The 72,089-nt window shown below is 41.3% G+C and overlaps 1 long non-coding RNA gene and 2 pseudogenes across 1 annotated transcript; all 3 read left to right on the top strand.

Moving 5' to 3' along the window:
* The first annotated feature begins 18,802 nt into the window (after nucleotides 1-18,802).
* On the top strand, nucleotides 18,803-66,161 carry LOC150066360 (uncharacterized). The gene is made up of 3 exons (XR_016532618.1): nucleotides 18,803-18,932; nucleotides 60,527-60,640; nucleotides 66,086-66,161. It is a non-coding gene; the product is annotated as an uncharacterized LOC150066360 (long non-coding RNA).
* On the top strand, nucleotides 29,833-36,254 carry LOC150066362 (breast cancer metastasis-suppressor 1-like protein pseudogene; annotated as a pseudogene).
* Nucleotides 43,123-46,549, top strand: LOC150066361 (golgin subfamily A member 2 pseudogene; annotated as a pseudogene).
* Nucleotides 66,162-72,089: the final 5,928 nt, after the last annotated feature.

The following is a 72,089-nucleotide window of genomic DNA, read 5'->3' as shown; positions in this document are numbered from 1 at the left end:
TGATCACTTGTGAGTCTTGCAAGGTCAGTGAATCATGGATGTGATGACCAGGGGCCCACATGCACAACTATTTAGTTATGGTGATGTGATATCTAGGGGCCTGTACCAAGGAGTTTTTGGGGCCATGGTGAGGGACGTAGAACCTCTGTGAGAGAGAGGGAGGCAGGCTTTTTGTCCTAATTGCCTAAAGGGCTGTTTTTGTTGTTGTTGTTGTTGTTGTTGTTGTTGTTGTTGTTGTGTGTGTGTGTGTGTGTGTGTGTATGTGTGTGTGTAATATTACACAGACTTTCCTGGTTATTCTAGGAGGAATATTTTAGTTATGAGAGTTCACAAAAGCACTATACTGCAAAAATAATGTAGTCTAAGATTTTGTTTCTCAAAGATAGTAAGGTGTCATCCCTTTCCTCACTCTCTCCAAGTGTTTCCCTCCTCTCCCCACCCACAAGTTGTGTAGTTCATTTTCAACACTGCTGAGTATTGTTTTCTTTTAGCAGTACTAGGATTTGAACTCAAAGCCTTCCAGAACATTCAACGTTAGTGTTTCTTTGCTGGAGGGTGGGAGGAAGTACTAGTCCTGGAGCTTAAATTCAGGGACTGTGCACTGTCTGAGTTTTTTTCTTAAGACTAGTGCTTGACCACTGGAGCCACAGTTCCCTTCCAATTTTGAGGTGGTTAATTGGAAATAAGAATTTCATGGATTTGGCCAGAAGTGTGTCCTACTGGTAGAGTGCTTGCCTAGCATGCATGAAGCCCTGGGTTCAATTCTCCAGTACCACATACACAGAAAAAGCTGAAGTACTGCTGTGGCTTAAGTAGTAGAGTGCTAGCCTTGAGAAAGCTCAAGGACAGTGCCGAGACCTTGAGTTCAAGCCCTAGGATTGGAAGAAACAGACAACAAAAAAGGATCTCATGTATTTTCCTGCCTGGTTTGGCTTTGAATCAAGATTCTCAGATCTCAGTCTCCTGAGTAGCTATGATTATAGGTATGAGCCACCAATGTCTGTTTATTAACTGCATTTTTACATGTCTGTTTTTGAAATGTTTAGGGCTTTACAAAAGAAGAGAAAAATGATTTTGTTTTTTATAAAAAGACCTTATGATAAAATGTTGAAATACTGTTTTTATATTACGGAAACTCAGTCTATTAAGTTTAATTGTAGACTGAGATGTGAGATTCCCAGTTCAAAGCCAGCCTGGGCAAGAAAGTCCACCATGAGACTCTTATCTCTAGTGAACCACTCAAAAACCAGAAGTAGGGCTGTGGCTAAAATGGTAGAGTACTAACATCTAGTGCAAAGAGGCTCAGCGACAATGCCTGGGCCCAGAGTTCAAGCCTCACATTTGACAAAAAATAGAATATGGTAGACATTCTCTAGTTATTACAAATGAGAGAATCCATTCGGCCTGTGTTTCTTTGGGTCTGGCTTACATTGCTTAATATAATTTTTATCTCTAGTTAATCACCAGAAAACTGAAAGAGATGCTGTGGTGGAGCTCAGGGACATATACCCAGACCCCACATTAAAGCCTCACTACTAACAAAAGAAAAAAAAATTGATCTTAAAACCTCTATTTTTTTTTCAGTGTTAAGTAGCTTTTATTATCTTGACTTAGAAGATGAAGGGATTTCCCTGAGGTTGGCCTGTGAGCCTGTCTGATTTATTGTGGTCAAGATGGCCCTGTGATGATATGTCCGTAAAGACCACAGCCCCAGCAAATATAAGCCTCTCACAATGCTTACTCCTGAATCTTGCCAGCTACAAGTCAGAATACTAGTCTTTGACCTTGAGCTGATCTCAGTGGGTTTGATGTCATTTGTTCCCTGTCTTTCCTTAGGCTGGTTTTTCAAGGCACAGATTTGGTGACGGCTATGTGACTTAGCCAGTTTGAGCACTTAGTTTCTAGGGGTGCTGAGCCATTTCTAGAGGGCTTATTCTCCCACCTGCATGAGCCTTACCTTATCCTGTTCTTTGGGCTGTGGTGAGGGACTCTCAAGTTCAGGAACAATGAGTACTGCTTTTTGCTGATTCTGGGGGCTGAACTCAGGACCTCATGCTTATGAAGCAGGTGCTTAAAGCCACTAATTTACATGTATATGAATCTTGCTAATCGGTGACATTGTTTTCAGTGGACTTTTTTCTCCCAAAGTTTTACCCTTCCTAGCATTTTTATTTTAAAAATCCCTTATAAGTGAAGTTAACATCAGTCCTGTGTCATTTTAATCAGTTATAAGCAGTTTGTTTACTCATCTAGAAATCATTGACCTAGAATTCTCTTTTTTAATGTTTCATTTGTGAAAGTCACTACTGAAGCCTCTATTTCTTGATGAAATCAAGATGAGATTTGAAAGAGGAAAAATAAAAAAAAACCAAAATGAGGAAATGGTAGGAAGAAAGGATAATAAATGTGAAACCAGACTTGTACTGCAAAATATTGTCTAGAATCAGACTATAGCTCTAGAAATACACCACTGTACATAATGTAAAACTTTGTATAAATGAAGGCAATTATGTTTGTAATTGTGATTCGAGAGTTGGATGAGTGTCTTATAAAAGCACAGGAAAGGTTCTGTTTAATAGAGGTAGAAAGAGGCTATCATTTGTAAATGCAGGCCTTCATCTAACCAAATAACAGAGTACTGTGTTTCAGGAAGAAAGTACAAAGTAACTAAAATCTAGTGTTTTTTCAAGAGATCTAGAGTTTACTGATGGGGAAGAATGTGCCACTAAGTTTGACATTGTTTTAGGAAAAGAAGCCCAAATATATGCTATAAGAATAAGTAATATGAATAGGGGTAGAGCATAGGATAGTTTTACTAATAAAAATATAAAGGAATTAGTAATTGATATAAAGTTTGTTTTGAGGGTAAAATTTTGTAAATTAAAAAAAATTAAATAATTTTTAAAAATTCATTGGGACCAACAGGTCAAAGCTTTAATTGATCTCCTAAAGGAAGGATTAGATAGTGAAAAAGAAAGAAACATTGTATAATTGAAGATAAGATGATATATGTCCGCTGGAAGCCACAGAGCCACTCAAGGGCAAAGGTAGCACAATGAAAGGGTGTTTTATGAGTATTGGTTTGCAGTGTTAGTGATTTGGATTGGTATATAGCTAGTAAAGATTCTAAGATAGCTGGGCGCAGTGGCTCACTCCTGTAATCCTAGCTACTCAGGACACTGAGCTTTGAGGATTGTGGTTCAAAGCCAGCTGGGCCACTAAAAAGTCAGGGAGACCCTTACCTCCAAAATCACTAGAAAACTGGAAGAGACACTGTGGCTCTAGGGGTTGGGCTGTAGCTTTGAGCTGAAGATCTCAGACAGTGCCCAGGCTCAGAGTTCAAGTCCCACCACCACCAAAAAAAAAATTCCAAGGTAGTCAAATTAGTTAGAATTCGGTTAGAATATAAAACATATTTAATACTATTTTCTGTTTTGTAGTTTGACTACATATTCTCCAAATCTAATGAATATAAGACCTGACTCACTTTGTAGGGATTACAGGCTAAGTGTACTAGGGTACACATAGGGCTGAGCTGGTTATAGGCGAGGCTTCTTTATTATACAAAGTCAAATACAAAGCTTGGAAGGGGCACATTTAAATGAGGATCCTGAAGCTGAAGCTTAATTAGTTCTAGAGGAAATTGGCTTTTGTCTTGTCTACTTCCCCCTCTTAGTCTGCTGAGTGTGGTTAATGCTTAAATGTACAGTGAACACCATCCTACACATGTTTTTTACTTTTTGTTGGCTGTGGGGCATGAACACTGGGCCTGGGGGCTGTCTCTGAACTCTTCAGCTTAAGGCTAGTGCTTTACCACTTGAATCATAGCACCACTTCCAGTTTTGTGGTGGTTAACTAGAGATAAGTGTCTCAGAGACTTCAGTTTAGTGCCAGGCTGGCTTTGAACCATAATCTTCAGATCCCAGCCTCCTGAGTAGCTAGAAGTACAGGCATGAGCCACAGGTGCCACTGAGACAGTTAAGGCTTAGGTATGTGGCCAAAGGACACATTTATGCTTTTGTCTTTAATTTTTTGTGTGTGCCAGTTCTGAGGCTTGATCTCAGGGCCTGAGCACTATCCCTTAGCTTTTTCACTTAAGTCTGATGCATTACCACCAGAGCCATAACTCCACTTGTGAATGTTTTGATGCATAAAATTTGTAGATAAGAGTCTCACAGGCTGCCTGGATTGGCTTCAAATTGCAATCCTTAGATTTTAACCTCCTGAGTGGCTAATATTACAGCTACAGGCCACTGGTGCCCAGTGTACTATTATGGTACAATGAAATTGACAGCTATTGAATAATAGTGTCCAGGAATAGAGTGTGAGTAGTAGAGGAGGTTAACTTGATTAAAGTACAATATATGTGGGCCGGGAGTTTGGCCTAGAAGTAGAGTGCTTGCTTAGCATGCACAAAGACCCAGGTTCGATTCTAGTTCCTTACAAATGGGGCGATGTCATTCTTTCTGACAGCAGCATAGTATTCCATTGTGTATAAATACACATCTTGTTGATCCACTCATCAACTGAGGGACATCTGGGTTGGTTCCATATCTTTGCTGCAATGAACATCGTTGTGCTAGTGGATTTAGTATGTCCTTGTTTCTGGATGATTGGGTAAATGCCAAGTAGTGGAATTGCTGGGTCATAGGGGAATTCTATGTTTAGTCTTTTGAGGAACTGCCATACTGCTTTCTATAGTGGTTGGACGAGTTTGCACCCCCACCAACAGTGTAGTAGTGATCCCTCCTGGCCACATCCCCTTCAGCATCTGTTGTTATTAGATTTCTTGATCATGGCCATTCTAACTGGAGTGAGGTGGAATCTTAGAGTTGTTTTAATTTGCATTTCTTTTATGATAAGAGATGTCGAGCATTTCTTCATGTGTCTATAGGCCATTCTTATTTCTTCGTCAGAAAAGTCTCTCTTTTAAGTCTTTGGCCCATTTTTTAATGGGATGGATGTTTCTTTGGAGATTAGTTTTGGAGTGATTTAATTTTTTGAGCTGTTGATATATTTTAGATATAAGGCCTTTGTTCGTTGTATGGTTAGTGAAGACCTTCTCCCACTCTATAGACTTTCTAGTTAATTTACAAGCTATGTCCTTTGCCATACAGAAGCTCTGCAGTTTAATGCAGTTCCACTTATCCAGCCTTTCTCTGATTTGTTGTGTTTCTTGGTCCTTATTAAGAAAATTTTGACCTGTACCAAAGAGACTAGAGTATCTCCAGTTCCTTCTTGTAAAGTTTTCAGTGTATGGTCTTTGATCCATTTGGAGTTAATCCTGGTGCAGGGTGACAAAGAAGGATCCAACTTTAGTTTTCTGCAGGTGCTTAACCAGTTCTGTCAGCAACATTTGTTGAAGAGGCTGTCTTTCTTGCATTCTATTTTTTTGGCTCCCTTATCGAAGATTAGGTGGTCTACCATAGGTCTGTAGGTTAATGTCTGGGTCCTCAGTTCTATTCCATTGGTCTTCAGGCCTGTTCTTATGCCAGTACCAAGCTGTTTTGGTAACTATAGCTCTATAGAGTCTAAAGTTTTGGTATCGAAATTCCTCCTGTGCTGTTCATTCTGCTAAGAAGTGTTTTTTCTATATTGGGTCTTTTATTATTGCATATGAAGTTTTGGATTGCTTCTTCTATTTCTTTAAAGAATGACATTGGGATCTTGATGGGTATTGCGTTGAATTTGTAGATAGCCCTTGGCAAGATTGCCATTTTCATGATGTTGATTCTTCCGAACCAGGAGCATGGGAGGTTTTTCCATTTCCTCAGTTCTGCTTTAATTTCCTTTTTCAGGGTTTAAAGTTTTCATCAAAAAGGTCCTTTACATTCTTAGTTAAGTTGATTCCTAGGTACTTTATTTTCTTTGAGGCTATTGCAAAAGGAGTTGCTTTCCTGATTGTTGCCTTTTTCCTCTCACTGTTGGCGTAAAGGAAGGCAGTTGATTTTTGAGGGTTAATTTAATACCCTTTTACCTAGCCAAAGTTTTGAATCAGCTCAAGGAGCTTGGGAGTGGAGTCTTTAGGGTTCTTTAAATACAGAATCATGTCATCTGCAAAGAGAGAAAGTTTCACTTCCTCTTTCCCTATTTGGATCCCCTTTATGCTTGCTTCTTGCCTTATTGCTCTGGCTAGGAATTCTAATAATATGTTAAAGAGGAGTGGAGAGAGTGAGCATCCTTGTTTCGTTTCTGATTTTAGATGCAATGGCTTTAGATTTTTGCTATTAAGTACAATGCTAGCTGTGGGTTTGTCATACATAGCCGTTATTATACTGAGAAATGTTCCATGGATTCCTAGTTTCTCCAGAACTTTTAGCATAAAGGGGTATTGGATCTTGTCAAATGCATTTTCTGCATCTATCGAGAAAATTATGTGATTTTTGTCCTTGCTCCTGTTGATGTGTTGAATTATATTAATTGATTTGCATATGTTGAACCAGCTTTGCATCCTTGTGATGAATCCTGTTTGATCATAGTGTGTGATTTTTTTGATCAGTTGTTGAAGACGGTTGGCCAGTATCTTGTTGAGAAGTTTTACATCGATGTTCATCAAAGAAATGGGTCTACAGTTCTCTTTCTTTGATGAATCTCTGTCTGGTTTTAGGATGAGTAGAATGAGTTTGTCAAAGTGCCTTCATTTTCAGTTTCATTGAAGAGCTTGAAGAGTATTGGTGTGAGCTCTACTTTGAAGACCTTATAGAATTCAGCTGTGAATCCAACTTAGAAAAAATCATATTAAGTGAAGTAAGCCAGACTCAAAGGAACATAGGTTCAATGGCTTCCCTCATCTGACACAATCAGTAGAAACCTTGGGATCTCCTAGCAGAGATTCACAATAGAACAAAATCTAGATAAATAAGGCCATCTAGTATGACACTAAATGTAAGGACCTCTAGGATAAAGAAACAAAAGCCATATAATGAATGATTGTTGTCCTTAACGTAGTATGTTATCTCTCATCTCTTTTACTGTGCCTTGGTTATCTCATATTGTTATAATATTTCACCTTGTTATCTGATATATTTTATATATGCTTAATTGGGTATTTGAAATAGGAGAGGGTAAGGGGGAGGGAAATGGGGACCATGGCCTGAGAAAGGGTAATGTACCGTCTATCTGGTAAATATAATGTAACCCTTCTATTAATTACAATAAAAATATATGAAAAAAAGCTAGAAGAAGGGATTTTTTTTACCAGAAAGACATAATCATTATGAGGAGATACATATCCTTAACGTAATTTAACATTATTTAATGTATAATTAAAACACTACATAGTACTTTATAAATATTCTGACCTTAAGGTTTTAGTGTTATGCTTTTATTTTAATGTTATCTTTTCAAGGTAAACAAATAGTTGATATAATCTCCCATTTGGCAAAACTTGCTTTGAACATTGCTAGGTACTTCATCTGTAAAGATTATTTTCTCTCTCTCTCTTTGTCTTTTTTTATTTTTGCCAGTCCTGGGCTTGAGCTCAGGGTCTGAGCACTGTCCTTGGTCTTTCTCAAGGCTAGAACTCTACCACTTGAGCCTCAGCACCACTTTCGGCTTTTTTCTATGTATGTAGTACTGAGGAATCGAACCCGGGTCTTCGTGCATGCTAGGCAAGCACTCTACAACTAGGCCAAACACCCGGCCCCTCCCTTTGTCTTTTTTAAAAAAATTTCTTTGCCAGTCCTGTGGCTTGAACTCAGCGCCTGGACACTGTCCTTAGACACTTTTTCTTAAGACTAGTGCTCTGCCATTTGACCCACAACGACACTTCTGCTTTTTCTGTGTATGTGTTACTGAGGAATACAAACCAAGGCTTTGTGCATGCTAGGCCAGCACTCTATCAATTAGCTATGCTCCCAGCCCCTTGTATATTTTCTCAATTACATAGAATTGTCAGCTAAAAAGTTGAGTAGTTTAAAATTTATTACCAAAGGCAACTTAAAGATGATTAAAGGCAGTATTAAAATAATTTAGATATAATTAATTCATTTTCTTCTGAAACTTTTGAGTATCAATATTAAAAATAAATGTAGCTGAATTTCAATGGTATAAGTACAAATAAGTACAAAAATACTTTTCTGCTTAGGCTTTTTGCTTCACCTTCTGATAATTCATAGAAAAAAAGCTTTTGCTTGCTGCATTGTTCCTGGAGATAGCTGTACATTTATATAGTAATTTATTTTGGAAGATACCTTTTACATAAGATGTTCTTGAAGTTTGACAACATAAAGTCATTGTTGTTTGATACAGAGGATTCTTTGGTATGGATTTTTAAAATAAAATTTTATGGTTAAGGTGTTGTACAGAGGGTTAGCATTCTATAACCCCCCCAAATTTTAATGTGTATATATGAACATACATATATATATACACATAATTTTAGTTATATTTCATTATTTAGCTTCCCTTTTACTATCTAGCATCCTTACATCTTTCTTTTTCCTTTTTTTTTTGGTACTGGGGTTGAATCTCAGGTTTCTTACTAGCTAGGCAAATGTTCTGCCTCAAGTTAAGTATACTATTTGAATAACAAATGAAAAAGAATATATTAAAATCTATGCATATAACAGACATTGAATACATATTAGGTGGTATTCAGTCAGTAATGGTCAGTTTAGCTAATTGGTTGAGTATAAAATTTAGAATTTGTTGAGTTTAGGAATGAAGATATTTTGAATGTGCAGTATACTTGGCTTATATTTGGTGGTACCTGATAAAATTATTATGTTCATAGTTTTCTTGCTGAAATTCAGAAATATTCTTGACATATTTCAGGATGATGATCATCACTGACAGTGTAGCCACCCTGAGAGGATTAAAAATAGAAAAAGTAAATACCTACTGTTTACTTTATTGCCTCTTCTTTTTTCTCAAGGTTTTAGGTATTAATATGTTTTATTTAAGGAATTTAGAATTTTACATTTATAATGTTGCTTATGAAAATTGAAATCTATGTCAGTCTACTTATATAGCTACCAGGAATATTTGTGTGGAAACTTACCAAGAATTTAGTTGTAAAATAAATTACTAAATTGTAACCTTGTACTAGTTAATTAAACTTGATGGCTATATGTTCAGTGTTCCAAAGTTACTTCTAAACTAGGAAATGATGAATACACTCATTTTTTCTTCTTGATTTTATGATAATGTGAATACCTTGAAGAGAGACAGAGAGACAGACAGACAGAGACACAGAGAGACAGAGAGACAGAGAGAGAATGTGTGTGTATGTGTATGTATATGTAGATGTGCATTTAGAATGTCATTCAAATCCTAAAATCTCTTCCAGTGGGTGTTTAGGTTGTTTGCATTTGTGATTCTAGTTTTTACCTATAGAATAGTGTTTTTGGTGAGAAAATAGTGTAATTCAGTTTGAGAATTCAATTAAATGCTGTATTCCAGGTATCAAACAGGTTTCTACTTCATTGGCTTCACAATTTTTTCCCTCAATTTCTTTTTGTTTTTTAAACATTTAGTTTTAGGGGGGTTTATTTTGACATTTAAAATGTTTACAATGCTTCTGGGCTAGACTCACCCTCCTTATCATTCCCCTTTCTGAAAGCAATTCCAGTGGGTTTCATTTTTCTATTTTTGTGCAGGAATGTAAAGTTCCTGCTGTTGATCCTCCCACTCAGTTGTCACTACTACCTTCCCCTGGACAGGATTTGCTTTATATTACTGTCATTCATTTTTAAGTGTATATTTATTATCGGGGGGGAGTTCCCGGTAATATTTCACAATGTGCATATTGTACTTTTTTTTGTCAGTCCTAGGGACTGAACTCATGGCCTGAGCACTGTCCTGGGGCTTTCCTCAAGGTTAGTGCTCTGCCACTTAAGCCACAGCACCAGTTCCAGCTTTTCTATATATGTGGTACTAAGGAATTGAATCTGGGTCTTTGTGCATGCTAAGCAAGCACTCTACCACTAGGCCAAACTCCCAGCCCGCATATATTGTACTTTAATCAAGTTAACCTCCTCTACTACTCATACTCTATTCCTCGACACTATTATTCAATAGCTGTCAATTTCATTGTGCCATCATAGTACACACATACAATGTTGATATTATTTAGTCTTTATCATTTTCCTTCCCCTAATTTCTTTTTTTTAATTATTTTTTATTTTAATGTATAGAGGGGTTAGTTATATTCGCCAGATAGAAGGTGCGTTACTTCTCACACATTGATATCCCTTCTTATGTTTTTGTCCCCATTTCCCTCCCATCACTCCTTCCACTCATTTTCCCCCCTCCTATTTCAAATAAGTAAGCATCTATATAATATACCAGGTAACAAAGTGGGATACTGTAACAATATGACATTAACCAAAGGGCAACACAAGAGAAGAGAAACATAATACATTAAAATTAAGTCACTCATAATTAAGCTCTTGTTTCCATGTCCTGGAGGTCCATTAATTTGGCCTCATCCTATATGGCCTTATGTATCTAGGGTTTGAGCTATTGTAATCCTCTACTAGATTTCTAGATGTGTAATAATTATTACAAATGAGGGAAACCATTGAGCCTATGCTCCTTTGGGTCTGGCTTACTTCACTTAATATGATTTTTTTCCAAGTGCAAAAAACATTTTAATGTCTTCCCAATGAAAATGACTCAATTTGTGATTTTATGAAGTTGAATGATTCTCACCAGACTGAGTCCAGTTCCTGTCACTTTCTTCCCCTGTCATGGGCACTGGTCCTAAAGGTTTTTTTCATATATTTTTTATTGTTATTAATAGAAGGGTTACATTATATTCACCAGAAAGAAGATATATTACTTCACAAATATTGATAATACCCTTTCTTATGTTATAGTCCCCATTTCCTTCCCCCCTCCCCCGCTCATCTTGATTTCCCCCCTTCCCTATCCTATTTCAAATACCCAATTAAGCATATATAAAATATATCCGATAACAAGGTGAAGTAGTGTAACAATATGAGATAACCAAGGGACAGCAAAAGAGATGAGAGATAACACAGTACATTAAGGAAAACAATCACTCATTATATGGCTTTTGTTTCTATATCCTGAAGATCCTTACATTTAGTATTATACTATATGGCCTTATTTATCTAGATTTTGTTCTATTGTAAATCTCTGCTAGGAGAGCCCAAGGTTTCTACTGATTATGATAAATGAGGGAAACCATTAAGCCTATGCTCCTTTGAGTCTGGCTTACTTCACTTAATATGATTTTTTCTAAGTCTTTCCATTTCCTTACAAATGGGGCAATATCGTTCTTTCTGACAGCAGCATAGAGTTTAATTTTATTTATTCATAATAAATAAAATAGCGGTAGTGAGCAAAGTTCAGAACCCTCTTTGTCATCATCCTACCTCCTTTTATTCACTTTTACTTGGGGAAGAAACCCAAATGAGAGATATATCATATCTGTGCCCAAGAACACTTGTTCTAAAGCTCATGGACTCTGTCTGACATCCCTTCTTCACACAAAGGAAGCCTATTGAAACTTAGATTACCTTCTATTCTTTTTTCATATATTTTTTATTGTAATTAATAGAAGGGTTACATTTTATTCACCAGATAGAAGGTGCATTACTTCACATACATTGATACCCTTTCTCATGTCTTGGTCCCCATTTCCCTCCCCTCACCCCCGCCTCTCATCTTGTTTTCCTCCCTTCCCTATCCAACTTAAAAACCCAAATACCCATACATTCAATATATCAAATAACCAGGTAAAATACTGTAACAATATAAGATAACCAAGGGACAGCAAAAGAGATGAGAGATAACTTAGTACATTAAGGACAACAACCACTCATTATATGGCTTTTGTTTTTGTATCCGAGAGGTCCATTCATTTAGCGTCATACTATATGGCCTTATGTATCTAGGTTTTGTGCTATTGCAAATCTCTGCTAGGAGAGCCCAAGGTTTCTACTGATTATGAAATGAGGGAGACCATTGAGCCTATGTTCCTTTGAGTCTGGCTTACTTCACTTAATATGATTTTTTTTAAGTCTTTCCATTTCCTTACAAATGGGGCAATGTCGTTGTTTCTGACAGCAGCATAGAATTCCATTGTATATAAATACCACATCTTGTTGATCCACTCATCAACTGAGGGACATCTGTGTTGGTTCCATATCTTTGCTATGGTAAATAGTGCTTCAATGAACATCGTTGTGCTAGTGGATTTAGTATGTCCTTGTTTCTGAACAATTGGGTAAATGGCAAGTAGTGGAATTGCTTCCTCCCCCTAATTTCAAACAGTCCTATTGCAATTGTGTTTTTCCCTTTATGAATACATATGTTCATTTATGTACATATAGATATATATGATCTTTTATGTACATATGTTTATCTTTTGGATTTAGCTTCCACATATGAACTTTGTGCATTCTGAAACTAATTCTTTTTATATATATATATATATTTTTATTGTAATTAGTAAAAGGGTTACATGATATTTGCCAGATAGAAGGTGCATTAATTCACATACATTGATACCCTTTCACATGTCTTGGTACCCATTTCCCTCCCCCCCCACACCCCCCACCCGTCTTGGTTTTTCCCCCTTCCCTATCAAATTTCAAATAACCAAATACAAATAAATTCAATATATCAGATAACAAAGTGAGATACTATACCAATATGGGGTAACCAAGGGACAGCAAAGGAGATGAGAGACAACATAGTACATTAAGGACAACAGTCATTCATTATATGGCTTTTGTTTCAATATCCTGGAGGTCCTTTCAATTAGCTTCACATTATATGGCCTTATGTATCAAGATTTTGCTCTATTGCAAATCTCTGCTAGTAGAGCCCAAGGTTTCTACTGATTATGACGAATGAGGGAAACCACTGAGCCTAAGTTCCTTTGAGTCTGGCTTACTTCACTTAATATGATTTTTTCTAAGTCTTTCCATTTCCTAACAAATGGGGCAATGTCATTCTTTCTGACAGCAGCATAGAATTCCATTGTGTACAAATACCACAACTTGTTGATCCACTCATCAACTGAGGGACATCTGGGTTGGTTCCATATCTTTGCTATGGTGAATAGTGCTGCAATGAACATTGTTGTGCTAGTGGGTTTAGTATGTTCTTGTTTCTGAATGGTTGGGTAAATGCCAAGTAGTGGAATTGCTGGGTCATAGGGGAGTTCTATGTTTAGCCTTTTGAGGCACTGCCACACTGCTTTCCATAGTGGTTGAACGAGTTTGCACTCCCACCAACAGTGTAGTAGTGATCCCTCCTTGCCACATCCCCTCCAGCATCCGTTGTCATTCGTTTTCCTGATCCTGGCCATTCTAACTGGAGTGAGGTGGAATCTTAGAGTTGTTTTGATTTGCATTTCTTTTATGACCAGAGATGTTGAGCATTTCTTCATGTGTCTATAGGCCATTTTTGTTTCTTCTTCAGAGAAGACTCTCTTTAAGTCTTTGGCCCATTTTTTAATGGGATGGTTGTTACTTTGGAGATCAGTTTTGGAGTGATTCAATTTTTTGAGTTGTTGATATATTTTATATATGAGGCCTTTGTCCGTTATTTGGTTGGTGAAGATCTTCTCCCACTCTGTAGGCTTTCTGCTTAGTTTACTAGCTATGTCCTTTGCCATACAAAAGCTCTGCAGTTTAATGCAGTCCCACTTATCCAGCCTTTCTCTGATTTGTTGTGATTCTTGGTCCTTATTAAGAAAGTTTCTACCTGTGCCAAGGAGGCCTAGTGTATCTCCTATTCCTTCCTGTAAAGTTTTCAGTGTGTCAGCTTTTACCTCCAGGTGTTTGATCCATTTGGAGTTAATTCTAGTGCATGGTGACAAAGAAGGATCCAGCTTTAGTTTTCTGCAGGTGCTTAACCAGTTCTGCCAGCACAACTTGTTGAAGAGGCTGTCTTTCTTCCATTCTATTTTTTGGCTCCCTTGTCAAAGATTAGGTGGCCATAGGTCTGTGGTTTAATATCTGGGTCCTCAGTTCTATTCCATTGGTCTTCAGGCCTGTTCCTGTGCCAGTACCAAGCTGTTTTGAGAATTATAGCTCTGTAATAGAATCTAAAGTTTGGAATTGAAATTCCTCCAGCGCTGTTCTTTCTGCTAAGAAGTGTTTTTGCTATACGGGGTCTTTTATTATTCCATATGAAATTTTGGATTGCTTCTTCTATTTCTTTAAAGAATGACATTGGGATGTTGATGGGTATTGCATTGAATTTGTAGATAGCTCTTGGCAAGATTGTCATCTTCCAATCCAGGAGCATGGGAGGGTTTTCCATTTCCTTAGTTCTGCTTTAATTTCCTTTTTTAGGGTTTTAAAGTTTTCGTCAAAAAGGTCCTTTACATTCTTAGTTAAGCTAATTCCTAGGTACTTTATTTTCTTTGAGGCTATTGTGAAAAGGAGTTTCTTTCCTGATTATTGCCTCGTTCCTCTCACTGTTGGCGTAAAGGAAGGCAGTTGATTTTTGAGGGTTGATTTTATAGCCTGCTACTCTTCCAAAGCTTTGAATCAGCTCAAGGAGCTTGGGAGTAGAGTCTATAGGATTCTTTAAATACAGAATCATGTCATCTGCAAAGAGGGATAGTTTTATTTCCTCTTTCCCTACTTGGATCCCCTTTATGCTTGCTTCTTGCCTTATTGCACTGGCTAGGAATTCTAGTACTATGTTAAAGAAGAGTGGAGAGAGTGGGCATCCTTGTCTCCTTCCTGATTTTAGAGGGAATGGCTTTAGATTTTCACCATTAAGTGTAATACTAGCAGTAGGTTTCTCATACACAGCCTTTATTACATTGAGGAATGTTTCATGGATTCCTAGTTTCTCCAGAGCTTTTAACATAAAGGGGTGTGGATCTTGTCAAATGCCTTTTCCGCATCTATTGAAACAATCATGTGATTTTTGTCCTTGCTCCTGTTGATGTGTTGAATTATATTAATTGATTTGCGTATGTTGAACCAGCTTTGCCTCCCTGTGATGAATCCAGTTTGATCATAGTGTATAATTTTTTTGATGAGTTGTTGTAGACGGTTGGCCAGTATTTTGTTGAGAAGTTTTGCATCGATGTTCATCAAAGATATAGGTCTATAGTTCTCTTTCTTTGATGAATCTCTGTCTGGTTTGGGGATGAGGGTTATACTGGCTTCATAGAATGAGTTTGGTAAGGAACCTTCATTTTCAATTTCATTGAAGAGCTTGAGGAGTATTGGTGTGAGCTCTGCTTTGAAGACCTTATAGAATTCAGCTGTGAATCCATCTGGCCCTGGGCTTTTCTTAGGTGGAAGTTCTCTAATTGCCATTTCTATTTCAGAGCTTGAAATAGGCCTGTTGAGTTGGCTTAGTTCTTCTTGGTTCAGTGTGGGTATGTTAATATTGGCTAGGAATTCATCCATTTCATCTAGATTCTCAAATTTGTTGGCATAAAGGTTTGAGAAGTATTCCCTCATGATATTCTGGATCTTGGTAATTTCTGTCGTGATATTACCATTTTCATCTGCGATTTTGTTTATTTCGATATGTTCTCTTCTTTTTTTGGTAAGATTTGCTAAGGGTTTGTCAATTTTGTTCATTCTTTCAAAGAGCCAACTCCTTGTTTTGTTGATTCTTTCTAGAGTTTTTTTGGATTCCAAATCATTTTATTCTGCTTTGATTTTAATTATTTGCTTTCTTCTACTGGGATTAGGGTTGGTTTGTTGCTCTTTTTCCAGGAGCTTAAGGTGAGACATTAACTTGTTGGTTTGCAATTTTTCCAACTTGTTGTTGTAGGCACTCAGCGCTATAAATTTTCCTCTGAGTACTGCCTTCGCTGTGTCCCAAAAGAGTTGGTATTTTGTGTGCTCCTTACTGTTAAATTTCATAAACTGTTGGATTTCTGTTCTGATCTCATCGATGACCCATTGGTGATTCAACAATGTGTTGTTCAGTCTCCATGAGTTACAGGGTTTTTGTTGGTGGAGATGTGTGTTCAGTTCCAGTTTGATGCCTTTGTGGTCTGAGAGTGTGTATGGAATAATTTCAGTGTTTCTGAATCTGTCCAGGTTTGTTTTATGGCCTAAGATGTGATCTATTTTGGAAAATGTTCATGTGCTGCTGAGAAAAACGTATATTGTGTTGTTGCTGGGTGGAATATTCTGCAGATGTCTGTTAGATCTAGTTGGTCTATATAGTTGTTCAGTTCTAAGGTTTCTCTGAGTTTTTGCCTTGTTGATCTGTCCATAGGTGAAAGTGGTGTGTTAAAATCACCGATAATCACTGTATTTCGATCTATGTATGGTTTCAGTGTAAGTAAAGTTTGCTTGATGAAGTTTGGAGCTCCGGGATTGGGTGTATAAATATTTAGGATCGTTATGTCTTCCTGGAGGAAAGATCCCTTTAGTAATATGTAGTAACCTTCTTTGTCTTTTCTTACTAATTTTGGTTTGAAGTCTATTTTATCTGATATGAGGATGGCAACTCCAGCCTGTTTATGGGGGCCGTTAGCTTGATAGAGTTTATTCCAACCTCTCACTTTCAAAAGATGCTTGTTTTTTGGGTAAGATGTGTCTCTTGAAGACAGCAGAACGATGGCTCTTGCTTTTTGATCCAACTAGTCAGCCTATGCCGTTTAATTGGAGAGTTGAGTCCATTGATATTGAGAGTTAGGATTGAGAGATATTTATTAGGTCCTACCATTTTTAAAAGCTTTTATTTGGGCCTGTGTCTTGACAGTTCTTGGGGTCCTTAGGTGGTATGCTGTTTAGGTGCCATTTCTTTCCCTATATTGCATTTATTTTGGTTTTCTATGTATAGAACATCTTTCAGAATTCTCTGTAGTGTTGGTTTTGTTGCGACATATTGTTGCAGCTTTTCCCTGGAATGGAATGTTTTTATTGTTCCCTCAGTTATGAATGAGAGCTTAGCTGGGTACAGTATTCTTGGTTGGTAGTTATTTGACTTAAGGGCATGACATATATGCTTCTAGTCACTTCTTGCTTGCATGGTCTCTGCTGAGAAATCTGGGGTTATTCTTATTTGTTTTCCCTTACAGGTTACTGATCCCTTTTCCCAGGCTGCCTTTAGGATACTTTCTTTGGTTTCTATTGATCTAGTTCGGATTATGATGTGGCGATGGGATGTTCTTTTCTGGTCAGGTCTGTTTGGGATTCTAAAAGCTTCTTGTATCTGGATGGGCCTGCCCTTCTGGATATTTGGGAAATTCTCTGAGATGATTCCCTGAAGTATATTTCCAATACCATTGACCTCTTTCTCCAGACCCTCCTCAATACCAATTAGCCTTAAATTAGGCTTCCTAATTGTATCTTGGACCTCCCTAAGCACTCTCTCATTTTTCCTAGATTTGGATTGACTCATTTTCTGTTCTTTCTCTATAATAACTAAATTATCTTCAGCCCCGGAAATTCTCTCCTCAGCATTGTCTAACCTGCTATCAAAGCTATCTACTTTATTTTTCATCTCCCTTGCTACTAATTGCTCATTTTTGATGCCTTGCATCTCTTCTTTTATATCATGTATGGATTTCTTTAGCTCCTTGATTTCCATTTGAGTGGTTAGCTCAGTAGCTAACCTTGAATGCACTCAATAATGATGAGGAGATGAGATGATTATATTAAAAGTATTAAAGAGAAGATTCAGGTTAACTGACTTTCAAATTGTTAGTCAATTATGGTAGACTTCATGAGAACTTGCTAAAAGCCATGTCGTTCTGTTTATAGTTCTTCTAAATAGCAATCGATACCTATAACATAAAGAATTGGAATGCAATATTAAAAATCTAATTGTCAATGCTGTAATGGTTATCTTTAGTATTTTTCTAATATAGGCAGTAAAAATAACTTCAGTTTTGTGTTATAAACCAAATGAGTGAATCTTAATGAAAAACTATGATGAAATGACTAAAATAGAGTAATTGAACAATATATGGCCCATTGAAATACCATTATCCGACATCTCTGCTATGGTATCACCCTGTATCAGAATCTCTTCTAAATGGACCAAAGACCCCGATATAAGGCCAGACATCATGAAAAGATTACAGGAAGGGGTAGAGGAAACATGAAGTCTTCTAGGCATGGGTCAGAACTTCATAAATGAAGACCCAGGATCACAACAAATCAAGAAAGACTAGATAAGTGGGACTGCATCAAACCAAAGAGCTTCTGCATGCCCAAAGACACAGCTGAAAGTTATATAGAAATCCCACAGAATGGAAGAAGACTTTTACCAGGTCTGCATCAGATAAAACCCTCATATCTAAAATATGCTCAAAGCTCAAAAAATTACCCCCCCAAAAATAAACTCTTAAAAACTCAACAGTTCAATCAGTGAATGGGCTGAAGACTTAAAGAAAGACTACTCCAAAGAAGAATAAGAATGGCCAATAGATATGTGAATTAATGCACCTTCTACCTGGCAAATATCATGTAACCTTTTACTAATTACAATAAAAAATTAAAAAAAAGAATGGCCAATAGATACACAAGGAAGTGTTCAATATCTCTGGCCATCAAAGAAATCCAACTACAAGCAACACTGAGCAGGATGAGCGTCGACAGCCGGCGTTGGCCGGCCTGGGCCGTAGGTAGAACGACATGGAGGTGCCGTCCTCCGGCACGAACAGAGTGGAGCAGTGGGTGGGCCCGTTGGGTCTTGGCTTAAATGCATCGGCTCCGCCATGGCCGAGACCCGACCCAAGGCTAGGTACCCAGGAAACCTAGCACTGCGCATGCTCAGCACACCCAAGGCGCCCGCCCTCCCTCCTCCCAGAAGAGGCGGGACTGTGGTGCCTATTTTCCGCTCCGCGCGTGCGCAGCTCACACTCCCCCCTCTTTCCCCAGAAGAGGTGGGATTTTTGGAGCTTAACCTGGAAGCAGTCCTGATACCCTCGTTGCTTTCGGGTCAGGATCCCTGGGAAAGATGGCGACGCTGCAGGAGGCGGACGTGAACGCGGATGGCGAACTGAACCTGAGCAGGAGGTAAGTGTGGTTCTAAGGTCCGGTGGGCCTCTGTGGGGTGGGGCGCCTTGGCCCAGACCAGGAGGTGCGTCGGGGCTCCACTGTCCGGGTCCTCGTGTGGCCGTGCTCCGGCCCTGGACACGACGTCCCCGCCCCCACCCCTGGGATCGGGGGGTGCTGGGGTCCCCTGCCTTCACGTTGGGATGGGGAACGCAGGGGCAGACCGAGCAGGGACAGGAAAGGAACGTGGAGCTTGCTCCTCCCTACCCGCCGCCCCTCCCCGGTGCAGACTGAGAGCTGCCGGCCACCTCGGCCCTTCTTCCCGGGCCTCCCCGGGCCTTTCTGAGTGTGGATGAGGAGGGGTGGGGGGTCATCTATCCACATGGATTACTCAGAGGATCTGGGGAAAGGTGAGTCAGTGGTCTTGTTGAGCGGGGCGCCCGGCGTGTGTTTGTGTGTGTGTGCGCGTGCGTGTGCGTGTGTGTGCGTGCGTGTGAGTGTGCGCGTGCATGTGCGTGTGTGTGCGTGCGTGTGTGCGTGCATGTGCGTGTGCGCGCGTGTGCGTGTGCGCGCGCGTGTGCGTGTGTGCGTGTGTGCGCGCACGTGTGCGTGTGTGCGTGTGCGCGCGCGTGTGTGCGTGTGTGCGTGTGTGTGCGTTTGTGTGTGTGCGCATGTGTGTGTGCGCGTGTGTGCGCGTGTGTGCGCGTGTGTGTGCGCGTGTGTGTGCGTGTGTGTGTGCGTGTGTGTGCGCGTGTGTGTGCGCGCGTGTGTGCGCGCGTGTGTGTGTGTGCGTGTGTGTGCGCGTGTGTGTGCGTGTGTGCGTGTGTGTGTGCGTGTTTGTGTGCTTGTGTGTGTGTATGTGCCTGTGTGTGCGTGTGTGTGTGCATGTGTGCGTGCGCGCGTGTGTGTGCGCGTGTGTGTGTGTGTGCGTGTTTGTGTGCGTGTGTATGTGCCTGTGTGTGCGTGTGTGTGCATGTGTGCGTGTGCGTGTGCGTGCGCGTGTGTGCGCGTGTGTGCGCGTGCGTGTGCGTGCGTGTGTGTGCGTGCGTGTGTGCGTGCGTGCGTGTGTGCGTGCGTGTGTGTGTGTGTGAATAGTGATTTTTAACAACAAAACATGCACTTCGCTGTGTACTGGTGTCTCAGGCCTGCAGTCCTAGCTACTCAGGAGGCTGAGATCTGAGGATCACAGTTCCCAGCCCCCCTCCCCAGGCACTAAAGTCTGAGAGACTCTTTATCTCCAGTTACCCACCAGAAAACCAGAAGTGGTGCTATGGCTCCAGTTGTAGAGTGACAGCCTTTAGCTGAAGAACTCAGGGACAGTGGCCAGGCCCAGAGTTCAAGCCTGACTCCACACAGAAAAAACAAAAAAAGTAAACTTTATGATGTCTTAAAATTGTTACATGTTTAATGCTGTTTCTTGTAAAAAAATGTAATTTACGGGTCACAGCTGGCTTTAAATGCTGACCCTCAATTCCCAGCCTCCTAGGTAGCCAGGTTTATATGAATCAGCTACCAATGCACAGTCTTTTTTGCATTTTTAAGTACTACTTTAAAATGCTGGGGATGAAACTCAGTAGGAGAGAGTGTGCTTTCCATGTGCCAGGTCTTCGGTTTTCTCTGTAGTACTAGAAAAAGTGCATAACACATTAGAAGTTTTCAAACAGAAATTGAGAACATTTACAACTTAACAGGAATTCTCTGTCCTATTTTGTTCCTTGCCTACGAACTTTCCTTAAAGTCATTCACAGTGTTTCTCTATATTGTCTGGAATCAGAGTAATCTTTTACCAAATACAGCCTATCACTAATGTTTAGTTAAAGATAGACTATTACATGCCAAGGAAAAGATAAAAGGAATAAATGTAGTAGGAAATATAAACAAGGCTATCAATTCAAAGGGAATGATGTACAGAACCTGGGATATAGAAATCAGTTTTTTTTCGCCATTCTTGGTGCTTGAACTCAGGGCCTGGCAGTATCGTTGGGCTTTCTCAAGGCTAAGACTCTACCAATTGAATCACAGTACCACTTCTGGCTTTTTCTGTATATGTGATAGTGAGGAATCGATCCCAGGGTTTCCTGAATGCTAGGCAAGCACTTTACCACCAAGCCACACCCCCAGCCTAGAAATCACTTAGGAAAAATAGTAATAGTATTTTTGGATAACCCCAGCCCCAACCCATTTGATTTAATGAATTATAGAATGAGGTACAAACCTGGGAGGCCTCAGTAAAGGCCACCCCTCATTCCAGCTTCCACAAGGACCATAATAGGTGGCTAGATGTGCAATTGAATGGTGACACTGTCACACTGATCGTGCTTGACCCTGAGGGGTGGACTGACACTTAATGAAGAACAAAGGACAACATCATTCCAACATCTTTTCAAAGTTCCCAACTTTATTTATAAGCTGAGATTCAAAGGGCATTGACTTTGGAATTAATCCCTTCATGTATAGTTTCTGATTACATTATTATTTGGCACATTATTTTGTCCTTTCATTTTTAATTTCTCTATAATAATAGAGGTTATGCTGTCTTGATGGAGTTCTAATGAAGATAAAGTTAGCAAATGCATGAAAAGCTTAAAATTTGACCCTGGGACTTCTTCTCTGTGTTTCCTGTAGTTTGCCCTTTCCTCCTGTTTTACTTTTCCTCTCACTGTCTAGATCATTTGCTGTCAATTCCTCCTGGATCCTTTGTTTCTTTCAACGTCTGGGTAACAATTAGGATTCTTTTATTCCTTCTAATTTACTGCCACTAGAGGGCGATGTAAGCCGCAGCATTACTCCCCTGATCACACTGGAAAGTGGAAGATGGGACAATATTCCCTGGGTCAATCAGTTACTCAAAACAGAAGAGACCTTAGAAACACTGCCAGAACTTCTTATTTTAAAAGCTGGAATGATAGACAGTTAAATACGAGCATGTAGTAAACTCATATGCTGAATTGAAAGTTCTTTGTGTAACCACTTAAACATAATTTTTAAAACTCGATTTAAAAATAAGCATGTAGGGGCCAGGAGTTTGGCCTAGTGGTTAAAGTGCTTGCCTAGCATGCATGAAGACCCGGGTTCGATTCCTCGGTACCACATACATAGAAAAAAGCCGGAAGTGGTGCTGAGGCTCAAGTGGTAGAGCTCTAGCCTTGAGAAAGTCCAAGGACAGTGCTCAGGCCCTGTGCTCAAGCCCAGGACTGGCAAAAAAAAATAAGCATGTAGGCCTGACGCCCTGGCTCATGCCTAGAACCATTGGTACATAGGAGTCTGAGATCTGAGGATCATACAAGCTTTGGCAGGAAAGTCCCCGGACTCTTAAATCCAAGTAACCAGCCAAGAGCCAGAAAGAGTGCTGTGGCTCAAGTGGTAAAGGGCTAGCCATGAGCAAAGAAGCTTAGGAAAAGCACCTTGGCATTGTGTTCAAGCCACAGGACTGGCATACGTATGCACACAGCAAGCAGGTAATAACGTTTTCTAAATCACTGTCTATTCTGTACAAATCTATACTTAAAAATACATTTTATTTTCCCTCCCATGATGTGTTTGTTTTGAAAAAAAGATATATAACTACAAAAGACTCTGTTTTTACAAAGATTAATTGTGAATATTATAAAATCAAAACGAAATTTACATAGTCATTAAAGTGGCAATACTTTAGGTGCATTCTTATTTTTACCTTAACTGCCAACAAATTGAATGTTGTCGCAATTAGTTCTCTGAGCTACTTCAAATATTCAGTGACAACATTAAACAACCATATGTTCTAAAGTATATAAACATACACAAAAAGTATGTTTACCTATGAGTAACTAGAAACCATGGAATAGCAATATTTTATAGGATCAAAAGTAGACATATCTATTGTAAACATTTAAAATCGACTTGTAGCACACGATTCAGAAAGAACCTTTAGGGCCGGGAGTTTGGCCTAGTGGTTAAAGTGCTTGCCTAGCATGCATGAAGACCCGGGTTCGATTCCTCGGTACCACATACATAGAAAAAAGCCGGAAGTGGTGCTCAGGCTCAAGTGGTAGAGCTCTAGCCTTGAGAAAGTCCAAGGACAGTGCTCAGGCCCTGAGCTCAAGCCCAGGACTGGCAAAAAAAAAGAAAGAACCTTTATATTTATTAAATTCCCTTTTACACAGATTCTGTATGCTGGGAAGTTTTCTAAGGTTCCTGCTTCTCTTTGCTTCTTGCACTGTTGCCTCATTTGAGCAACGCTGCTGTGATTCCCCTGGGGACATCCCCACTCCACTGCAGACAGTTACACTTCTGCAGTGCTGCTACTGTGACAGAGCTGTCTATGCCCCAGGTATTCAAGAGACAATGGAACTGTTAGACTAGCACCCTAACATCTCAAAAGTTTGGGAAGGTTCCCCTGTGTTTTCATGTTCAAGTTACACCTTGAGAAAGGCCCATACAATGTTATTTAAGATGCATAATGTTATTAATACCTGTGTTTGTGTGTGTGTGTGTGTGTGTGTGTGTGTGTGTGTGTGTGCTGGTTCTGGGGCTTGAGCTTAGCATCTGGGCACTTTCCTTAAACTTTATGTGAAGGCTAGCATTCTACCACTTGAGCCATATCTCCATGTCCAGCTTTGAGTGGTTTATGGGAGATAAAGGTTTCATGAACTTTGCTGGCTGGCTGGCTTTGAACCATGATCCTTCGAGCTCAGTCTACAGAGTAGCTAGGATTACAGGTGTGCTCCATGGATTCCCAGCAACATAATTGTGTGTGTGTGTGTGTCTGTTTGTGTCTGTGTGTGTGTCTGTGTGTACATAACCAGTGGTGAGGAACAGGTATTGATCAATACAGTTTGGGGTGATAGTATTAAGTGAAAATGGTCAATAAAATTACAATGGTGGTACATGCACATCCTAGTGTTTGCAAGGTTGAGACACGAGGATTATCAACTTGAGATCAGCCTTGTCTATATAGGGAATCCCTCACTTAGGAAACAAGTGACCCCCATCCACCCCACATACAGTCATTGCTACAAACACCAATTTTTTATCTCATTCCAAAAAAAAACTTCATCAGACCCAGGTTTCAGAGTTCCCTGGGAAATGGAAATTCCCCTGAAAATTTGAAAGAGTAGAGGAAGGAAGAGTGCAGACAGCATGAAGAAGTCCTAGGTCTCCAGGACCTACACCCCTCCTTCCTTAGCAAATGCCACCAACTCATGTTAGCATTGTTCTGTCTCCTCTCAAGTCCCCTACTTCTTCTCATGTCCTCTTTCTCTGTCCAGGATGTATGGGGAGGCCTAGTCATGAAGTAGACACTCCACAGTTGTTAGAGCCCTTGGCAGATCTACATAGTGGTTCAGTTTTTGAATGGTCATCCTCCAGGCAACTTCCCTTTCAGGAACCAGGAGGAAGTGTTGGAAAGGCCGAGAGGCCATCATGCCACCTAGCATTTGGGAAGGAGAGCAGTCATCTTAGGTATATGTATGTGGCTCTTTGTCTCTTTCATCTGCTAATAGCTCATTTCTTTACTCACTCATTCTGTCATTTATTTCACAAATGTATAATAAGTAAATAGTATTCATAAGAACACTGAGTTCCTTGTCCTCTATCCACTTAGGGTTAGGATCTATAAACCCCAAAAGACATTCCATTCAGAATTATTCTTCCTTCTTCCAGAACCTAACCCAAAAGAGTTGTCCTCTAAGGGATACTGATAAGATTTCATTTATATACTTGATTCTAGTATGTGCATGATTACTGTAACCATATGCCAAGCTTTCTCCTTAACACTTTATAAAAGTAACCTACTATGGGCTAAGCACTGCTGTTACCTACTAAATCTGTCTGCAGTGAGCTAAGTATTTCTAGTATCTCTGCACTGAAAATAGGAAAAGCCACAGCAGGCTAGCACCTTTGGCTCACACTTGAGTTCCTCACTACTCAGGAAGGTGAGATTCTGAGGATCATCCTTCAAAATCATAGTGTCTGAGAGACTTCACTTTCAGAATAACCAGCAAAAGATGAGCTGGAAGCATAGTTCAAAGTGGTAGAGCACCCACATGTGAAGCCCTGAGATTAAATTGAAGTATGACAGAAAAGAAAAGAGAAACCTAAGGTACAGGGGTAAGGTACAGCACAGTTGAGAAGGCAGCATTCCTAGAAGCACTCCTCCTCCAGGGCCTGTTTTATAGTGAGTGTGCAAGCCTACATGTGAGGTATGGGGTAGAGGTGCTGCATTTCTTATGTGTTGTATTACTCACTGAGATTGCCTTTTCAATTTGGATTGACCATATTGTTCTTAGCATCAGGACTCAATTGTCATTAGGCTTATTCTGTTAGTACTGAATTTTATACATATCCATTATTGAAACAAAAATAAGTCTGGCAAAGTGGTTTTCCTCTGCTCAGGAGGTAAGGTTGGGGATAAGTTGCAGCCTAGTTCAAGGCAAATGAGGAGAAGCTTACTCTGTAGAATACCCTTAGTACATGTACCCTAATGTTACTTGTGTTATTGTTCACAAAATCCAAGGCATGGAATGAGTGTAAGTATCTGTTAATATATTTATATATATATATATGTATTAAACTATATACACACACACAAATCCATATATATGGATATGTACAAGCTATATATAACCACCAAAAATACACATGTACATTTATATTTGCTTTATGTCATATATAATGATACAAAACATATAACATGTATTATATTAATTACATATATGTATAATATCTATGCACACAAAGAAAGAAATATTTTTTATTGATAAACCCAGAGACATCTTACCATTGACAATAGTGTGGCTGAACCTGGAAGACTTTTTTAAAGTTTTTTTTCTTTTATTTTATCATATTTTATTGTTGGGATAATGTATGGAAGCATTATAGTTACATTTGTCAGGTAGGGGGAGGATTACTTCTCACACACACATTGATACCCCTTCCCCCTTCCTTCCTTCCACCCCTCCCAATCATCTTGTTTGCCCCTTCCCCTCCTTATTTCAAATAAACAAAATACACACGCACACACACACACACACACACATATATAATATACCAGGTAATAAAGTCAGAAACAGTAACCACATGAGATTAACCAAAAGGAGAAAGAAAGATAAAAGAAATAACTTCACATAGTTTATTAAAGACAATACTCACAAAGATAAACCTCTTGTTTCTATATCCTGGAGGTCATTTCATTTAAGGTCATCATGTGTGACCATATGTACATAGCTTTTGAGCTATTGTAATCGTCTGCTAAGAGAGTTCTAGATGTGTAATTATTACAAATGAGGGAAACCATGGAGCCTATGTTCCTTTGAGTCTGGCTTACTTCACTTAATATGTTTTTTTTTTCAAGTCTTTCCATTTCTTTACAAATGGGGCAATGCCATTCTTTCTGATGGCAGCATAGAATTCCATTGTGTATAAATACCACATCATCTTGATCCATTCATCTACTGAGGAGCATCTGGGTTGGTTCCATATCGTAGCTATGGTAAATAATGCTGTGATAAACATCGTTGTGCTAGTGGCTTTAGTATGCCCTTGTTTCTGGACATTTGGATAAATTCCAAGTAGTGGGATTGCTGGGCGGTAGGGGAACTCTATGTTTAGTCTTTCTTTTTTTTTCAAATTAATTCTTTTTTTAATATTTTTTATTGTAATTAATAAAAGGGTTACATGATATTTGCCAGATAGAAGGTACATTAATTCACATACATTGATACCCTTTCACATGTCTTGGTACTCTTTACCCACCCTCCCACCCCCACCCCCGTCTTGGTTTTCCCCCCTTCCCTATCAAATTTCAATTAACCAAATACAAATAAATTCAATATATCAGCTAACAAAGTGAGGTACTGTAACAATATGAGATACCCAAGGGAGAGCAAAGGAGATGAGAGATAACATAGTACATTAAGGACAATTATTCGTTACATGGCTTTTGTTTCAATATCCTGGAGGTCCTTTCAATTAGCTTCATACTATATGGCCTTATGTATCAAGGTTTTGCTCTATTGCAGATCTCTGCTAGTACAGCCCAAGGTTTCTACTGATTATGACAAATGAGGGAAACCATTGAGCCTATCTTCCTTTGAATCTGGCTTACTTCACTTAATATAATTTTTTCTAAGTCTTTCCATTTCCTAACAAATGGGTCGATATTGTTTTTTCTGACAGCAGCATAGAATTCCATTGTGTACAAATACCACAACTTGTTGATCCACTCATCAACTGAGGGACATCTAGGTTGGTTCCATATCTTTGCTATGGTAAAACACTCTATTTTCTCAAAACAAATTGCAAGTTTGGAAAGAGATGAAGTAAACATACAAACAGTATCAGGACACAGAATAGTTGTTGGGCCTTAAAAAAGTAATAAGGGCTGAGAGTTTGGGCTAGAGATAGCGTGCTAACTTAGCGTACATGAAAACCCTGGTTGGACTCCTCCATACCACATACACAGAAAAGGCAGGAAATGATGCTCTGGCTCCAGTGGTAGAGTGCTAGTCTTGAGGAAAGGCCAAGGACACTGATCTGGCCCTGAATTCAAACCCAGGACTGGCAAGAAAACAGACCATAAAAAATATATGAGGATATAATATAATCAGTAATTTCCAAGAATTTTCTTAGACTTAATATTTTTGAGTGGAAAGAGACCATAAACACCCTATTCAAGTTTTAGTTCCATTTCTTGACGTAAAGGTCATATATATATATATTCATGTATTGCTAGTCCTGGCTTGGACTCAGAGCCTAGGCGCTGTTGTTGGATTTCCCACTTGAGCCACAACACCACTTCTGGCATTTTCTATGTATGTGCTACTGAGAAATCAAAGCTGGCTCTTGAAGCATGCTAGTCAAGCTCTCTTCCACTAGGTCAAACTGCTGGCCCCTTTATAAAGGTGTGTTTCTTGCCAGTCCTGACTTGATCTCAAGGCCTGAACTGCCTTTTGGCGTTCTCAAGACTAGAGCTCTACCACTTGAACCACAGCACCTCTTCTGGCTTTTTCTATATATCTGGTAACCAAGGAATTGAACCCTGCCAGGTCTTCCTGCAAGCTAGGCAAGCACTTTACCAGTAGACCAAACTCCCAGCCCCAGTACAGGTTTTATTATAGTAAGATCTAGCTCACTGAAAACTTTCTTTTCTGAGAATATGAAGTGTTCTTTGTGCATTTCTGGTTGTTCTTTGTGCTGGTCATGTGGCTTGAACTTGCGCCCAGGGACTGGGCTCTCTCCCTGAGCTTCTTTGCTCCAGGTTAGCACTTCATCACCTGAGCCACAACTCCACTTCTGGGTTTTGGTGGTTAATTGGTGATAGGAGTTTCTCAGACTATTCTTCAACAATTGCCTTTGAATTTTGATCCTCAGATCTCAGACTCCTGAGTATCAAGGATCACAGGAGTGAGCCACAGAGTGTGGTCCACCCATTCACGCATTTCTTAATATTACTTGTAAAAGTCTAGGATGTACCTCAACAATAGAGTACTTACTGTGACACTGCAAGTTCTTGAATTGATCTCCAGTGCATGAAAATATGCTTATGACGTTAGAAGAATAATTTTGAACAGAAATTGACAGCATTCCCTGTCACATTTCTTCTTTGATTGTGTGAGGAGCACTCCCCGTAAAATTATCTATGTGTTGCCTAAAACCAGAGTAATACTTTATCAGACACGGCCCATCCATAGCCTTTAGCTCTAGATACACGCTTACAGGCCTGAGATAAAAGGAAGAGTGTTAGGAAAATGTGAAGAAATAAGTTGACTGTCTTTCTTACTCAAGGTGTAAAAGAATGGAGGTAGATGGTATATATTGCAGAACTCAGGAAAACAGAAATCACTTTTTTAGGAAAAAGCAGTACAAGTATTTCCATGCTTTTCCCCTCCACACATGTGAGCTACAAACCTGGGAGAAACCAGCAAACCCTACCCCTCACTTCCAGCCTCACAAGAATCCTAAGTAGATGGTCAGGTGGGCAAAGGGTGGGGACCTTGTCATATACTCATGCCCTACTACTCCAGGGATTGATTCAGCAAGAGATTGCAACCCAGTAAGGATACCTTCATAATGGATATGTTTAATTATAATATGATTTGACAAATGTAAACAAATAAATGAAAACGTGCATTGAAATACCCAATTCAGCATGAACTCCAGTTTACATCTAGAGAGAGTCCTTATGCCAGGGAAGTTTCCTATTTCTCTTTGCTGCTTGCACTCTTGCCTCATTGGAGCAGCGCTGCTGTGACATCCCCACTCCACTGCAGTCACACCTCTGCAGTGCTGGTGGAGGTAACAGAGCTGTCTCTGCCTCTGCCCTAGAAACAAGCACACTTCCTGGGCAAAGCCCTAGGCTCAAGTCTGCTCTTCTGCTAATTTACACTTGGAGAAAAGACATAAAATATTATATAAAATTCATACAGATCACTTTTGTTTCTGGTCCTGGGTTTTGAACTCAGTGCCTTCCCAACCACTTCATCCATATTTCCCAATCTGCTGTTTTGCTGTTTAATTCGAGATAGTCTCTGAGACTTTGCTGCCTGGTCTGGTTTTGAAGCTTGATCTTTTCTGTCTCAGCTCCATGGATAGCTAGAATCCCAAGTTGGAGTCTCCAGTATCTTGTTTAGTTTTTAATAGTTGGCATGTATGCTGTCACTGGTGTTTCATATTTGTTTTATCTGCATGTCTGTTTTACAGCTGAACTCCTGCTGTTGCTTGGTAGTAAGGAAAGTGCAAGGTAGTGGGCCTACAAGGAAGTGGGACAGCTCATGTGGAGAAGGATGATTTGGTGGCAACTCAGCCGAATAGAGACCTGAACAATCTTCCTTTGCTAGCTCCTGCTCACTTGAAACTACCTGTGGCTGAAACTAGGGGTGAAGTGGCTGTAAAGCACTTGCTCACAAGCGATGATTCCCAAGTCCACACATGATTTTACCCCCAAATGTCCTCTGAACTGAAATTTATCCGTTGTTCCTGCTGTTGTGACCGCCACCACTGCCAGGTAACAGACTTCTCATAACTAGGAAACACCAGGTTGTTGGCAAAGCCATTCAGTATCTATCCACCTGAGAAGTCACTGGTCTCTATTCTGTTCTTCCTTTAGTTTCTGAATGTAGTCGTGGAATTTATCTGCCAAGGCCACCTGTGGAACATTTATTTCATATCTTTTTCTTTGGTGGAGGGTGGGCAGTTTTGAGACTTGAACTCAAGGCCTGGGCACTATCTGTGAGTTCTTTTGCTCAAGGCTAGCGCTCTACCACTTGGACCACAGCACGACTTCCAGACATTTCTGAGTTATTGAAGATGAGAGTCTCATGGACTTTTCTTCTTGGGCTGACTTTCTGAACTGTGATCCTCACTTCTCTCAGTCTCCTGAGTACCTAGGATTACAGTCATGAGCCACCAGAACCTGGCTAGGGATACATTATATCTAATCATTACCGAGATTTCAAGGAGAGATTAAATATCCATCCACGTTTCTTCATATTGAAGTCTGAATGCCTTTCTAAAACTTTGGTTGTAAAGGTGATATACAGAGAGTTTATAGTTCACTCTGTTGAGAGCATAGCTAGTGTGCAGTAGTAAACAAGACGGGACAATTTACACAAAGAATCACCAAGACCACTGAGGCCTTAAGATATGGAAATGAGCCCCCCATATGTGATGGTTCAAAGTGGACAATTGTGGGCTGGGTTTTGTGAATGAACTAGGTACTTGGCAGGTCATGCCTAGAAGATGAACACAGAAAACAAAATAGAGCAACCTGAAACCCATTTGCTAGTCTTCTATAGCAGGGAGGGTCACATACTACTCTCTGTCCAACAAAGCAAGCCACATGGATCCTGCTGAGCCGCCAAAAGCCATTCCTCATTCAACCAGACCCAGGGACTCACAGACCCATGTGTGACTTGACCTCAGACCCAGGGACCTAACAAGTGACCAGTCTTGAGGCAGAGAGAGGATGAGTTGGAAGAGAATTGTATAGGTGTGTAAGTGCTACATCTAATAGATGGTAATGGGATTGCACTGTTTGTGCAAATAAATAACTTTAGGCACCCCAGTTACAATACTTGCTATGCTGAGTGAGTTAGGTGGGTAACGTCTGTCATCTAGTGGATGGTAATGAAATACCAGTGCTTGTGACATGAAATATCTCAATTTTCCATGAGTATTGTGCTTGCTACAAGCCCCTCCCTTATTTTCGCCCAGATTTTTCCCTTCCTTCCCCCTTTCTCCCTCCAGTTGATTAGTTCATTTCCTGCATAGTGTCTAGTGAGCATTACTGCTGAGTTAGTTTACCCTTTTTTCCCATGGTTTCTGTGTTGCTCCTTCCTCTCCTCAAATCACATAAACTTACATCCAAGATAAAGGGTACCAGGTGTGCCCTAAGTTCATGTCTATAATCCTAGCTACTCTGGAGGCTAAAATATGAATATTCCAGTTCAAAATCAACCCAGGCATGAAAGTCCATGAAACTCTTATCCCCAAATAAATCAAAAAACCAGAAGTGGTGCTGTGGCTCAAGGGGTAGAGCGATATCCTTGATGTGAAGAGCTCAGTGACAGCATCCAGACCTAGAGTTCAAGCCCTACAACTGACAAAATAAATACATAAAAAAGATCAAGGGTACAGAAATAAAAAACTGTTGACAAATAGGGAAAAATAGGGTGGGGAAACCCGCTAACAGTACAATAGAATTTACAAAACACTTTCTTGTTTCATTTCTTGAAGTTCATATAGCTTTTGAACCCTTGTGATGAAATCTGAATAATTGAGTTACGTTTTTGTGGATCCAGCAGCCTGAAATCAGGGCCTGGCTGCTAACCCTGAACATTTCTGGTGAAGATTAACCCTCTGTCACTTTAACTACAGCTCCAGTTCTCTGTTTTGGTGGTTAATTGGAGATTGGGCCTCATAGAAATCCTGCTTCACCTGGCTTCCAAACAGGATCCTCAGATCTCAGCCTCCTGAGTAGTTGAAATGACAAGCATAAGTCACCAACTCCAGGTGTCACTTTCATTCTTAAGCAGAAGCCTAGTGTATTTTACATAGCGTGTTTGTACATCAGAGTGGCTTTAAATTGGATTCTCTTCCCTATAGATAAGGAACATCTATTCTTAGTTTTTTGACTTGAAGTCAATCATTTGAAAACCATTACCTGATCCCGCGCACTCCAGTGAACCTGAATTGCTCCAAATCTTTAGATTTTTTTAATATAAAATGCCTAAGGTTTTATTAGAAAAATGATTGTCATGCAAGAAAACATAAATCTCTCAGAGCCTGTAAGAGCTTTAGGATTTCCTGGGTACCTGTGCAGAACTTTAGGGAAAGAATTCTAGTAGTGTCATCCCACATAAGATTCATCCTCTGCAACTTGGGTTGAACTCTGCTGCATCCCACAAGACCTCCACATGAGTTCTTCTCACACTCAGCACGTTCTTCAGCTGATTGTGTTCAAGGTGATGAAAACATTCACAGAAACATTTCATTCCCTTCATAGAGCCATGTGTGTGTGGAGGGGGCCACAGCCTAGAGTTCCAGGAGCAATCAGAGGTCAGAGGCAACAAGGGTCAGCAGGAGAAGGGCAGGACGTGTGGGTGGAATGGAGGACACAGACAGGAGTGGCATGAGAGAAGTGTCCTCTGAAAACAGGCTGCCTTGGGGAGGGGAGGGAGTGTGTCAGGGAAGTGACACCCAATATTCTGGGCTACTCAGGATTAAGCAGTTGCTAGAAGATTGAGGAAGGACTTGAAAGGTGCTGGAAAAAGTAGACATTGTCTGAAACATGAAAACTTACTGTTGGTGTGATCAATAATATTGTGAGAAATGGCCATTCCTGGCAATGGGTAATAGAACAAAATCTGTCGTAGTGAAGGTGATAATTTGCCAAATGTGCTTGAAAACTATGATGGCCAGAAGCCAACCAATCATTATCGTTTCCTCTTCCAAGAATGTTGGAGAGGAGCTTACAAACAGAAATGAAACTGCCAGAAGAGTGTGTGTGTGTGTGTGTGTGTACATGTGTGTGTGTATATGTGTGTTTCTTGCTCTGTGGAAATCTGAAATACTTCCTGAGAAGTTGGACATGTGCTCTAAATGCTGTATCATCCCCAAACAATGCAGAAATGAGCACCAATGGGATGGATTTAGGAGGTGGGAGTTTGGGGAGGTGATCAGGTAATGAAACCTCAATAATGGGATTTGCACCCTGGTAGAAGAGCTCCAGGGAGCTGCCTCACCCCTCCCCCATGGAGAGCACACTGAGGACATGCCATCTGAGAGACAGGGCTTTGTGCATGCTAGCCAAGTAGTCTACCTCTAGGCCATACTAATGGCCCATGTGCTGCCCATTTTTCTATTATCCTGCCACGAGTCCAGAGGATTGGACCAGGCCCGGCTAACAGTAGTCATTCTTGAATTTTTTTTTCCTACTACAGGTAGGGAGGACCATAACCATTAAGATACTATTCCAACTGCCTCTGCATTCAAGGTGCATTCATGAGTAAACCATACAGCCACAATGATAAGTAAAAGAATTAAAATACCTAACGTATCTTTTAGTGTATGTTCACTGATTTTAAATAGTTCCGATAAAAGTTGTGGGGTGTTTTTTTTTTTAAATAAAAGATGACAAACCAGGACTGAGAATATGGCTTAGTGGTAGAGTGCTTGCCGAGCCTGCAGGAAGCCCTGAGTTTGATTCCTCAATACTACATAAACAGAAAAAGCCAGAGGTGTTACAGTGGATCAAGTGGTAGTTGGGCTAGTGGTAGAGCTCCAGCCTTGAGCACACAGAGGCTCAGGAACAGAGCCCAGGCTCCAGTTCAGGCCCAGATATGGAAAAAATAACAAAGGGGTGAGATACTTATGAAAAAGTCACACTAGTGGTACATGAGAGAAAGGAAAGAGGTGCATGCTCGGAACATGAGCTTTTCCTTTGCTTCCAGTACTTGCTTTCCTTGACCTGTGTGGCAGAAAGTAACTTGAGTGTTTATTCTGTTTCTCTTCATTTTTTACTGCATTTTGCTTTGTATGTTAGCTTACAGAAAACAAAAGCTACCATCACAGTCATAATTAACTGCATTAGTCTACTTCTTTCTGTTCATCATGGGCAACTGGTGTTGATATGTATGTTGCTATGAACAAAGCTCCTAGATTTATTCTGGTGTGGAAACAGTACCTGGATACATTGCAATATCCTAGATTGTTTAGAATCTCAGATTCTGGGTGAAAGGAGACCTTCCAACTTTCTTCCTGGTGTCATTTGGAAATATATCAAAAATCCTTATCATTCAAAATGTTCTTTCCATGGCTTGCTAAGATCAACGCCATTTTTTGTGATGGTGCACAACTCTGATCCTAGCCACGTGGGAGGCTGTAGGAGGACAGCTGCAGAGAGGAGGGTAGAACAAAGGGAGAAAATGATAGCCCCAACCCTAAAAAGAGCAAGCTAGTGAGGACTGAGAGTGTGACCTAAGAAGTAGAATGCCTGTCTATCAAGTGATGAAGCCCAGAATCCAAATCCCAGGACTGCAATACACACACACACACAAACGTACATGAGATTAATGCCACCCTCACATCACAAGAGGTCATAAGTTCCTTCTTTAGGTACAAATAGCCAAGGATCCCAAGTAACTAATAAAGCCAAGTATAACCACAGAACAAAATACACCTTTAATGATTCACCTCTTTCCACCTTGAAACCTCAGGGATTTGTATGCACATGAAGCACGCAGGGCCCTTTAACATGTGTCCACCCCAATCACAATTGTAGTTGAGGGGAGGAGCTGATCAATGCTTTATACTGCTGCGTTCACTTTCAGATTCTGGAAAGATACTTCCCTTAGGAAGCTCACTTTGGGCAGTGGATAAAGCACAGTACTAGATGATTTGTGAGGCACTATACTGTCCCCAGCAAGATAACTTTTGCTTTTACGTTTGGCTGTTTGCATTTTAGTAATTTTTATTGTAAAGGTGATGTACAGAGGAGTTACAGCTACATAGATGAGGGAATGAATATATTTCTTTTTTGAACAGTGTCACTGCTTCTTGGTTTTCTCCCAATATTTTCCCTCATGATCCCCATCTCTGACCAGTTGTTCATTTTCAATAAAGCAAGCTTTGTGCTAGATTTGAACAGAAAAAGGTTCAAAGACATCACCCAAGTACTAAGTCAAGCCCAAGGTTGGGAAAAAAATTATTACACACAGGCCCGGGCCTGGGAGGAGTTCGAGGGGTTCCGCATTAGCATGGCCACTTGGGATGGGTGGAGGCTTTTGGCGTGCCCTTCATTGAAGCAGCAGGGGCCAGGCTGGGCGAGGGAAGTGGGAAGCAATGGCGGCCCTGGAAATTGCTGGTCCATTCCCGAGGGAATAACAAGGAGCTTAGTCATCACGATGAGATGGAGGTGGACTATGCAGAGGGGAGCAGTTCGGAAGACGAGGACAGAGCTAGTCGGTCTCCAAGGATGGAAACACCTCAGAAATGCATGGTGAAGACTGTGAAAGAAGAATGGAATGCTTAGATGAAATATTCAGTCTTGAGAAACAGTTTACAGATCTGAATGATCAACTTCATAAAGAACGATTAAGTCAGGTGGATGCAAAACTACAAGAAGTCAGAGCTGGAAAAGCACCAGAATATTTGGAACCAATGGCATCTTTACAAGAAAATATGCAAATTCATACAAAGGTAGCAGGAATCTAGAGAGAGCTCTGCTTGGAATCTGTAAAGAACAAGTATGAATGTGAAATTCAAGCTTCTCGCCAGCATTGTGAGGGTGAAAAGCTTTTGCTGTATGATACAGTTCAAAGTGACCTGGAGGAGAAAATCAGAAGGCTTGAGGATGACAGGCACAGCATTGACATCACCTCAGAGCTGTGGAATGATGAACCTCAGTCACGAAAAAAGAGGAAGGACCCCTGTAGTCCTGATAAGAAGAAGCCTGTTGTTGTTTCAGGTCCATATATACTATACATGCTGCAAGGTCTTGATATTGGTGAAGACTGGACGACAATGAGAAAGGCAATGGCTACACTGGGTCCACATAGAGTGAAAACAGAATTGCCTGTGAAGCTGGAAAAGCATCTGCACAGTGCCAGGTCCAAAGAGGGGAGACTCTTATTATGACGGCGAGTGGTATATACGTGGACAAACAATCTGCATTGATAAGAAAGATGAATGTCCTACAAATGCTGTAATTACAATTAACCATGATGAAGTTTGGTTTAAGAGGCCTGATGGAAGCAAATCTAAGCTTTATGTTTCACAGCTACAGAAAGGAAAATATTCAATTAAACATTCGTAATTGTGATTTAAGTGTTATCTAAATCTACCTTATTAGTGTTACCAAGTGTGATGTGCCATGGCTGTTAAAAATGTATTCAGTAACTTAATATTCTATCCAATTATTAGAGAATATGTAGTTCTAGGTAGTACTCTTAGGTAGACCTGATATTTACATAAGTAAAAACACAGCTATAAAAATTTAATCATGATTGTTACATTTATTTGGCTTTTAAGTCTAGTGACCAGGAGGTATACATGTAGGCATTTCTTACTGATTTTTTTCTTTTTAAAGAAATTATATGAATTGTCTCATCTGTATGGAACCATGGGCAGGTTGATCTATATTTTTAAAAAGCATTGCATATCTTTGTAAATAAGATAGATAAATGTTTCCCATATATGATTCGTACTAGTACATTAGTTTAAATCAGAATGAAATTTAAGCATATATATGTGAAAGTGTATACATGTCATCAGCTTATTTAGAACTGATGGCCTGAGCATTAAAATCTTGTTTGACCCAAATGAAAGGAAAAAGGAACACTTTTGTAGAGTAGCTTTCCTTCTCCTATTCCTTGATTCTATGGTGGTGTCCTGTTTTTACAAAGTATGCTTAGTGTTAATTAGTAAGGTATGTGTCAAATGTTACAATGTTTCTACCTGTATTCCTGCAACCCCTTAGAGGGCAGGTGTTTGTGCCTGTATTTATGATGCACTATGTGTGTGGTGAACAGTGATGGCAGTATTGTGGTCTTGCTGGGCTTGTCTCAGCTTTTGAAACAGATATGTAGTAGTATTTTTCAGAGTTAAGCTAAGTCCTTATTCTAATTTTATTCCTAGGGCCAAAATAGCAGGAATGATTTCTCTGACTCTTTCCCAGAATAACACTTTTGTGTTTGGTGTTTTCATTCGTTATGGCCATGTGGTGCAATTTAGACAGTGTTGACCTTTCTCCCCTTAGCTCCATTCATGATGAACTCCCAAAGCCTAAGGAACAGTACAAAGGATTGAAGCCCTTCATAGAGCAGGCTGTGTGCATGGTTAGGGTACAACCAAATCAAGGATTCCTGGTGGTCTTGTGCACTTTAATCTGGTATATTAGACTTAAGGAACAAGGAACAAATGAACTTACTAAAGCAGGCTGGCTGCATGATTCCGTTGTTTTTTCTTACTATTTTACCTCTGCAGACCATCCTGTGCAGATTGGTGTGAGCTCTGCTTTGAAGACCTTATAGAATTCAGCTGTGAATCCATCTGGCCCTGGGCTTTTCTTAGGTGGAAGTTCTCTAATCGCCATTTCTATTTCAGAGCTTGAAATAGGCCTGTTGAGTTGGCTTAGTTCTTCTTGGTTCAGTTATGTTAATATTGGCTAGGAATTCATCCATTTCATCTAGATTCTCAAATTTGTTGGCATAAAGGTTTGAGAAGTATTCCCTCATGATATTCTGGATCTTGGTAATTTCTGTCGTGATATTACCATTTTCATCTGTGATATTGTTCATGGGCTTCTTTGCTTGGCATCTTCCTGGTAGTATCCCTGATCTTATTGATTTGAGTCTCCTTTATTCATTAATCTTGCAAGAGTCCTGCCTCTTTTATTAATTATTTCAAAATACCAGCTTTTAAAATTGTTTTGTATATAATCTTTTCTTTAATTTCTTGCTGGGCATGGTGACTCACGTGTGTAATAATTAGCTACTCAGGAGGCTGAGATCTGTGGATTGAGGTTCAAAGCCAGCCCAGGTACTCCAAACCTATGAGACTTTGATCTCCAATTAATCACCAGAAAACCGGAAGTGGTGATGAGGCTCAATGATTAGGGTGGAAGCCTTGAGCTGAAGATCTCAGGGATAACGCCCAGGCCCACAGTTTTAATCCCATGACAGAAAAAAATAATTTTTTCTTGATTTCTGCCCTAATCTTTGTTATCGCTCTCCATCTAGTAGCTTTGATTTTAATTTTTTCTTGTTTTTCTAGATGTTCTAATTGGATGATGAAATTATTTGCTTGGTCTACTTCTGTTTTCCTTATATGTGTCCTTACAACTATGAACTTTTCCCTCAGCACTGCTTTTACTATATCCCAGAGATTCAATTGGGATATATTTTCATTTTCATTGACGTGTAAGAATGTTCTAAGACCTTTAATATGTTTTGTGACCCAGCTGTTATTTAGTAGTGTGTTGTTCAACCTCCATGTTTTGAGTAATTCCTGCAGTATGCTTTTTTGTTAAGAACTGTGGTTGATTCCACTATGATAGGATAGGATGCAAGGGATTATGTCAATCCTCTTGTATTTGCTTAGATTCTCTGTGTGAACTATATGATTTATTTTGGAGAATGACCCATGTGCTACTGAGAATAATGTACTGAGTTGTTATTGGGTGGAAGACTCTGCAGTATCTGTTAAGTCCATTTGGGTTATGGTGTCATTTAGTTCAGAGGCTTCTTTGCTTATCCTCTGTTTAGGTGACCTGTCCATTGGTGAAAGTGGGGTATTGAAGCTTACCATTACTATTGTGTTTGTGTCTGTCTTGTTCTGTAAGTCTGAGAGTGGTTGTTTAATGTAATTAGGTCCTCCATTGTTTGCTGCATATTACTTGATGACTGTGATTTCCTCTTCATGGATTGTTCCTTTTATTGTCATGTAATTACCTTTTCCGTCTTTTTCATTTTAGTGAGTTTATTTTATCAGATTCCACTACACTATGTCTACTCCTGCCTTTTTTTTTTGCCTGCCCCTGACTTGAGTTCAGAGTGTGAACACTGTCCTTGGATCTTCTCAAGGCTAGAGTTCTACCCCTTGAGCCAGAGCAGCACTTCTGGCTTCTATCTTTGACTGTGAGATGGATCTCTTAGAGCCAACAAATGGATGAAATGCTTTTCCTGATGCAATCTGCAGTTCTTTTTTCTTTTGATCGGAGAGGTGAGTCTGTTATTGTTTAGAGTTATAGAGAGCTGTGTAATGTTTCCTGCCATTTTCTTTCTTTCCTGTGTTTTGCTTCTTTCCTTTTCCTATTCTTACTAAATTGATCTTCTAGTGACTTCTATCTGATGTGGTTCCCTGATTTTAATTATTTTCTTCAGATTGTATTTCTCTTTCCAGTATTTTTTTTGTAGTTCTGGCTTAGTGCCCATGAATTTCTGTAATCTGTGTTGATCATGAAAGGTTTTAGTCTCACCATCAAATGTAAATGCTAGGTTCTCTGAGTAAATGAGTTTGGGTTGGCAGTTGTTTATCTTCTTAGCTTGAATGGTCCCTTTCTCGACTGTCCTCACATTGAGAGTTTGTATGGAAAGGTACCCAGTGATTCTGAATCTTTTTTTCATTTAATATAGCTCCTTCTTTAATTTTGAAGCATTTAAAATCAGTTCCTTGCTACTCTGGTCGAATGATTTTATTATGATGTATCTAAAAGTGTTTCTTCTAGGATCCTGTGTACTAGGTTTTCTCTATGCTTCTGCTATGAGGGTGAGATTTTCTCTCTTAACACTGGGGAAGTTTTCTGTAATAATCTTTAATGAATGAATGTTGCATCCCTCTATTATGGTACTCCTCCCACACACTGATTCCTGTCATACGTGCATTTGATTCTAGGCTTTGTCTGCCAATTCTTGGACCTCCCTTTGATAATTTCTGAGTGGTGTTTTTTTTTTTTACTATATGACTTTGTACTCTACCTCCTCTGATTTATCTTTTACTTCTGATATTCTGTTTTCCATCTCACTTATTCTGTTTCTTATTCTTTCCATTGTGGCTTGCACTGAGGAAATTGACCTGTTTATGGTTCTTATATGGTCCTCAGAGTGTTACTTTGATCTTTTAACAATGCATCTACTGTGTATTTTTCTCTACATCTTTTTAAGTCTTGGATTTCCGTTGTAATCTTTTTTTGTGCTCTCTCCTTTTATTTCTTTGGTCAATGCTGTTCTCATATCTCTAATGGTTCTTTTGTCTTCCATTTCCTCTGCACTCCCACTGGACTTCTCTTCTGGATGGATGTTGGCTTTTGGGTTTGGTTGCAGTCTTGACTGTCCATAGAACTTGTAATCTTTCTTGGTGATCTACCTATTTAGATTCAGGAAATGTAAGGACTGGGGCCCAAGCTCTGCCTATTGGTGTCCAACAGGTTGCAGCCTTTCCTTGACCTAGGCTTGTGCCTGCTGGGTGGCCTAACCCTGTGGCTAATGTGCTTTGTCACTTGACAGCTCCTGGTATTGGGGGAGTTCTTCCAGCAGCTGGAGAAGGCACACTATTCCCAGCTCCAGTTAAGGGCCAGAAGCCTAGGCAGCTTGAGTTCCCACTTGTGATGCACTTGATGGCATATCCCAGTGGGTAGAGGATACTCCTCCAGTTGCCAGAGCTTGTGTGTGATTCATGGCTTCACCTGGACCTGTGGGTCAGGCTGTTTGAATTCCCAACCTCAGCCAGTTGGCTTGGGTGTTTCCAGTGTGTGGGGCATGCTCCATCGGCCTGGTTCCATGGAGACTGCTGGAGCTTGCTGGAGTTTCCTGGTATCAGTAGGACCAGTGGCCAAGGTGCTTAGAATTCCCACCATGAGCAAGTTGGCTTGGGAAGTGCCAGCGGGTGGTATGCTCCTCTACTGGGCTGCTGTGGTGCACTGGTGTTTTGCAGTTTCAGTAGGGTTGGTGGCCCAGGTGGTTTGAAATCCCATGTAGAGGAGAGCTGGTTTTGGAGGTGTCAGCAGGTGTGGCATGCTCCACTGGCTGCTGGGGCACACAGATCTTTGCGGGTGGATCTCTGCAAGGGCGTGGCTTCTAGTCCTTGCTTTCTCTCCTGGTAGCCCATACTGTGGGGAATTCTGGGTCCTGTGGCCTTCCAGGCCAGCAGGTGTGGTGTGCGGTGTGAGGAAGCATTCTGTCTGCTTTGGCCTCCACAAATGTGCTGTTCCTTCTGGGGTGGGAGTGGGAAGGGCCCCGGTCAAGCTCTTTAGCTCACTGCCAGCTCTGTTTCCCGTGGGTGTTGGGGGAGGTTCTGCAGCCTGGTACTCACTGTTTCTGGGCCTGGTTAATGGCTATCCAGTGATGCTGTGGCAGATTTTTGTACCTAGGCTCTGGAGTTTCCTGATTGCCAGGCTGACGCCATACTGTGTTGTGCTGATTGTGGACTGAGCAGTGTGGAAGTGGGAATTCTCCAGGTCTGGTTTCAGGGTTCCTATGGTCCAAGTCTCTGTCTGTGCTGTCCAGGTCTGGCATGGTGAGAATTTCCTCTGTTTGGGTCTGTGGTCCAATGATGTTTCCAACGTCCAAGGTGACAGCAGGCTGCTTTCACAGCTTAGCAGTGGTGACCCAGGGCAGGTAGAGGGGGTATTTGCAATTCACTCTTTGGATGTGCAGATTCTGAGGGTTGTTTTTTTTTTCTCTTATACTTCATTCCTTTGATTTTCTGCTTGCTAGGATTTTCTTGTTGTCTATTTCTTAGGAGAAATGCATGTTGGAAACCCATGTCTTTTTGCTTGGAGAAAGCTAGGGAATTTCCCTACTTTTCCAGCCCCATCTTGAATATGCAGCCTGATTTTGAAGACAACATTTTGTTTTTTCTTCTCCTGAAGCCTGAGTTCACATAGAATACGTTTACACCCTAATGAAAATTTTTCTACATGCAAAAATTACAAGCACTTGCTCTGTGTCCCAAAATCCAAACTTTACATACAAGGAATCTCAGAGAATCTTTCTAAAATCCATACAACTGTAAAATAGCATTGCAATCAAATTACTTCACAGATTAACATTTTTAGTTAACTTGTTCAATCGAATTACCTCTGACTGATGGAGAGTTTTTTTTTTTTATCGGGTATGGGACTTGAACTCTGGAACTGGGTGTTGTCCCTGAGCTTTTTAGATCAAGGTTACCACCTACCCCTTGAGTCATAGTACCACTTCTGCTTTTCTGGTCATTAATTGGGGACAAGAGCCTCACGGATTTTAATGTCTGGGCTGGCTTTGAACCGCAATCCTCAGATATTAGCCTCCTGTGTAGCTAGGATTACAGGTGTTGTGCCCAGATTTTGGGGTCCCTAAAGACCACCAAGGATCCGAATATGATGTAAGAGCACGAGATTCTTTATTGCAAGCTCGAACGTGGACTCACAGCCAACACCGACACAGCAGGTCTGAGTTGAGAGGGTACCGACTTCCTGTTGTACAATGTTTTTATAGGGTTAGCTCAAAGGGTTGATGTATTATGAATTGATTGGCTAGTGTTAGAGGATACGTGTGCAGATCATGCTTAGGGGATACATGGCAAGCTCTCAGGCAGCTGGAGGACAGCTGACAGGATATCTCAATGGTTATTTTATCCTAGGGCCTCAAATCACTGAGAGTAGTCTGTAATTTATTACTTTCTTTGAAACTCCTACCTCTGCTGGTTTAGAATCAGTTCAGCGTGACCTTGTGGCAGGGCCTGCTTAATAATAAGTTTTTACTGAAGTTCATCTTCAAAATTAATTTAGGCTTTCCAGTGTGAGCCACTGTGTCTGGCCTTGATGAAGAGATTTTTTAAGACATAGATATTTGGCAGTAAATTGTGAAATGCAAGAAGGTATGTACAGTGATGGACAGTTCTGTCTGCATTCTTTATTCTCCATTTGAATTCTGAGATCCCATCCCCTGAACTTTGGTCATGAGAATCTGCAGCACAAGATGGTCTAGGACAGAGGCCTGAAACTGACATCCCAGGATCCTAAGTGACTGGAACTATGTGATGGAGGTCATGGCCATTAACAGACCCCAGTAGAACTGTGCAGGCTGCCAGGTAGAAGTGGTCCCTAACTGACCCCATGTGGGAGGGACTGCCTAGGAGAGGTTCAGATGCAACTGTCAGTAGGCCTTTAGCATTCTGCCTGCATCACAAAATTCTGGCCACACCTCCAATTTTTCATGTTGCTCTGACCAATGGGATAAAAGAATTGAGGCCCCGCCCACATTCCATGCTGCCCAGTAACACCAGGATTCCCTCTATTAGCTCACACCACTACAGGAGTTGAGGGATGTAGAGGTGGTGAGTGGTGAGTGAGCGAATCGAGGTGACATTGCAGATAGCGTTGGAGGTAGACAGAGTTATTGGTGATTGTGAGAAGTGAGTGGAGTTTAGAGCCTGGGAATGTGGCCGCCCCACCTTCGCCGTCCCAGTGCTGGGATGTCTGAGCAGACGAGAAGAAAAAAGGTAGCTGCAGGAAGGAAAATACTGCAGGAATACCAGCAGAGAAATCATCCTGATAGACCTGCAGCATCCAAGAACAAGAAGAACACTAGAGAGGGAGGTAAACCCAAGACAAACACCTCTGGAGACTGTCCTGTACTCAAGGGGGCAGCCCAAGACCACACATGCCCTGAGCCTCGCCCTCCAATGGGCACTGTCACAGCTGCCAGGGGGAAGGGGGTCACAGGTCATAGACACACTGAGGACCTGGAAAGGCAATGTCAGCACCTGGTGCTTGCCCTGGACTCCAGCACCACACACATCCAGCAGCTGTATAGAGACATCCAACAACTGAACCAGGAGAAGGAAGCCCTGCAAGATCAACAGAGGGAGGAGAACCAGAAGATGGCCTGTGTGCAGGAAGCCCTGAGAGCAGAGCTGGAGCAGCAGAAGCTGTGAATACAGATGCTGAGCTCAGAGAAATGGGATTTGCAGTCTGCCCTGGCCCACATGCAGCAGGTGACCAGTGAAAGAGCACTGGCGCAGGAGAGTCTCACCAGCCGCCTGCAGGCTGCAGAGCAGCGTGTGTCAGAGCTAGAGATGACCTCATCTGCAGACTGCACCAAGCAGATGGAGGCCGAGCAGAACAACATAGAGCTCCTGAAAGCCCTGAACCGTGTGAAGCTGCAGCTCCAGGGGAAGGCAAGACTCTGTGAAGACCTGGAGGACGAGAACACAGTGCTACAGGAGAGGCTGGAAGAACTCCTGACCGAGAAGGCCGCCATGAAGATCCAAGTGCACGAGGGCCAGCAGGCACTAGAAGAGCGGGCAGCATTGGAAAGTCAACTCAACCACATGAGAGAGATGGTGAGAGCATTGGAGTTGGAGAGAGACACCTTTGCAGAGGACTTGAGGGTGGAAAGGTGCATGGGGCAGGAGAAGGTCCAGCAGCTGGCAGAACAGGTGAGCCAGCTGAGAGAGGAGAAGGAGCAGGGGCTAGGGCAGGTTGGGGAGCTGGAGAGCAGGCTGGTGGAGCTGAGAAAGCAGCTGTCAGAGCTGCAGCCCCCGCCGCCCCTCGCAGGCCCATGTGAGGCTGAGCAGCAGCTGCAAGCCCAGGCCCTGCAGTGGCAGCAGGAGCTCAAGACCGTGCAGGAGCAGCTTCACATGCAGGTGGAGGAGAACCAGAGCCTCAGTCTCCAGTACCTAGAGCAGCAGCAGCGGCTGTGGATCCTGGAGAAGAAGGCTGAGGAGTGGGATCAGCACGCTGAGGATCGGCGCAAGATCCTGGAGACGATGGAAAAGGAGCACGAGACCATGAGATGCACCCTGATGCTCAACCGAGAGCTCAAGGAACAGCTGGGCCAGCTGCAGGATGCCTTGCAGAGGCTGAGCGCTGAGAAGGGGGAGCTGGCCAGCCTCCTGCACGCAGAGTAGCAGGAGAAGACAACCCTGCAGGAGAAGCTGGCCAAGCTGGAGGAGAAGTTGAGGGAAGACAGAGAAATGGTTGCGTTGCAGAGCCAAGTGGCTGAGGAGCTGCAGGATCTGCGTGACAAGAACCTGGCCCAGATGCAGGAGCTCATAGTCACTCGGGAACAGCACAGAGCCTCCAGCCAGCAGCTGAGCTCCGAGAAGGAGGCCCTGCAGCAGCACCTGCTGAGGCAGACCCACCTGCTGGAGCAGCTGCAGCAGGAGCAGGTGCAGAGCAAGATGCTGGCCCAGATGGAGAGGGACAAGTTCCAGGACACTCTGCAGTGCCTGGAAACCACCAGACATGAGAATGCGCAGCTGCGGGCCCAGCTGAGCTCCCTGGCTTTTCTCAGGGAAGGAGGAGGCCTGCGCAGAGAAGAAGACAAGGGTGAGGAGGCGACTGCCCCCGATGGGACTGTGCCCGAGGACGTGGACAACCCCCAAAGCATGTGTGATTTTTACGAGGAAGTACTGTCCATTGCAGAGTGCAAGAAGGCGAGGCTCTGCAGGCAGCTGCAGGAGCAGCAGGCCCGCTGTGGTTGCCTGAGTCAGCTGGCAGCACAGTGGCAGAGAAATCTGGAGGGCCAGGCCCTCTTCCCCAAGCGCTGGATCCATGGCTTGTTTGGGAAGAGGAAGGAGGAAGTGCAGGCGCCCAAGAAGCTGAAGATCTGCTTCCACGAAGACCTGGCTGCCCAGGTGGATGGCCAGAGTGCAATGGATGACCTCCAGCGTCGCTGCAGCCAGCTGGCACAGCACGTGAGCGCCCTGGAAGAGACCATCGTTTCCTACAAAGAGCAGATGGGAGTCCTGGAGAAGCTGTGTCAGGAAAAAGACGAGTGTGTCAGCCAGCTGTCCCAGGAGAAGAGGAAGAAGAAGAAGGAGCTGCAGGAGCTGCTGCTGTGCCTTGCAGGGGAGGGCACAGAGTGCCAGGACAAGATGCTGGCAGCCTCCCCGGCCCCTGCTGCCCAGGCCCCCTCACACCTCTCGGGGCCCCTGAAGATGGAAGTCAGGAAGGTCCAGCAAGAGTTGGAAGGCGTGTGTCTTGAAGAAAACTTGGCACCTGTCCCTGGAGAGGCTGGGGCCCCTGGGCCCCTGGAGAACCCCACTGCAGAGCCTCCTGTGCAGCTGCTGCCTGCTGTGCAAGCCCACGGAGACCCCGCGGGCTTGGGCCAACAGTTCTGTCTCCCTTTCTTCTACAAGGCTGAAGCAAAGGATGTGTTTGACATAATCACCATCTAGATACTGCAATGATACATTGGGCATGAGAGTTCAATTTAATGGACTGGTCAGGAAAGGGGAGTTAACCGCAGGTCAGATAGAGCAGAGGCTGCTGGGAGGTGTCCATATCAAGGCAGGTCTTAAGACTTTATGGGTTCCAGGGACCGGGCCCTAGTCAGGGTTATTATAAGAGGTGAATCCTTTACAAAGGAAGCTGGGAGCAATGACCTTGCTTCATATTAATATTGAATGACACTGATATTAATTAATAATTGGAAGGTTTATAATGTAGTAATATCTTGACTTCATACCATGATATTATCTATTTTTCAAAAAACCTATACATGACAGTATTATATACATGATTTTAATCATTTAATGTACTAAGTTGGTACATTTACTGTATAGTTAGGCACATTTTCATAATGTACTAAGCTATAAGAGTAATGGAAATAGTCTTGTTTGAATATTATAATGCCATGAGGAAGATATTGAGATGACCAAATAGTAAAAACTGTACGAGCGAGCGAGCGAGAGAGAGAGAGAGAGAGAAAGAGAGAAAGAGAGAGAGAAAGAGAGAGAGAAAGTTCTTAATGGTACATATTTAGAAAACTGACAAACTATGAGTTTAATAATTATAGACGTGCTGTAATTGAAAACACTTTCCAAATTGTTTACAGAATTATAATCCTAAATGAAAAATACAGAATTTTAGAAGTCCTATAGAAGAATATCTCATATGTCAGTGTTTTTAGTAAACCATACAGCAATATGTTCTATATTATTTCTTGAATAAGTAACATTTTCTCTTGCTTTTGTTTTTAATTTTCTGAGTTCACTACATTTACAATTACACATTATACCAGCAACAATGTATTTTCTTGTTTGAATATTAAAATGCCACAATGGGTTTTTTGAGATGAGTAATTAGCAAAAACTATAGAAAAGAAGGAAAGGTTCTTAACATTGAGTATTTGTGAAAGATAAATACTATGAGTAGAAAATGAACTCTTGGGCCGGGAGTTTGGCCTAGTGGTTAAAGTGCTTGTCTAGCATGCATGAAGACCCGTGTTCGATTCCTTGGTACCACATACATAGAAAAAAAAAGCCAGAAGTGATGCTGAGGCTCAAGTGGTAGAACTCTAGCCTTGAGAAAGTCCAAGGACAGTGCTCAGGCCTTGAGCTCAAGCCCAGGACTGGCAAAAAAAAAGAAAATGAACTCTTATCAAATGGAGAAAAGAACTGTAATATGAAAAGAATATGGAATTATGAATTTTTTAAATATTACATATCTCAATATTTTTAGTGAAACATATTGTAGTGATACTCTTTTTTTTGCCAGTCCTGGGTTTGAGCTTGAGCTCAGAGATTGAGCACTGTCCTTGGACTTTCTCAAGGCTAGAAGCTTTATCATTGAGCCTCAGCACCTCTTCTGGCTATTTTTTTCTATGTATGTAGTACTAAGGAATCGAACCTGGGCCTTCATTCATGCTAGGCAAGCCCTCTGCCACTAGGCCAAACTCCCAGCCCTGTAATGATTATTTCTTGAATAAAATATCCACTCTAGTTTCTCCTGTTTTCATCTTCCTGATTTAAGGCACATAAAAATTGAAAGTTATTTCTGGAACCCCTTTTGTCACAGAGTCTGTTTTTGGGCAATTCTGCTCTTTCCTGTTTGCCTCCTGACTCCAGAAATTATGGAGATATATATTCATTAACAGGCTCCTGGAAGAGTTTGAATCAAGTTACACTTAACATCAGAATGAAACTGATCAGGACTGTTTTTTCTAGCTCTTTGCAAGCTCTCAAGTACACAGTCACAGTAGCCTACTGAAGTTCAAATGGACCCCACACCCTCTTTTTTGGTTCAGTGGAGCCCTAAGAATTAAATGCTGAATTCCTATATTTTCCTGAGTTGTGACTGAAACAAGAACTTTAGAAGGGTGCTATTCAGTCCTATTTGGGCAGGTACTGGAATCTTGACCTCCCTGGGCCTTTTTGCCTCCACTTTCAGCCTTTTACTAGCTATTTGGAGACAAGTGTCTGTTGGATTGGTTCACCATGGCTGGTTTTGATCTGACACCCTCAGGTCTCAACTTGCTGAGTAGGCAGACTTACAAGTATGAGCTTCTGGCTCCTGACAGTGGAAACTGAATATTGTCAGAAGCAGCAGATGAAGCCAGGCACAAATAGACCTGAGACCCTTATCTCCAATTAACCTGTAGAATACAGGAAGTGGGGCTTGGTTCAAGGGTAGGACTGTAGCCTTGAGCTGAATTGCTCAGGGACAGCACCCAGGCAGAGATGAAAGAGTGTGCAAAAGAGAAGATACATAATACACCATCTATGATTACTTCACAATTTGAAATCATTTTAATCAAATGTCTTTTACTTTTAACCTTAGTAAATCAGGAGGCTAGAACCTGAAGATTGGGTTTCAAAGCAAGTATAGGCAGAAAAGTCCTTGGGATATATATTTCCAAATAACCACCAAAAATATTAAATAGAGCTGTAGCTCAAGTGGTAAAATGATAGGCTTGAGGTTAAAGGAAAAAAAAACTCTAGAACATTGGCGAGGCCTGAGTTCAAGTTTTAATAGAGGCACATATCCATAAAAAATAAATCATTTAAAAATATTTTCACATGGGCCGGGAGCATGCCCTAGTGGTAGGGTGCTTGCCTAGCATGCATGAGGCTCTGGGTTTGATTCCTCAGTACCACATACACAGAAAAAGCTGGAAGTGGCACTGTGACTCAAGTGGCAGGGCACTAGCCTTAAGCAAAACTTGTCCAAGGACTGTGCATAGGCCCACAATTGGCAAAATAAATAAACATATATAGAGATAGATAGATATTGTTTTACATATGTGCAATACATATTCATGAAAAATTGCCACTGAAGCTGGGCCATGGTGGCTCATACCTGAAATCCTACCTACTCAGGAGGCTGAGATCTGAGGATTTCAGTTCAAAGTCAGCCCAGGCAGGAAAGTCTATGAGACTCTTATTTCTAGTTAACTACCAGAAAACCAGAAGAGTTGCTGTAGCTCAAATTGGTAGAGTACTGGCCTTGAGCTGAAGAGCTCAGGGTCAGTGTCCTGGCCCAGAGGTAAGGCCCTACAACTGATCAAAAGTAAAAATGTTTCTACTGAGCGAATAAAATGCAGAAGCTCAACTAACTCAAGCACTGTTCAGGTTGTTTTAGGATTTTCAGCACTGATGGAGTTTGTCTGGTGTTGAATTCTTTTCTGGTGGTTCTTTCAGTATGATTTGAACATTTTATCTTAAGTGGCTAAAGAAAGAGCTTAGGTCTAAATAAGACTGCCACCAATAGGAAGTATTAAGACCCAAGTTAGTGTAAGTACCAGCTTGGAATACCACAGGGACACACAGAAAGAAAAGACTGTCAGCCGCAGCTGACAGGCTAGCTTTCCTGGGATAGAGACTACAACATGCTCTCCATCAGGGAAGATAGTCATATAATACCACGGAGACTGAAGGCAAGAGAAGGGGACTGGAGCAGGAAATCTTTGTAGTCACAGCTGGACACTGGAGAGAGCAGACAGCCAGGGCAGGACATTGTATTGCCGACGTGTAGCCAGGAAAAAAACCTGTATCTTGCACGTAGCTGAAATAATACATATTTTGCAGCTAGACATTAGACATAGTGTGCGACTGGGAATGAGCACCCACATTAAGGCAGCAGCATGTTGCTGTTGCAGTTGGGGCTGGGGGTACATGCAGTTTGGGTGGGAATGAGCAATTGGGGCCGGACTGGCTGGTGGATGACCCAAGATGAAGGCTATCAACACAGATTGGGGATGAATATGCCAACAGTTTGGAAAGCATATTCTCTCACAAAACTTGATAACACCTAAGTCCATGCAGAAATATTCATTGGTTTCCACAGTCCTTGCAGTAAGTAGAAAAACAATGTACCGTGTTTAATGTAGAAGTCGAATGCAACATTTCTTTCATGAGATGTAAGAGAAGTAAGAAGCTTTAGATCAACTATACACCTAAAGGGTAGAATTACAATGCCCTTCAGCTGCTACAGGATGAGATGCAGATCGAATCATTTTCCACTGTGGGTTTGTGACAATGCATTGTGTTCATGATTAGAGAGGGGAGTGTCTTCCCTGTGAGGAGGTGGTGAGCTTGACCTTTCCTTGTTTTGCCTCTGAGGAAATAAAGCGTCAAGGATTCCCTGTAAACCAGGATCTTAAAACGGGGTCTTGGCAAAGTGAGATTAGAACCCACAATTATAATTCTGTTTCTAGAATTTGCTGCTTTTCTGGAACTTGTTAACACAGGTTTTTCTAAAAATGCAGAATTTGTTTGTTTGTTTTTTGGTTCTGGGGCTTGAACTCAGGTCCTGGGCATTGTATTTGACCTCTTTTGCTCAAGGCTAGTGCTCTGCCACTTTGAGCCCCAGCACCACTTCTGAATTTTGAGTGGTTGATTAGAGATAAAAGTCTCCTGGAGATCTTTGAACCTCTATCTTCAGATCTCAGCCTCCTGAACAGCTAGGGAGCCACAAGCTCCAGGGTTAAAACAGCATTTCAGTGGCCCATGAGTATTTCCAATCTTCTTCTATAACTTTCATTTGGCGATCCTGTGGTTTTGACCTCAGCACATCCAAGTCACTTGCCAGTTTGGATGGTACCTACCCCAGGGAGGAAGAAGAAGGAGCTGGGCTTGGGCAGGCTGGCGGGTGTGCAGAGGGTGCTCCAGGTGGGCTGCTGGAGCCAGCCGCGCCTGCGGCTGGCCCAGCCTGGGAAGTGGTGGAAGGGCTCCAGAACACCTCCCTGAAGAAGTGGCTGCTGCTGTGAAAGGACGCCCCAAGTATGGCAGGTGATGGCGACAGTGACTCCCCATCTGTTGGTGGAGACCCAGGAGCACAACTTGACCCAGTTTAACACGTGCACCAGGCGCACGCCCACTCACGACAGCTGAAGATGGAACTGGAGGAATGATGTGTACTTCAAGAGCACGAGTTTTCGTCACCAAAACATTAGGAAAACCCTCAAACCACGCACTTTCTTCACAGGTGAAATATAGCAGGTTGGGGACAGGAATTGGCCAGTCCAGCTAGATCTGCTCATGGAAAGTTTTTACTCTTTTAGGTTTTTCTTTGAGGAGACAGATTTGTTGGTCTGGGCAGGAGGTGTCAGTGTGTTGCTTGAGGAGGTCTTGAGGAGCTGTGAGGACAGATGTGAGCCACCACGTGAACACGGAAGATTATGGCTGCTGTGCATCCCTGCTCTCAGTTCTTTCTCCCAACAGGTCGTCCTGCCGCTACCTGCAGCTGCCTGCTGATCTGTTCAGACAGAGTGAGGATCAAACATACCATGCGAACTGAGAGCTGGTGCTCACGCCTGTGATCCCAGCTACTCTGGAGACAGAGATCAGAGAACTGTGGTTTGAAGCCAGCCCAAGCAGGAAAGGGAAACTTTTATGTCCAACAAACCACGAAAAAAGCCAGAAGTTGAGCTGGGAATCAAATGGTAGAGAGCGAACCTTGTTCAAAAAGCTCAAGGATGACATCCGGGCTCTGTTCAAGAACCAGAATCTACACACACACACACACACACATACACACACACACACACACACACACACACACACACAAATTGCACTTAGAGCCTCACAGTGTGCTAGAGAAATTCTCCACCACTGACTCACAAACAGCTCCCACACTGAAAATTTAAATGCTTTGTGTGTCTGTACACAGGAGTAGTGTAAAATAAAACAAAGTTAAAACAGAGGTATGCAAAATCATGCCTATATTATCCAGTCAGAAAGTAAGCCAGGCACAGTCACTCATGTCTTCAATCCTAGCTGTTTGAGAGACAGAGATCAGAAAGATTGAGGTTCAAGGCCAGCTGGAACAAAAATAGTTCACAAAAGGGCCGGGAGTCTGGCCTAGTGATAGAGTGCTTTCCTAGCATATACAAAGACGCGGGTTTGTTTCCTTGGTACCACATATATGTAGAAAAAGCTGGAAATAGTAGTGTGGCTGAAGTGGTAGTGCTCTATCCTTGAAAAAGTCCAAGGACTGTACTTAGGCCCTGAGTTCAAGACTGAGGACTGGCAAAATCAATAGTTCAGACATGCCCATACATTCAATGCGCGGCATGTTCGAACATTCCTGCCATTCTACCTTTGTGAGAAATGTAGCAGTATGGCAGTCCTGGCCGCCGAGGCATAACTCAAGAAAGTAATTACAGAGAAAAGGGCTGGAGGTATGGTTCAAGACATAGGGTGCCTGCCTAGCAATTTGAAAGTCCTGAGTGAATCTCAAATACTGAAAAAGAAGAGAACAAAAAAGAAAAAGAAAATAAAGACAAACTATAAGCAATCCATAAAAACTACCTGTGGTTTCAAAGATGGAGCTTATTCAATTACATTTGAATATCATTAAGCTGGATATTTTTTAGAGACATAAATGATTATAGATCTTTGTGTAAAAAGAATTTGTTGGCATTTTATTGGTTTGGGGGACCTGGGACCTGGGCTCTGTGCCTTTTTCTGTACCTGAGAATCTTTTGCTCAAGGCTAGTGCTCTACCAGTTGAGCCTCAGCACCACTTCCAGCTTTTTTCTAGGTCTATGTATGGTACCAAGTAATCAAACTCAGTCTTCATGCATGCTAGGCAAGCACTCTATCACTAGGCCAAACTCCCAGCCCCAAGAAGAAACATTTTCTAACTACAGGCCAGAAATAATTTTATTTAATTCCCCAAAAATTTAATATCATATCTAGTAAGACAAAATCTAGTAATACATTTTATAAAATCTGGTAATACAGTACAAAAATGTGCTCTGAGTGCTCAAGAATTTCTTTACAGAAAACTTCTTTACCAAAAAAAAAACCTCTGCATTTACAACAGTCAACTGAGAACATTTCAGTTTTATGGCATTTCTTTTTCAAGTTTATATGAGGTTTCAAACTTACTGGAAGGTAATGATAGTAGCAAATAATCATACTGATGAGGATCAAATGGGCTGTGGTCAGTTTTTGTCCTAAGCAATATACGAATATGAAGCCACCAAGTTTATACAACAACACTTTGAAGCACACAAAGCAATTTGTTTTGCAGCTGAGACCATGGGGCCCAAGGCTATACAGGTAACTTCTGACTGGACTCTTCATCCATTCTTCATATCCACAGTGAGCAAAGTGAACGTAGCCTTCTAAGCCAGATACATTTTAGAAACATGACATACTTTTTGCAGATCCCGTTCTTCCCTGGATGGCAGCAAATTTACAAAGAGGACAGAAGTAGCTGATTACTCTTTTTAGCTTCACTGTGATCCTTTTGTCCTTTGCAGTACATTTGCGAGGACAATAGGCATACTTTCGGCACGGCATTGAACTATAAATTCCAATTAGAAATCTTAAATGTAATCCCTATAATGATCACAAATGTATCTATAGAATGAGTAGAAAAGGAAATGAGAAGGGAATTTGAATGTCCGTGATTTAAAAAGTGAAACACAAAAGAAGATGGCAATGCAAGAAATGGGACAAAAAGATCAAAGAATTATCAAATCGTTACTAAAGTATGTGCTCTATGTATATATGTATATCTATGTATATCAGTCTAAAATCAGAGATTGTAAGCCTTAGTCTCAAACTCTAGAGGTTTTACATTTCAGGTCCAGTCACTCACCCCTATATGTCAAATAAAGAAACATGGTAAGCCAGGTGCCAGTCACTCATGCCTGTAATCCTAGCTACTCAAGAGGCTGAGATCTGAGGATCAGGGTTCAAAGCTAGGCCAGGCCTGAAAAGCCTGTGATACTGTTATCTCCAATTAACCACCAGAAAACTGGAAGTGGTGCTATGGCTCTAGTGGCAGAATGCTAGCCTTGAGCTGAAGAGCTCAGTGACAACAGCTAGGCCCAGAGTTCAAGTCCCAGGATGGACAAAGAGAGAGAGAGAGAGAGAGAGAGAGAGAGAGAGAGAGAGAGAGAGAGAGAGAGAGAGGGGGGGGGTGGTGGTCAGACACTAGTGGCTCAAGCCAATAATCCTAACTACTCAGGAGGCTGAGCTTTGAATGTCCAAATTCGAAGTCAGCCCAGGCAAGAAAGGCCATGAGACTTATTTCCAAACAAGCTACTCAGAAAAAGCTGGAATTTGCACTGGATTCCAGTGTAGAGTACTAGTCTTGAGCAAAAGAAGCTCAGGAAAATGGCGAATGTAACTGTAACCACTCTATATATTATCCCAACAATAAAATACAATTAAAAAAAAGAAGTTCAGGAACAGTACCCAGGCCCTGAATTCATGCCCCAAGATGAGAGTGAGAAAGAAGGAAGGAAGGAAGGAAGGCAGGAAGGAAGGAAGGAAGGAAGGAAGGAAAGAAGGAAGGAAGGAAAATGGTAAAAGACAGAGGAATATTTATTACCTGACACAAGGCATGCCATGGGAAGACAGCCCATCTTCAATCATCTTCAAGGTAGAAACATTTATCCTAAGTTCAGTAGGAAGAATTGGGAGCAGAAGTAGGAATGTATGTGTAGACACAATAGTTTCAGGCATCAGGCATGTGGCAGGAAGTCAGGGGTGGCCAGGGCTGGCAGTAGAGATGGCCCAATGGCCATTGTCTCAGGATTGATCAAGGGCATAGAAAACTCACTGGCACCTGGCAGGTGGTCTGGCTCTTGTTCTTTCCTTCCTGGTTTCTAAGATGTTTAAGTGACTTTAGGAGAGAATGGCTCACAGAGAAAGGCCTACATATGGAATGGAGGAGTCCAGGATAGCCCACCTGCATTCTATTCTTAAGAAATTCAGGGGTCCAAGTGAAGAGTCAGTGTTTCTCAGCACCAGCATCTTCCAAGTATCTGTGACAATGCTCCTGTCTTCTTTTTGATAGGGATGAGTGGGGGCGGAGGGGGCCGTGAACCAAGGGAATCTTAAGATGGTTCATCATACCTGTGCTGAAAGCCTTTTGCTTTCCTATATGATACACTCTGCCAGACATCAGCGGCTCAGGCCTGCACTCCTAGCTACTCAAATGTTCAGAGCCAGAGACCCGAGTTCCTTGAACCACAGTTGGGAATTGGTCACCTCTGCCTGAAGACTTGGGGGCGCAGTCATTTGGTTGGAGGACACTAGTTCTCTTATCTCAGCCTTTGAAGCTAGAATGAAGAGATCATTTGCAAAGCATACATCTTCACTTAAATTGCTGAGCTGGAGACATCTGTGTCTACACCACCTCTCTCCTTGCCTTTACTGTGCGCAAGCGCCTCTATAAATAAATGTATTGAACTACTGTGTGTACTGTTCCAGTCTCCCAGACCTTGGCATACTGACAGCCTACCTGGTTCCAGTTTTCGCGTGTGTGTGTGTGTGTGTGTTTTCCTTAGTCTCCTACTATCTTCTCTCACTGTAGCTACACTTAGCCTGGATCTGCACAATGGGATACTGGAGCCAAAAAAATGAGAACAGAGAGAGACAGAGGAGAGAGCAAAGCAAACAGGAATCAAGGGATCAAGGCTCAACAGTCCTTGGACCCGGAGCTCCCTAAGCAAGCCTGTTTATTTAGTTCAGTGCAGATACATGCCAAAAAAAGGGTATCTATTTGTCTTGTGGTTACAACCATTAACATGAGACATAGTTTGTGTACATAATCATAATTGACTCTTATTGTAGGCAGCAGAGGGTGAACATTTAACTATATCACAGACATTCATCTTAGTTGTTATGTCTCAGGAAAAGCCAAACCAGGGTAGTATCTTTGGCTCACACTTGTGTTCCTCACTACTCAGGAGGCTCAGATTTTGAGGATCATCATTCAAAATCATGGTTTCTGAGAGATTTCTCCTTCAGAATAACCAGCAAAAGATGAGCTGGAAGCATAGTTCAAAGTGGTAGAGCACCCACATGTGAGGCCCTGAGATTAAACTGAAGTATGACAGAAAAGAAAAGAGAAACCTAAAATACAGGGGTAAGGTACAGCACAGTTGAGAAGGCAGCATTCCTAGAAGCACTCTTCCTCCAGAGCCTGTTTTATAATGAGTGTGCAAGGCTACATGTGAGGTATGGGGTAGAGGTGCTGCATTTCTTATGTGTTGTATTACTCACTGAGATTGCCTTTTCAATTTGGATTGACCATGTTGTTCTTACCATCAGGAGTCAATTGTCATTAGGCTTATTCTGTTAGTACTGAATTTTATACATATCCATTAATAAAAAAAATACGATTGGTGAAGTGGCTTTCCTCTATAATCCTAGCTACTCAGGAGGTAAGGTAGGGGATAAGGTGCAGCCTAGTTCTAGGCAAATTCAGGAGACCCTTACTCTGTGGAATTCCTTTAGTACGTGTACCCTAATGTTACTTGTGTTATTGTTCACAATAACCAAGGCATGGAATGAGTGTATCTTTATATATTTATATGTATATATGGATTAAACTATGATATACACACACACAAATCCATATATATAGCTTGTATAACCACCAAAAATACACATGTACATTTATATTTCCTTTATGTCATAGAAATGGTACAATATATAAAAATGTATTAAGTTAGTTAAATATATGTATAATATGTATGCACACAAAGAAATATTTTTATTGATAAACCTAAAGACATCTTGCCATTAACAATACTGTGGCTGAACCTGCAAGAGTATTTTTTAAACTTTTTTTTCATATATTTTTTATTGTAATTAATAGAAGGATTGCATTATATTCACCAGATAGAAGGTACATTACTTCACAAACATTGATACCCTTTCTCATGTTTAGGTCCCCATTTCCTTTCCCCCTGCAACCCCACTCCTTATCTTTTTTTTTCCCTTCCCTAACAAATTTCAAATAACAAAATGAGCATATATAAAATATATCAAATAGCAAGATAAAATACTATAACAATATGAGATAACCAAGGGATAGCTAAAGAGATGAGAGATAACATAGTACATAAAGGACAACAATCACTCAGTACATGGCTTTTGTTTCTATATCCTGGAGGTCCTTTCATTTAGCGTCATCCTATATGGTCTTTTATGTCTTGGTTTTGCTCTACTATAAATCTCTGCTAGGAGAGCCCAAGGTTTCTACTGATTATGACAAATGAGGAAACCATTCAGCCTATGTTCCTTTGAGTCTGGCTTACTTCACTTACTTTTTCTAAGTCTTTCCATTTCCTTACAAATGGGGCGATGTCATTCTTTCTGACAGCAGCATTGTACTGTTTATTTGTATTATTTACCTAGAATTTATTATGAGGATCTTTCTTTAACAAGTTCTCTAGGTGCACATTTGAAGATGCACTTGTTGTCCATTCACATATTTGCTCATTTATTTCTAATTCAGGTACTGTGCTCATTGCTGAGGATATGAAACAGGACAAGGCCACTATATTCCCTTTTGTGGAGTTTACGTGCCATTTTCTCTCCCCCTTCTTGCCAATAGAGAGAATCAGCTGAGCAAATTTTGAGATTATTTCTGTTGATGTTGATGAGAATTTGTTAATTAGATATGAATGGAGGGAATGTTTTTGAGTATGTGTGGATGAACTCAGGTCCTATGTACAGTCTCTGTTATTTTTTTCTGCTCAAGTCTAGAGCTTTATCACCTGAACCATAGATCCACTGCTGGATATTTGGTGGTGATATTTGAATTTAAGAGTCTCATGGACTTTCGTTCCTCACCTGGCTTCAAACTGCGATCCTCAGATATCAGTCAATTGAGTAGCTAGGATTCCAGGTTTTAGTCATCCATGCCCAGTGCAGCAAGAACGTTGGCCAGTCTATGCAGTGCTGGGAGTTGACTTACAGCAAGGCCCTTGCATGTGCTGTGCTAGTTCCCTATCCACTGCATGCCATGGCCTGCCCAGGAGAAGTCTTAAAATTAAGGAAGAGCAAAACTTTTGTAGTCACCTATTTTTTATGAGTTTTGACACAGAGCACAGCACAGAAAGGCAGCCCAGCCCACATGGACGTCTTCTGAAGTTCTGCTGCCTTTCCAGCTCTGGCATGGGTGCTTTCCTCTTGGACACAAAGACAAGTTGAACTATAGAGTATTTATTTTTCTTACTTTTCTGAATTCTTTTCTCTTTGTTGTACTCTACTGGAGTCTAAACTATAGAGTTTGTGCTTTCTAGGCAAGCACTGTACTTGTTGAACCAGGTCTCCAGTCCTTTAGTTTATATTTTCTTTTTGAGGTAGTCGCACTAACTTTGCCTCAGCTGACGTCAAACCATTGTCGCCCTTTGTGAATTTCTGATATGGGCATGCACCGCCCTGCTAGGCTGTTGAATGACTGTCAGAGGCACTCCCTCTATTGTGTCTGCATCTTCATATGTAAAACTTCTGTGCTGGAAAGGAAAATATAAGAGAAGACAAATGACTACACTTCCATGGCACTAAGCATGGTGTTTTAGCTTCTTCAATAGCTGACTTCTAACATTTAAAAGGTTGAACTACCTCAGTTTTGTTATCTTTTGGGGAGTTTATGCACAAGCTGAGTCAGGAGAGTCAAGTAAGTGAAAATATTCAGATATCAGGAGAGATTTCTAACTGAGGTATCATGCAGGAGAGAGCTTGGAATGATGTGATGTTGGTCTGACTTGGCTTTAGAGAGGACAGGACTCGGTTCTCAGTGGAGCAGGTGAGACCAAAGGCAGCTTTTCCACAGACATGTTGTGCCCCACTATCCCTGCTTCTTCACTGCCATTGGCACCACTGACAAAACGTCTGCCCTGATGTACCATTTATGTCAGAAATCGTGGAGATGATTACAGTTTAAAAGACAAAACATTGAGTTATTTTTTTCCTTAGCTGCATTTTAACATGGTTGGCACCTTCTCATAAGGAAAACAAACTGTGTTTTTATTTAGTAATATTTGGCAAAACAATAAGCATGCTGCTTCTGAGAAGTGATCCCCTCTTTCTTTTTTTCTTTCAGCTGTCCCTGGATTTTGATCTCTGGGCATTGCGCTGCTGCTGGACAACTTTGCCCATGGCTGGCACTGTACACTTGAGTCAGCTTTTTTACTGATTATTTTGAGATAGAGGCTCTCAGACTTTTCTGCCTGGCCTGGTTTCAGGACAGGTCTCATCCACATGCAGAGCTAGAGTTATAGGTTTGAGTCAATAGGAACTGGTTCACTTTTTCACATTCAGCCTGTACCCTGTCCTGGTGGTTTGTACTTTGTTTCAACTTTGTGTCTTTCCCACGGCTGAACTCTTACTGCTTTGTACTAAGTCAGGACAGTGCAGGGTGGGTCTATGACACAGGACAGAAGGCCACATGGCACAAGTAAGGAGACTGATGATCTAGTGGCATCTCGGGCCATGTGGAGACCTGAACAATCTTCCTGCTCACTTAAAAGTGCCTGTGGCCAAAGGTGAGGCTAAAGTGAGTAGAACACTTGCTCACAAATGAGAATTCCTAAGTACAGACCAGGATATTACCCTCCAAAAAGTACTTTGAATTAAAACCTATGAGTTGTTCCTGCATTTTGATGAAGGTCTCTACATAGCAGGCTTTTCATGAGCAACACACACTATCTATTGACCTGAGTGTCTAGTCTCTATTTTATTCTGCCCTTAGTTTCTGGATGTTTGTTTAGAGTCCATGTGCTTAGTCCACCTGTGGGAACATTTTATTTCTTACATTTTTAAGTTTTAATATTAATTTTATTGTGAAAGTGATGTACAGAGGGGTTACAATGACATGTCAGGTAATAAGGATATTTTCTTTAGAACAGTGTCACCCTTCCCTCATTCTCTCACAAACACTGGTAAGTGAGCAGGAGAATAGAGCTGTGTGAGGTGTATGAGGGTAATTCACCCCCCAGGAGTCCATGTACTTGTGCAAAGGTGTAGGGAGATATTGCATGTAATTATTATGAGAGTCATATAGAGAATGCATAGTCACCTATTTTTCTTCATATTAAAATCTGAATTTCTTTCTTTTTTTTGTTCATTGAGTTTTTTTTTTTTTGCCAGTCCTATGGCGTGAACTCAGGTCGTGAGCATTGTCCTTGTGCTTTCTCAATGCTATTGCTGTATCGCCTGAGCCACAGCACCACTTCTGGCTTTTTCTATGAATGTGGTACCAGGGAATTGAACCCAGGGCTTCATGCTAGGCAAGTACTCTACCACTAGGCCATGCTCCTGGCCCTTCCCTTGGCTTTTTTTCCTCAAGGCTAGACCTTTATTATTTGAGCCACTGTTCCACTTTCTGCTTTTTGGTTTAGTTAATTGGAGATAAGAAGGCCCCAGAGGTTTCTGCTTTGGGATAGCTTTGAACCATGATGTCCTGCTCTCAGTTTCCTGGGTATCTAGGATTACAGGTAGGAGCCACCCACATCAGGGTCACTGGAGTTTATTTAATGATGGAGGCACCCTCTATCTTCCTGCCTTTACTTCCTTCCTACTTCAGCTGTGATTATAGAAATAAATCACCATATGGTATTTCAGTCTGTGTATCATTTTATTGTTATGATTTAATTTTATATTTCTTCCTTGTTCAGGTGCAGCTGGTATCTGTTTGTGATTGGCTTTCCTGAAGACCTGAACCACAGTCTAATGACATGGACCAAGTGCTGCTGGAGGCTGAGGACTGCTGGAAGAATGGCACGAAGCAGGTAAGAACTTGCCCATGGAGGGTTCTAGTGGGCACCTGAGGATCCTTCACAAAGGTGACAGGTCAGGAGCCACAGCTTGGCACCTCAAAGGGAATTTCAAACTCCCATAACTGGTACATGAATTGCGTGTGAGAGGCATCTTCACAGAGAGCATCTGAGGTGTCCTTGCTCTTCCATTGATGTTCCAGGATCCTATGTAGTCCCTGTCCATAAAGACAAGGCACAGGGGAGCTTTAACCTCCGTGAATGAAACTGAAATCTCATATTCTAAAACTAATTCCACAATGTAGGCTTTAAAAAATCTTGCTTGGATATTAGTTTTGAGTGTAAGTTTTGTGCTGAAAATGGCATGTGATTAGTTAACATAGATTAAATTAGCTGTTTGGATTAACATGAATACATTTTTAAAAATTCCTTAATTTATTGTGTTCTTCCACCTGCCATGTTACAGTTATTTTTAATTGTAATGTATAGAGAGGTTACAGTGATATTCGCCAGATAGTAGATGCATTACTTCTCACACATTGGTACCCCCTCTCATGTTTTTGTCCCATTTCTCTCCCCCCAATCATCCCCTCCCAACCATCTTGTTTTCCCCCTTCCCTTTCCTCCTTCAAATAAACAAATGTGTATTCAAGATACAAGGTAATAAAGTCAGATACTGTAACAATATGAGATTTACCAGAGGGCAACAAAGGAGAAGAGAAATAATACATCGCACAATATAATAAAGCTCTTGTTTCCATATCTTAGAGATCCTTTCATTTAGCCTCATCCTATATGACCTCATGTATCTAGGTTTTGCGATGTTATAATCCTCTGATAGGAGAGTCCAAGGTTTGCACTAATTATTACAAATGAGGGAAACCATTGTGCCTGTGTTCCTTTGGGTCTGACTTACTTCACTTCATATGATTTTTTTCCAAGTATTTCTATTTTTTTACAAAGAGGCAATGTCATTTTTTTTTCTGATAGAAGCATAGAATTCCGTTGTGTATTAGTACCACATCTTCTTGATCCAGTCAAATACTTACTGGCATCTGGGTTGGTTCCATATCTTGGCTATTGTAAGTAGTGCTGCAATGAACACCTTAGTGTTAGTGACTTTGGTATATCCTTGTTTCTGGATGATTGGGTAGATGCCAAGGAGTGGAATTGCTGGGTCATAGGGGAGCTGTATGTTTAGTCTTTTGAGGAACTGTCATACTGCTTTCCCTAGTGGTTGAGTGAGATTACACTCCCCCAACAGTGTAGTAGTTATTCCTCCTGGGCACATCCCCGCCAACATCTATTGTTATTAGATTTCTTGATTATAGCCCTTTTAACTGGAGTGAGGTGGAATCTCAGAGTTGTTTTGCTTTGCATTTCTTTTATGGCCAGACATGTTGAGCATTTCTTCAGGTGTCTGTAGGCCATTGTTATTTTCTCTTCAGAGAAGTGTCTCTTTAAGTCATTGGCCCATCTTTTAATGGGATGGTTGTTTCCCTGAAGATTAGTTTTGGAGGGATTCAATTTTTTTAGCTGTAGATATATTTTAGATATGAGGCCTTTGTCTGTTGTATTATTAGTGAAAATCTTACCCCACTCTGTAGGCTTTCTATTTAACTTGCTACCTATGTCCTCTGGCATACCGAAGCTCTGCAGTTTTATGCGGACCCATTTCTGGGTCTTTATTAAGAACTTTTTGACCTGTGCCAAGGAATCTTGTGTATCTTCTATTCCTTCTTGAAATTTTTATTTCAGAGTAGGGGCTTTTATCTCAAGGTCTTTGATCCATTTGGAATTAATCCTGGTGCAGGGTGACATAGAAGGATTCAACTTTAGTTTTCTCAGGTGCTTAAGCAGTGGTGATGACTACTTGTTGAAGAGTCTGTCTTTCTTCCATTCTATTTTTTGGCTCCCTTATCAAAGATTAGGTTAAATAATGGTAAGTTTTCGAACATAATCACAGGAACAGGAACAACCATTCCAGAAATTTTACCTGTGTTTAACCGTGGAGATAATGGAATAGAGATGTTCTCTGTTAGTACTGCTTGTTTAATATGGAGGTAACGCTCACTCCCACCTTCAGATCTGCCTTCACTTTTTGTAGATCTGAAGTTTGCACCACCATGTGCACACTTACATATTTACATATTTATGGCTTAAAGTTTATAAACATAGGGATGTTATAAAAATTATGAGTTCAATATTGAGTAAATTCATTCTGAATCATGCCTAGTGAAAGGAGAAAGATGAAATACATTCAAGACAAAGTCATGGCTCATAGATAAAACAGGAACACCAGGAATAGAGGCAGCACAGAGCTGCTTCTCATGTTGTGGGCAAGCTGGTCACTGAACAATCAGAGTGTGGGGGGGGGGTTGGAAGATCTGCTCACGTGGGCTATTTAGTGAAAGGCAGTCTTGGAGGTGGCTGTCCCTCAGAGAACCCTGATTTTAAGATCAACTAACTCTGCTGAGTGAATTCAACCTCATTTCCTGGAGAAAATACTCCCAGGAGGAGAAATGACTCTGTGTTGGGAAGGAATTTTTAATTTTTTTCATATGGTATTATACGGCACGAGAAAATATGAATGTCTTGGATCTGCTTTTCATCTGAGGTTCACTAGCTGTCATCGCAGAAGTGGGAAAGTTTTCTAGGAAACTTAGGAAGCCTTAGAAAGTTTGCCTAATGACACAAAAAATGTGGGTCTTCTCATAGAATTTAGGGCTCGTGGTGCTCAAATCCAGCTGCACAGGAATTGAGTGTGGGTTAGCAATCTTGGTGAGCTTGTGCAGTTTCTTTCTGTATTATAATTCTCTTATCTCCCTTTCCTCATAGAACTTGAAGTCTGAAATGTAGTAAGACGTGAAGAAAACTCACATTTCAGCTTTAGGTTCACCATTACTCTCAATAATTTGCTGGCTTTGCTTTGTGGATGAAAATCTATTTAAGCAACTCTTGAGAAGTTCAGTTAGGAGAGAAAGTAATCAGAGTTTTTCTACTTAAAGTATGTTTGGGAACCTTTCACTATTCTTCAAAACCAGCACCAAGGATCACTCTGAGTTCACTTAGAAAATCCCTAATTTATTGCAGCTGTTTTTTCCTCACCCGAGGAGACCCTTCTCTCCCTGTGGTCCTTCATGGAAGTCGCCCTGCCAAAGAAGAGCCAGTGTGTGGCCCCATGCTGGAGAAAGAGAAATGGGGAAAGACTATGTCTCTTTCGTCAATGTTCACTAATTGTTTTTACCTTTGCCACAATTAACCAGTCCAGGAAAAAAAAGTATTCAACTGGCCAGGTGCCGGTGGCTCACTGTAATCATAACTACTCAGGAGCTAAGATCTGAGAATCATGGTTCAAAGCCATCCCAGGCAGGAAAGGCCATGAAATTCTTTTCTCTAATTAAGCACCAGAAAACTGGAAGTGGCCCTGTGGCTCAAGTGGTAGAGCACTAGTCTTGAGCTGACCACACCCAGTGTTAAACCCTACAACAATAAGAAAAAAATTCAACAGCATTGGGAAGTTGTCATACAAAGGGCCCTTGGCTGAGAATTTAGAATGATGATATTCTACATTATTTATTTCAGTCTGGGTGAAACCAGGAAATGGTTTGTTTTTCAGGTTTCTTATTTGTGAAATAGCTTCAGTTATAGTTTGGGTAGAGTGTTGTGAGAGTGAGATGTTATGAATTTACATATCTGGAACAGCACTTAGCACACAGAAATTAGTAGTAGTAGTTCATCATGTGAAGCAGTAAGCAAGTTCTAGTCACCTACCATTTCCTAGACTGCAGGATGCCACAGGCTCTGTTTGGCAGATTTCTAATATCTATCCTGGCAAAGTACCACTTAGGAAAAGTGTCATGGGGGTGCAATTTGTGCTAGTCACTTTGTCAATATGAGACAAAGACCAAAAGGAGGGAAAATGAGTTTTGAGGTAAACAAAGGAAGGGAGAGTTAATTTTGGCTGCAGGTTTCAGAAATTTCAGTCCATGGCTATGTAACTCCATATCTTCGAGAATTCTAGTGAGGCAAAGGACTCTGTTGGAAGGCACAGCTACTGGCACTGCCCATTACATTGTGGCTGAGATAGGGATTAAGGTAGTTGTTGAAATAAGAGGTAGCGGTAGGGATCAGAGAGAGAATAGAGAAGAGGAGAGAGAAAAGGAGAGAGAGGAAGGGAGATTGGAGGAAGATACCCTCTTGAAAACATGCCCCAGTGACCTATTTCTCCATCTAGGTTCATTTATCTGTCATCTTGTCAAAGATTAATCAGCTAGTAATGCACAATTTAATAGCACCAACTGCTGAATGGCTAACATTCAGTGATAGTTTCATCATAAACATAAAATAACTTTTCAAAACAATGTAAATTTGATTTTGTAGCAAACAGGAATACTACTCATGGAGTGAGATGTTTATAAATATGAAGAGCTGCAGTAGAGCTGAATGCAGGGATTTTAGAACACATATCTCTCTGGTCCATTGTTTGATGTTTGTCGACTCTTAGTTGTGATCATTGAAAAAAGTCTTAGGCTAAACATATTCACATTTTTAAAGTGCTGTGATGATTTAAAATTTTTAATACTTTTTTGCTCAATAATTTTTTTAGCACATTTCACATTGTAGAGAAGATGAATTGCAAATGCTTTAAGGAAACGTTTTCTTACTGGCAGTGATTGATAGCTAATGGAAAATTTATCACAGATTGGGAAAGTCTTCATGACTCGCATGAAGAGATATGGTGCTGAAGTATTTCTAATGGATTTTATCAGCATGCTTTCATATTTCCAAAGATACAGGTTGCATTTGAAATCAAAAGGCTTTTTCTTTTTCCCACTTTCAAATCATATGACTTGGCATAACTCATTGCACCTAAGAGTCATTTACCAAAGCCTTTTAAGAGATAATAATCAACTCACACTTCTCATTGATAATTGTAGTCTAAGAGTTATGGGACTCTAAAATGGTGCTTTTTAATTGTAAAGTGAAAAGTAGTTGTATTTTTGTCTTCCTTAGCTTGCAAATATATAGAGAAAATGCTAATTAGTTATATTTTTTCTGTGATTATGATTAATTTGTTGTACTTTAAAAACCCCGTCCTTGTAATCTCAGCTACTCAGGAGGCAGAAATTGGGATGATTGAGTGTTAAAACCAATTTAGGCAATGAGGTAACAAGTTTCAAACTCAAGAGAAAGCTGAGTAAGACAGAATTGGTTTATAATCTGAAATATTTGGAAGGTATAGGTAGTCCAAAACATGAATGGCTGCCTGAAAAATAACTACATTTAAATAAATGATTAAATCTAAAATAAATAAAAATGAAACACGAAAATTTAAAAAATGTACCTGCCTATCAACTTTCAAGCCTTGAATTCAAATTTCAGCACTACTAAAAATAAAACAAGTAAATAAAATTTATCTTTGGTAACATTTTTTCTTATATGCTGACATTACTTCAGATTGTCAAATGCTGGTCTTCTGAAGGATGGGGAAATAAGTACAGTTGTCACATTCCAGTCCAACAAGTGTGGTTGAGTCCTAGAAATCCAGTTCCAGCACATGGTGAATGGTATAAGTACCCATGAGTAAAATGAATCTTGACCATTGTCACTCGTTCCTTTGTTTTCCTCAATTCCCCACCTCATTCCTACCCTCACGTTATATAGTTCAGTTTTTACATAATGTACATTGAATGTAATGACTGCTTTAGTCACCTTTTCTTCCTCTCTATGTGTCCCCCTCACTTTTCTCTCCCTCCAAACATGTTTCTGTTTCCTCATGTTTGTTTTGTGTTCAGAAGAATACTTTTATACTGTACTCCTAAGTAAAGAAAATTTAGTCCATTTGTTGTGTATTTGCATAAAATCCTGTATATGTTACCATACATATTTCTACTTTAGATCTAGATTACACATATGAGAGAAAACACGCATTGTTCCTCTCTGAGTCTGACTTACATCACTTACTAGAATATTTTCAAGACCTGTCTATTTCCTTACAAGTGACATATTCTAAATCCCCAGTGCCACAACATGGGGAAGTGGATGTGCTGTGACATGACTGGACTGTAAAGGCTCTGCCTTCACCAACTCCCCATGCAACCAGCACTTGACTGGGTAAATCAGCCCTTTCTTGTCCTTGTGCTTTCGTCTTCCTCTCTTGTTCTGACCCTCCCTTCTTCCAAGGGATGAAGCAGCAGGAAGAACCCACAACAGTGGTTCCTCAGCCTCAGGATTCTCAGCCTCAAGAGCCACAGGATGTAGATGTGTCCCATGTGTGGTGTGAGCAACTTCAAGTGGACTAAGATGCTTGATAAAAACAGTAATGTGAATAATCTATGAAGCCTGACCTTTAGTGATGGTGGTTCAGATATACCACATGTATTTATGCAAATTTAGAATGACAACTATATGTATGAATATATCCCTGGGTTAAATTCCTGAGATAGAAATGAAAGTTTAAAGTTCTCTCTGAGCAGAAGATAATGCTTTCAGGCCCTGAGAACAAGTCCCTAGTTCAAACTCTAGTACTGCAAAAAAAGAAACACAACAAAAACATGCAAGCAAAGCACAATAAGCAAACCATTCCACCTAGGTATATACCAAAAAATCCTAGCCAAATGTGAAGCAGAAATAGAAGGATGATGGTTTAATGCCAGCCTGAACAAAGAATTCACAGCACACAGCTAACTGAATAACCTGAGCAGAGAGAGCAAGGAGTGTCACACAAGGAGAGAGCATCTCCCTGGCCAGAACGAAGCCCAGAGTGGAAACCCCAGTACCATCAAGACAAAATGTGGTCTTCCTTAGACATTGTCCTTGGATAGGTGGGTAGGTGACACAGATAGATCTCTGCATAGGACAGAAGATATGGGGAGGCAGCTTCAAGTCTGCTGACATCTGAATTGTGACGAAGAACTGAATATCAAGATGAGCCTTACATAGTAGGACTAAAGGCATGTGGAAAGACAGGAAGATGGTAATGTTACAACCATCAGCAACCCAGAGCTAACTTCAGAGGGCCAGGTCTAGGAAGGGTGGAGCTGCCCTTGTGGTTGTCTTGGCAAGCTTACATTGACTTTAGCAAGTGTTTCTCCCTCTGACCACTAAGGTGAAGAAAGAGTTCTAAGGTAAACAAAGAGTAAAACGTGGGGAAAGCAGTCAGGTGCAGTGGGTCACACCTGTAATCCTAGCTATTCAGGAGGCTGAGATCTGAGGATCAAGGTTCAATGCCAGCCCAGGCGAAAAAGAACTGACTCTTTTCTGCAATTAACCTCTAGAGAAAGGGAAGTAGGGCTTGACTCAAGGGTAGGCTGTAGCTTTGAGCTGAAGACCTCAAGGACAGTGACCAGGCTAAGTTGAAGTCCCATGACCCCCACCCAAAATGTGGAGAACACAGCCACAGGTCTACAACATAATGGTGTTTCCTCCCCTAATTCCCTGCTTTCTCACTCTGCTTCATATCAATCCTGTGAAAATTGTTTTTTTGAAAAGCTTCTGCATTATTCAGGTGGTTTTCCTGTTGACAGTTACATATCAGATGCATACATCCTTTTCTTGAGCACTCTAAGCTTCCCTACTAGAAGCTCTTTGAATCTGAGTTACATACTCTTAATTAAGCCACTTGGTTTTAAGGTTGTTAACCTAAGATTGGCCATTGGGAGCAGAGGGACCTGAATTCAGCCAATGGGAGCAGATGGGTGAGACTTTCTGATTTAGGGATGAAAAGGGAGCAGCCTGCCTGCTCTTTGCTTGTTTGACAGATCTTTAATAGCACACCCATCTGCAGAAGTAAGCTTTGCCTTAATGAGTTTCTTTGGACTAGACGTCTTTATTTCTATGCAATACTGCATCATGCCAAGCTAATCCTGACAACACTCAAACTCTACATCATCTTATAATGTCCTAGATGCCTAATCAACCTTGAAAATGCCAAAGGGAGTTTTGCAAAGGACTTCAAGACTCAACACTGTTTCACATGTGCATGCATGAGCCACAAGAGCGATTAGTGTTTTTCCTAGCATGCACAAGCCCTGAGTTCCATTCCTCAGGACCACATACAGAGAAAAAAGTCAGAAGTAGTGTAATGGCACACATGGTACAGTGGAAACCTTGAGAAAGTGTGAAGATAATGCCCAGGCCCATACTTCAAACCCCAAGACAGGCAAAAACATAAGTTTACAGCAAAGAGACACCAATAGCTGTAAATAATACAATACCCAATCATTTGCTTATTTCCTCACACAATCATTTGACATTCTACTTTCTCTATTTTCTCCCACTTTATCTTGATATCTTACAGATATTCTGTATTGACATTTTTTACTTCATTTTGTACATATACTTCAATGCTGGAGACACAACCTGAAGCTGGGTGCCAGTTGCTTAAAACTGTAATCCTGGCCGATCAAGAGGCTGAGATATGAGATACCATACCTCAGACAAACTGGGCATCCAAGTTCAACATACTTCTAAGCAACTGACCATGAAAAAGCTGGAAGTGGACCTGTGGCTCAGGTGGCAGAGTGCCATTCTCCAGCAAAGGACCTATGTATCAGCTTGAGGTTCTTAGTTCAAGACCAAGTACCACCACAAACACCCGCAGGCACAAGATTTGAAAGTCTTCCTCTGAATCAACCAAGGCATTGGCACCAACTTAAGCTTACCTTGTAGGAGTGTGAAAAAGGGTCTGCTCTCCTAATGGGTGGCCTTGGTGAAGAACAGTTATACAGCACTCTGGGGTCCTGTGCTTTCAGCTGCAGAGCTTGGATCATTGCACTGAGTGGCTGCCAAAGAGAGAAACAGAGACCTGAGGGACAGACTGGCTAATAAAGCCTCAGACAGGTGATGAGTCTCACATTTTTGCTATGCATACAGTAGCAGGGGTTGAACCCCATTCTTCCTCTGATATCCTCATACAGCATTCATGGCCCTGACAATGCAATCCCCTCTAGTCCAGCTCTCCTATTCATAGGCCAGTGCCCATTGCCTGTGGAGCTGGCCTCCCTCAAAGCTCTGTCAGTTCTGTCAGCTCCTAGAGCATCTGCCAGGATGCTTGCTCACACCTGGTACTCTACATCTTTCAGTCTTACTTTTTGCAAGTTTATTAGAAAAAGAATCTTGTAGGCTTTTCTGAGGTGGTTTCTTTTTCTGCCAATCCTAGGCTTCAACTCAGTGCTTGACCACTGTCCTTGGGCTTTCTCAAGCTAGATTTCTGCCACTTGAGCCACAGCACCTCTTTTGGCTTTTTTCCATGTATGTGGTATTGAGGAATAGTAACCAGGTCTTTGTACATGCTAGGCAATCACTATACCACTAGGCCAAACTCTTGGGCCGCTCAGGTAGTTTTGAGCCATTATTCTCCAGAGTTGCTCGGTTTAGAGGACTGAGCCACAGACCCCACCAAGGTTATGTGGTTGTCAAAGAAGAGAAACATCCTCCCAGTGGTAACCTGGATCTGCCTTCCTGAATTGAAACATGGACTCCACATAATATCAGCCAGAAGATAAAGTCCAGAACATTGGCCTTTCAGGAATCCGAGCAAAAAAAGACCATGAAACAGGAAATCTTGAGATAGGGAGAAGGCAAGCCCACATGATGTCAAGCAGGCAAGCAATCGAGTGGTGGCTGTGCCAAGCTCGATGAGACTCGACATGTCACTCTGTGAGGTCATCCTCCTCAGTCTTGGGAGTCAAGCTCACTTCTCCCTCCTCAGGCACAGCTCAGTCTTTTCTCTGTAGTGTAGTTCCTGCTTGCTGTGGACTGCAGACAGAGGCCCTGGGGTCCAGACTCCTGGCACTACATCCTGGCCAAGTTACCTCTGTTCTGGTGTTTCTGTCTGATCCATGCCCACCAGACCTGATTCTGCAAAGCCTTAGGGTATCATCTGCTAGTGTGTCCATGTCCACCTCTGGCTCCTTAGAGACTGCCAGGAGGATGACCTGCACATGCTCAGAGCACATACTAGCATTTCTGTACTGCTCATGCTCATGACATACAGTTCAGCGCTGACCTTTGCACATTTAGTGATTTCCACCTAACATGAAGTAACTTCTTCTGCACATATCCTGCCTTCAACCTACCTGGTGTCTCCACCTGACCTGGGCAATGAGACACCTACACAGTGTCCTTGCTCTTTCAGATGATCATGGAGTTTTAACACAATGGACAACAGTAAGCTGGGCTGGCCACTCATGGCCACAGGAGTCGATTTTCAAAACTTTTTTAACTGAATCTTTCTTTTATTGAGCCTGGGGAATCATATACATGTTTTTCTATTCACACTGTTAAGAATCATCCTTCTGATTTACCAAACCTGTCACTAATATAAAATACAAAGAACTCAAGTTTATATAGGAAAAAAGTTGAATTTTTGGAACATTATTGATGATTTTTTCTTTCTGTTCCTGTTGCTTAGCATCAGCCGTTCTCTCCTTCCTGCCTTTCCCTCCCTTCTCTCCCTGGTCCTGAGTTGCTCAGTCCACATGCCACTTATTCTGTGCCCTCCTCCATCTTCCTACAGATGTGAACTTGTTTGTGCCATGTATCAGGTCGTGAATACAGAGCCCTCCACAAACCATGGCACAAGTTAAGAAGAGGCCCTCTGTACCTTGGGGTTACCTTCACTCTATATATTACTTTATGTACATATGAAGGGGTTCTTGGGGATTACAATCTGGTTCCTTTCTCCCAAGACTGTCCTCATGTGGTCACACTGCTCTTCCACTTGAGCCACAGCACCACTTCCGGTTTTTCTGTATATGTGCTACCAAGGAATCAAACCCAGAGCTTCCTGCATGCTAGGCAAGCACTCTGCCACTAGGCTATACTCCAGCCCTGGATTCTGTTTTCTGAGCCAATTTGTGGTTCTTTTTCTTTTGACTGGAGAATTGAGTCTATTGATGTTTAGGGTTATTATAGAGAGCTAAGTTGTATTTCCTAGCATTGTAGTTTTTACAACAGTAAAACCCAAAGCCTGCCGGGGCCTCCCGGCAGCAAATTGGGGTTCCTGAAATAAGGGGCAGGGACTGGAAAAATTAGAAGAGAGACAAACACATCGGGTCCAGGAGGTCTGCAGCCCAAGCAAAAACTGCCGCCTCGTTTATTCTTCACACAAAGTTTTTATCCCCTCCCGAGACCAGGGCCCTCCCAGGTGTTACATCCAGATCGTTAATCAGGGAGCTGTTGAGGGTTACATTCATATGGTAAATCTCAGATCAATTGAACAGGAGAAGGCCAAAAAACAATAAGACAATCAAGCAATTATCTGATGCAAATCAAAGTACAGTTTGTTTCCACTCTTGCTCCCGACACCTCCACAAACCATGGCACAAGTTAAGAAGAGGCCCTCTTTACCTTGGGGTTACCTTCACTCTATATATTACTTTATGTACATATGAAGGGGTTCTTGGGGATTACAATCTGGTTCCTTTCTCCCAAGACTGTCCTCATGTGGTCACACTGC

This window comes from Megascapheus bottae, chromosome 2 (assembly GCF_031878675.1).
Source record: "Megascapheus bottae isolate mThoBot1 chromosome 2, mThoBot2.hap1, whole genome shotgun sequence".
NCBI lineage: Eukaryota > Metazoa > Chordata > Mammalia > Rodentia > Geomyidae > Megascapheus > Megascapheus bottae.
Note: the sequence above shows the minus strand (reverse complement) of the source record. Positions and strands in the feature narration are given on the sequence as shown.